The 72,089-nt window shown below is 46.8% G+C and overlaps 1 protein-coding gene and 1 long non-coding RNA gene across 3 annotated transcripts; both read left to right on the top strand.

Moving 5' to 3' along the window:
• The first annotated feature begins 28,501 nt into the window (after positions 1 to 28,501).
• LOC123095149 (uncharacterized) lies at positions 28,502 to 29,201 on the top strand. The gene is made up of 2 exons (XR_006446110.1): positions 28,502 to 28,681; positions 28,846 to 29,201. It is a non-coding gene; the product is annotated as an uncharacterized lncRNA (long non-coding RNA).
• Positions 29,202 to 36,204: 7,003 nt separating this feature from the next.
• LOC123095147 (uncharacterized) lies at positions 36,205 to 39,251 on the top strand. 2 transcript variants are annotated; one of them, XR_006446109.1, is made up of 3 exons: positions 36,205 to 36,325; positions 37,019 to 38,756; positions 38,856 to 39,251. XR_006446109.1 is itself a non-coding variant. In XM_044516962.1 (2 exons), the coding sequence occupies exons 1-2, from the start codon at positions 38,508 to 38,510 to the stop codon at positions 39,168 to 39,170; spliced, it is 564 nt and encodes a 187-aa protein (XP_044372897.1). In that variant the 5' UTR covers positions 38,320 to 38,507; the 3' UTR covers positions 39,171 to 39,251. The 2 variants fall into 2 exon arrangements, 1 of the variants encoding a protein (XP_044372897.1); XM_044516962.1 differs by lacking the exon at positions 36,205 to 36,325 and having other exon boundaries at positions 38,320 to 38,756.
• Positions 39,252 to 72,089: the final 32,838 nt, after the last annotated feature.

Raw genomic sequence — 72,089 nt, 5'->3', positions numbered from 1 at the left:
GCTGTAGCACTGGGCTAGCAGGACTCAGGTAAACCGGGCTGTAGCGGGCTAACAGGACTCCGGTATCCATCGCGTGACATTTCCCTGAAGGGACAGACACAGGAACGAAGAAGGACACATGCCGGCCAGCCTAAGTGTTCCGGAGCAGTAGCAAGCTACCAAGGCTCAGTGGAAACACTAGGAGACATTTCCCGGTAAGAGAGGCTACTAAGAATAAACAACTAGATAGTCAGATCCCACACATACCAAGCATTTCAATCATACACACAATATGCTCGATATGTGCAAATACAACAAGGCATCACAACATGACTCTACAACACAAGTACTTTATTTAAGGGCTCGGAGAGCCATACATAGCATACACACAAGTACGGGTCACACGACCCACATTCAAGTCATACAGACATACAAGCCAACAGCGGAAGTAACTTGTCTGAGTACAGACAACTAGTAAAATAAAAGAGGCTTGGGAAGCCTGGCTATACTACGTGGTCCTTCACAAGCTCAGGGTCACCACCTGGGCCTCAGTCTACTCATCGATGTCAACGTTTACGAAGAACCCATCGAGTCGGGGTCCTGACAACAACCCACCAGGGCACGCCTGGGCTCCCTGGCGCACCCAAGTGGGTTGTGCCCACCTGGTGGGCCCCCCTCAGGTAGTTATTTGCTCCAATATTACTTAAACATTCCATAAAAATTCTTCGTGAAGGCTCAGCTTGTTTGGAGTTGTGCAGAATAGGTAGCCTGACATAGCTTTTTCAGATCCAGATTTTCAGCTGCCAGAATTCTCCCTCTTGGTGTGTACCTTGCAAACTATGAGAGAAAAGGCATTAGAATTACTCCAAAAAGCATTATTATGGATAAAACATTATAAATAACAGTAAGAAAACATGATGCAAAATGGGCGTATCACGCATCAACGCAATGGCCGCGTCCTTCTCCTCCTGCAGCAGCCCCATGGCCCGATGGCACTGCATTGAAGCACCCTGTCACACAGCGATGCACCATTGAAACATCGCTGACTCGGTGATGCTTCATCATAACACCGGCGGCTCCCCTATGATGCTCCATTGAAGCATCGATGGATCTTGATGATGCTTCATCGCACACCGGTGCCCCGGTGAAGTTCCACTGAAGCACCGGCATTGTAGCACCGTCGCCAGCGAGCAACCCATCGATGTTGCATTGCAACACCGTCGCCAACGAGTAGCATGTGGATGTTGCATTGAGCACCGTCGCCAATCTTCCCCCAATCTCAGTCATGGATGTTGTATCATGAAACGGTGTCTCGGCAGCGCCGGCGAGCAGCCCATGGATGCTGTGTTGCAGCACCGTTGCTGGTGAGCAAGCATCATCACCAATACACCACCCCCCCACCCCCAATCTCAGCCATGGATGTTGTGTTGGGATGCAGCGCCGTGGTGGTCGATCAAAGAAAAAGGAAGGCCAGACTGCGAGGAGGGGAAGGAGTGACAGCGGGGTTCCGGCGGTGTGTGACAAAAGGGGGTTCTGCCCGTGCCGCATCTTGTATGGCGGAGTGTGAGAAAAGGGGGAAAGGGGATCGGCTCGATTTGAAAGAAGGACCAAGCAGCTAAGAGCATCACCAGCCGTTGGCCCCCTAGGAGGCTTGAAAATCACCGCCTAGGGGCGAGCCGTCGCTAAAATCGATGCTGGGGCGATTGGGTTCCCAGCCGCCGCCCCCGGGTTGCCCCCAAGCGCCGATATCGGCCCATTTTCACAAATGTGCCTGCTTTTCGGCCTAGTTTCGGTGAAAATTAGCCTGATATCGGTGCAAATTGGCCCATATTTGTCGTGGTTCGGCACAAATTGAACAAAAGTAATTTTTTTATCACATAGTTCATCCTAGAAAATCAATAGAAATCCAATAGTTCAACAACAAATATTTCAATGCAAATTATATAGTTCAACAAATAAAAACTCATATTTCATCACACCTCGAGCTAGGCATTGCCCTTGATCCTCCATAGGTGCTCCACCAGATCCTGCTGTAGTTGTTGATGCACCTGTGGGTCTCGGATTTTCTGAAGAAGGCATTCCAGGTTGCCGGTAGCAAGAGGACCCTGCCTGTAATATGGTTCAATGTCAAACACTGACTCTTCCTGCTCGCTCTCAATGATCATGTTGTGCAAGATGACACAACAAGTCATGATCTCCCACATTTGATCTTTCGACCATGTCTAAGCAGGGTACCGGACAACAGCAAATCAAGATTGGAGCACACCAAATACCCGCTCGACATCCTTCCTACAAGCCTCCTAAACCTTCACAAAGTGGGAGTTCTTGCCTCCTGGCACAGCGTTTGAGATAGTATTCACAAATATAGACCATCTCGGATAGATGCCATCAGCTAGGTAGTACCCCTTGTTGTAGTGCCGCCCATTGACCTGGAAGTTCACCGGAGGAGAATGACCTTCAACAAGCTTGGCAAAGACAGGGGAGCATTGCAGTACGTTGATGTCATTGTGAGTTCCTGGCATACCAAAGAAAGAGTGCCAAATCCAGAGGTCCTGTGTGGCCACTGCTTCAAGTACCACACTACAACCGCCTTTGGCGCCTTTGTACATTCCCTGCCAAGCAAATGGACAGTTCTTCCATTTCCAATGCATGCGGTCGATGCTTCCAAGCATCCCAGGAAATCCTCTTGCTGCATTATGTGCTAGGATCCGAGCAATGTCTTCAGCATTGGGTGATCGCAAGTATTGCGGTCCAAACACTGCCATCACTGCCCTGTAGAACTTGTAGAAACACTCAATGGTCGTGGACTCGGCCATGCGCCCATAGTCGTCGAGTGAATCACCGGGAGCTCCGTATGCAAGCATCCTCATAGTTGTCGTGCACTTCTGGATTGAGGTGAATGCAAGTGTGCTAGTGCAATCCTTCTTGCACTTGAAGTAGTTGTCGAACTCCCAGATGAAATTCACAATCCTGAGGAAAAGCTTTCGGCTCATCCGATAATGGTACCGAAATACTTTGTCGCTGTGCAATGGAGCGTCGGCGAAGTAGTCGGAGTAGAGCATGCAATAGCCTTCCAGGCGATGCCGGTTCTTTGCTTTCAGCCGCCCCACGCGCCGAGCCACCTTGCCGCGGCTTTCCATTGCTCGCGAGCAGGCCGATGAGGGTGGCGAGGACCATGAGATGCTCCTCGTCCTAGACGTCAACATCAGCTTCCTCCTCCAGCAACGCCGCGAGCGCCTCCTCGTTGTCCGAGTCCATCGAGACAAATCGCCGAACACCTGGCAGGCGTGGTGGGCGCACAGCCGCCGGTATACCGCCCTGCGCGGCCGGAGCACCGGAAAACTCGCCGGAAGTTGCTGGAGAGGTAGCCTCGGCGAAACCTTCTCTCTTTTCCGGCGGGGAATGGCCTATCTAGCGGTGCTGGACGATGGGCGACACCGGGATCGGCAGGGTAGTGGCCGAGCGCGCGGGGTGGGGGGAATCTGGATGATTGCCTTGACTTTTCACCTAACAGTGTGGCCCAAGCGTGTTTTTCCCTACCGCCGGAGCCCCCGAGCGCCCCCCAGGGTGCTGGGTTTGGCCTTGGATCGCCGGGCCCAAAAACAGACCGAGCCGGCGGATTTCAGCGTCTTGGGGGCATCACGGGAGGTTTTTTCGGTACCGGCGCGAAAAAGTTGCCCGGGGGGGGGGGGGGGGGCTGTTGAGGGCGTGGCTGAAGATGCTCTAAGATCAGGACAGGGGAGGCGTCGTGGGACCATAAGCCCACGTGTTGACGGCTCGATTGATTCTCCAAGAAGCCAGTCGGTTGAATAGAAAATGGTTGAAGATAAGGAGGCACGCAAGGTGTTTGACAGTTTAGTGGGGATCCAGGTGGGAGATGGTGAAAAAGTTTTGTTTTGAAGAGACAGATGAATCCATGGATTCGCCATAAGAACAATGCGCCGATGATATATGGACTTGTGGTCAAACACACGAGGAACAGAAGATCGGTCAAGCAAGCCATGCACGAGGGGAGCTGGTTACAAGATGTGGGCGGAGAGCTATCATTCACGGCACACTTGCAGCTTAACCATGCTATACATTCTGTCCATCGTGGCGAGAACCTGGCGGATGCTTTCACATGGCCGTGCGACCCCTCAGGCATATATACCACCAGATCGACCTATCGAACGCTGTGCACGGGCATGGAACGGGCGCCATACAATGCGTGTATTTGGCGGAGCTGGGCGCCCCTCAAATGCAAGCTGTTCGCTTGGCTAGCGGTACAACACAGGTTGTGGACTTCGGACCGAAGAATGAGGCACGGATTGCAAGATCATCCTTCGGTCTGCTACACTTGCAGTCATGACGAGGACAACGTCGAGCACATTCTCATTCAATGTTTGTACGCCCGCGAGGTGTGGGAGGGTTGCCTTGACCACCTCAACCTGGCTGCTACCAGACGGTTCAATGATGATACCTTCCTCGAGTGGTGGCTCCGTGAAAGAGCGAACTTTCATAGAGCGGATAAACGTGGCTTCGATACGTTCACGGTAGCGCTGACTTGGACATTGTGAAAGCAACGAAACGCAAGGGTCTTCAACAGGGCACACCAAGTCAAGACGGCGCAGGAGCTGAAGATCACTATCATCAATGAGCTAGCCGAGTGGAAACGTGCGGGAGTAGGAGTAGGAGGTTTACATCGATTTGTAAGAGAATAGGCTTGTAGTTTTTTTGGAGTAGCAGTAGTGTGGCTCTCAACGTGTGGTGATGTTGGCATCGTCCCATGTTTTCTTGTACATACTTTTTCTGCCTTCTATAAGATTGTGGTACACTTTTGGTCTACTCTCGAAAAAAAAATACAAACATTCTCCAAAGTAAAAAAAGTTGCAGACGGCCACGGACGACGCAGAGCGCAGGGCTACCATGAACGGGCCTGCATGCAGCAGGTTTGGCAAGTCCAGTCGGGTCTGAGCAGAAGACAAGTCCAATTCACGCTCGATCGGAACAGATCTGCACTCTTTGCCGATCGATCACGCCCACGAGGTCACGAGCCCAAGTTAACAAGTGCGAGTTCACGCCGTAGTCTCCAGTCCAATTCTGTGCCCACGCCCACACCACGCCGCACCGACCACCCTCCGACGTCCAGCGTCATGCATCCCTCCTCCTCGGCCCGCCCGGTCGCCACGTCGCGGGTGCCGCCGAACCACGATGGAGTCGTCCCGGGGAAAAGCTATCCTGACTGGATCCTCCTCGACATCGTGGCGCGCGACGCCGACGACGACTCGACGTCGTCCACCACCGAGGCCCTGGCTAGTTCCATGGCGACCACCGCCAGAACCTTGGTGCACGCGGCAGACGAGGTGGGCGACGTGGAGGTGGAGGTGTCCTTCCATCTCGTCGACCCGCCGGACGTCTCCTGGTTCGTGGTAGGCTGCCGCGGCCTCGGGGAGCACGGCCGCTACGGCTCCCGCGTCGTCAGCGCCGAGGGCGACACCGTGCTCCTCCGCATCAGCTTCCACACGTACAGCTCGTGGCGTTATGTCGTGTACAGGGCCGGCAAAGACCGAGGGAGTCCCACACTCGAGGCGCTCCCGTGCCCTCCCACCGAATCGTACCGCGACCACTTCGACGCAAACGCAGTCGGCGTCTTGCCCCGCTGCCACAGCGGCGGCGGTGGCGCCGAGGGCTTTGTGGTGGCCGCATTCAGCTGCATCCTCGCCTACGGCGGTGCCTGGAAGTACAAGCTCTTCCTCTACTCGTCCGAGACCAGCGCTTGGAGCTCCAAGATGGTCCCGCTGGCGTGCGACGGCGACGACGACCGCCGTGACCTGCTGAACCATCACACTGACAAGGTGATCGCGGTCGGAGGAGGCGCCCTGGGCTGGGTCGATCTCTGGCGAGGCATTCTGGTGTGCGACGTGCTCAACGAGGTGGATCCGGTGCTGCGTCTCGTCAAGCTGCCGGACCCGATGCCCCGCAACGAGCGGTGGTTTGGGGGAACGGCCGGCCGGTCGTGCCGGGACGTCATCTGCGTTGGAGATCTCATCAGGTTCGTCGAGGTAGAGTATCACCAGGAAGACAACGACGAAGACGATGGCGGCGAAGTCGATAAAGGTTGGACGGCCGCCGCGTGGAACAAACTCATTTCTTCGAACGATTGCTCCGGTTGGCAACCGGGCTTCACCATGGACACCGACGACGTCGTGGTGGCCGACGAAGCATACCATGACATCTTGCCTAAGATGTGGGATGACAAGGCCGAGAACATGTCCTTGAACAATCTCGTTTGCACCGCTCCCACCCTGAGCATGGACGATGGTGTATTTTTCATGAAGCCACCGTATAACCCTAACCCTGTGAAATGGCTCGCTGCTATCAATGCGACGGGGGATCCAGTGCGATTTGTCTTTTATATTGCTGATGGGAAACATTGTGAGCATCGTCGTCTCCAAATACCTCAAAAAGATTCTGTAGCTGTAAAGATTGGGAAGAGGTGGCGGATCGTTTTGTGAGAAGATTCAGCAGCCGGATGGCAACCATTTGCGTTATGGTGGATGGCGAATGTTAGACTGAGATTCACTAGCCAAGCTGGTCTTGCGCCAGATAAGCTGGTCATGCGCGCGTTTCATGCACCACCGCCCTTGCATGGGCCATGCACGAGGCAGCCGCTCCTATCCATCCACAGAAATAGGATCGGCTGGTAGTTTGTTAGCGTGTGCGTGCGTTGTATCGTCTCTCCCTCTCAGATATGTACTCTCTTATATATATGCGATGAATACGAGTTATGTTTTGAGCTCAATCTAATTATCCAACATGGTATCAGAGTCAGGAGGTCTTGAGTTCAAGACCCTGCCAACGCAGTATTAAAAAAAAGACTATGCAGGGGGTGTTGAAGTATATTGCCTGCCTCTCTCCATTAGTTCGGACTTTCGGATGAGTTGGCTCGAGCATGAATTCAATATGACGTGAACACCCACGTCTCGCCGGACTTCTCCAACCATCAGGGCGACCCGACGTGGAGCATCATCAACAAAGCGGTAAAAACCTGGTTCTACAACACCATGAGCACTGAACTTCTTGGCTTCGTTCAGGACCGGAAAGCCACGACCTTTGAGCTCTGGTCCAAGCTGGAAGCGCTCTTCCTCAACAACCAGCGCTCCCGGCAGTTCCATCTCAAGATGGAGCTCTACGCCGTGAAGCAGGGCGACTCCACCATTCCCGTCTTTTGTGCCCAGCTCAAGTCAGTTGTGGACGGCCTCCGCAACGTCAATAAGCCGGTCGACGACGACGAGCTAGTGATCCATCTTCTTCGTGGCATCAACCGAGATCGCCACGGGATGACGGTTGCAATCATCGAGAAGTCGACAAACCCGTGCCCTTCGAGCAGGCCGACGGCATGTTCCTCCATGACGAGATGACCACCGGCGGCGCCTTCCCGGTCGGTCATCACACCGCTCTCGCGGCCCATGGCCATCCCCCTGTTCCATCTCCGGGGGGCCCTCCGGCAGCGCCAACAAGCAGCAGGGCGGCGGCGCCAAGCCCGACACTTCCTCGCCGAACCAGGGCGCCAACAAGCGGTGCCGCTACACCAACAACGGCGGGTACCAGGGGGCGTCCAACTCCGTCAACCCCTGTACCGGGCATGTGTACGCCTACTCCATGCAGCTCCCACCGCCACCGCGTCCGCTCCCAGGCCTCCTTGGCCCGCGTCCGCAGGTGCACACGGCGCACACGACTTTTGACGCCCCGCAGCAGTACCTTCCACCCGCTTACGGGAACCCCTTCGGTGGCTCTCCTCTGCAGCTGCACCCGTCGGGGTTCTACCCGCAGCCGTCGTTTCATCCACTTCCCCAACAGCAGCAGCAGTACCTCCCGCCTCCCCAGCAGCAGCAGTACCTGCCTCCACCGCCCACGACGGACTCCGGCGTCGACCACGCCGCGTTGATGGGCGCCCTCCACAACCTCTCCTTGCAGTCCCCTAGCGGCGGCTGGGTTGCGGATTCCGGTGCCTCCACTCACCTCGCTGTTGATCCCGGTAAGCTCTCTTCCGTCGCTCTTGTATCAAGTTATTCCCCTGTTTTTGTTGGTAATGGTAGCACCATGCATTAGTCATGTCGCCTCTGCTTCCTTTCCAAACCCCAACCGACCTCTCTATCTCAATAATATACTTGTTGCTCCTAACCTCATTAAAAACTTATTATCTGTTCGTCGTCTAACTACCGATAATAATTGTTCGGTGGAATGTGATCCTTTCGGCCTCACTGTGAAGGATTATCCAACCAAGGAGGAACTTCTTTGATGCAATAGTAGCGGCGAGTTGTACGATATCTTCCCTCCGGCTGCTCCCACCGCATACGCCATCACTGTCTCACACCTCACCGACCTCTGGCACCGGCGTTTGGGGCACCCTGGTGATGCTGTTTTTCGTTCAAATAAACATTTAGATCATTGTAATAAACATGTGTCAGATGGACGTTTGTGTCCGCTGGTCCATTTGAGCTTTTGCATTGTGACCTTTGGACTGCGCCTTTATCTAGTGTCTCTGGCAACAAATATTACCTTCTCATTATTGACGATTTCTCATGCTATCGCTGGACTTTCCCACTCAAGCAAAAATCTGACGTTCATGCCATCTTTTGTCATTTTCATGCCTTCGTCCGCAAACACTTTGGTCGTACCATCCATACTCTCCAATGTGATAACCGACGTGAGTTTGACAGTGCCGAAAACCGCGACTTCCTTCTCCCCTTTGGTACGGTGATGCAATTCTCTTGCCCATACACCTCCCCTCAGAACGGTAAATCTGAGCGTGCTATTCGTTCGACTAATGACGTTGTCCGCACGCTCTTACTTCAAGCATCGATGCCTCCTCGCTACTGGGCTGATGCTCTCAACACCGCCACCTTGCTTCTTAACATGCGCCCTGCTATGTCTTGAGCTTGCATTGGTTTTCCTCGACGAGGAGAGGGTGATGCAGCAATAGTAGCGTAAGTATTTCCCTCAGTTTTTGAGAACCAAGGTATCAATCCAGTAGGAGGCTCCTCAACAAGTCCCATGAACCTACACAAACAAACAAAGAGCTCGCAACCAACGCGACAAAGGGGTTGTCAATCCCTTCACGGCCACTTGCGGAAGTGAGATCTGATAGAGATAGTATGATAAGTTAAATATATTTTTGGTATTTTATAATATAGATGCAGAAAATAAAGATGCAAATAAAAGTAGATTGAAAGAAAATATGATAAGAGATAGACCCGGGGGCCATAGGTTTCACTAGAGGCTTCTCTCGAGAGCATAAGTATTACGGTGGATGAACAAATTACTGTCGAGCAATTGATAGAAAAGCGAATAATTATGACGTTATCTAGGCATGATCATGTATATAGGCATCACGTCCATAACAAGTAGACCGACTCCTGCCTGCATCTACTACTATTACTCCACACATCGACCGCTATCCAGCATGCATCTAGAGTATTAAGTTCATAAGAATAGAGTAACGCATTAAGCAAGATGACATGATGTAGAGGGATAAACTCAAGCAATATGATATAAACCCCATCTTGTTATCCTCGATGGCAACAATACAATACGTGTCTTGCAACCCTTTCTGTCACTGGGTAAGAACACCGCAAGATTGAACCCAAAGCTAAGCACTTCTCCCATGGCAAGAAAGATCAATATAGTAGGCCAAACCAAACCGATAATTCGAAGGGACTTGCAAAGATAACTCAATCATATAAAAGAATTCAGAGAAGATTCAATTATTATCCATAGATAAATCTGATCATAAACCCACAATTCATCGGATCTCGACAAACACACCCCGAAAAAAGATTACATCGAATAGTTCTCCACAAGAGAGGGGGAGAACATTGTATTGAGATCCAAAAAGAGAGAAGAAGCCATCTAGCTAATAACTATGGACCAGTAGGTCTGTGGTAAACTACTCACAACTCATCGGAGAGACAAGGGTGTTGATGTAGAAGCCCTCCGTGATCGATACCCCCTCCGGCAGAGTGCCGGCGAAGGCTCCAAGATGGGATCTCGCGGATACAGGAGGTTACGGTGATGGAAATTGTGTTTCGTCCTGCCCCTGCATGTTTTTAGGGTACGTGGGCTTATATAGGAGGAAGAAGTATGTTGGTAGACGCCCGAGGGGCCCACGAGACAGGGGGCGCGCCCTACAGGGGGGCGCGCCCTCCTATCTCGTGGGAGCCTCGGTTGCTTCTTGACTTGCACTCCAAGTCCTCTGGATCACGTTCGTTCCAAAAATCACGCTCCCGAAGGTTTCATTCCGTTTGGACTCCATTTGATATTCCTTTTCTTCAAAATACTGAAATAGGTAAAAAAAGCAATACGGGCTGGGCCTCCGGTTAGTAGGTTAGTCCCAAAAATGATATAAATGTGTAAAATAAAGCCCATAAACATCCAAAAGGGGTAATATAATAGCATGGAACAATCAAAAATTATAGATACGTTGGAGACGTATCAAGCATCCCCAAGCTTAATTCCTACTCGTCCTCGAGTAGGTAAATGATAAAAAAGAAAGTTTTGATGTGGAATGCTACCTAGCATAATTCTCAATGTAATTTTCTTTAATATGGCATGAATGTTCAGATCCAAATGATTCAAGATAAAAGCTTATAAAACATAAAAATAATAATGCTTCAAAGCATACTAACAAATAATCATGTCCTATCAAAATAGCATAGCCAAAGAAAGCTTATCCCTACAAAATCATATAGTTAGGCCATGTTTCATTTTCATTACACAAAATACTCCCATCATGTACAACCCCGATGACGAGCCGAGCAATTGGTTCATACTTTTTAACGTGCTTCAGCTGTTTCAACTCTTACGCAATACATGAGCGCAAGCCATGGACATAGCACTATGGTGGTCTAATATGGTGGTTGTGAGGACAAAAAGTGGGAGAAGATAGTATCACATCAACTATGCGTATTAACGGGCTATGAAGATGCCCATCAATAGATATCAATGTGAGTGAGTAGGGATTGCCATTCAACAGATGCACTAGAGCTATACATATATGAAAGCTCAACAAAATAAACTAAGTGGGTGTGCATCCAACTTGCTTGCTCACGAAGACCTAGGGCACTTTGAGGAAGCCCATCATTGAAATATACAAGCCAAGTTCTATAATAAAAAATTCCCACTAGTATATGAAAGTAACAACATATGAGACTCTCTATCATGAAGATCATGGTGCTATTTTTGAAGCATAAGTGTGGAAAAGGAGATAGTAGCAATTGTCCCTTCTCTCTTTTTCTCTCTTTTTTTCTCTTTTTTTTTCTTTCTTTCTTTCTTTCTTTCTTTTCTTTCTTTTTTTTCTTTTTGGTGGGCTTCTTTGCCCCTTTTTTTTATAAAGTCCGAAGTCCCATCCCGACTTGTGGGGGATAGTCTTCATCGTGCTTTCCTCACTTGGGACAATGCTCTAATAATGAAGATCATCACACTTTTATGGATTTACAACTCAAGAATTACAACTCAAAGCTAGAACAAGATATGACTCTATGTGAATGCCTCCGGAGGTGTACCGGGATATGCAATGAGTCAAGAGCGACATGTATGAAATTATGAAGGTGGCTTTGCCACAAATACGATGTCAACTACATGATCATGCAAAGAGCAATATGACAATGATGAAACGTGTCATAATAAACGGAACGGTGGAAAGTTGCATGGCAATATATCTCGGAATGGCTATGAAAATGCCATAATAGGTAGGTATGGTGGCTGTTTTGAGGAAGGTAAATAATGGGTTCAATACCGGCGAGAGTTGCGCGGTAAAATAGAGGTTAGCTAAGTGGAAGGATGAGTGTGCGTATATCCATGGACTCACATTAGTCATAAAGAACTCATATACTTATTGCAAAAATCTACTTCGCCCTCGAAGCAAAGTACTACTACGCATGCCCCAAGAGGGATAGATTGGTAGGAAAAAAATTCCATCGCTCGTCCCCGACTGCCACTCATAAGGAAGACACTCAAAAGAGCACCTCATGCAACAAATTTGTCACACAACTTTTATCATACGTGCATGCTACGGGACTTGCCAACTTCAACAAAAGTATTTTTCAATTTCATAATTATCCACTAGCATGACCCTAACATTACTACCTTTATATCTCAAAACAATTATTAAGCAACAAGTTGATCATAGCATCCAATTCAACTTCTATGATAGTTTTTATTATACCCAACTTGGATGCTCATCATTCTAGGACCAAATTTGTAACTAAAGCAAATACCATGCTATTCTAAAATACTCTCAAAATAATATAAGTGAAGCATGAGAGACTAGCAATTTCTATAAAATCAAGCCACCACCGTGCTCTAAAAGATATAAGTGAAGCACTAGAGCAAAAACTATCAAGCTCAAAAGATATAAGTGAAGCACATAGAGTAGTCTAGGAAATTCTAATAAAATAGGCTTCTCCAGAAAGGTCTGTACAGCAAGGATTATTGTGGTAAACTAAAAATCAAATACTAATATAATACACAACGCTCCAAGCAAAACACATATCATGTGGTGAATAAAAATATAGCTCCAAGTAAAGTTACCAATGAACGAAGACGAAAGAAGGGATGCCTTCCTGGGGCATACCCAAGCTTAGGCTTTTGTCTATCCTTGAATACCTTGGGGTGCCTTGGGCATCCCCAAGCTTAGGCTCTTGCCACTCCTTATTCCATAGTCCATAAAAGCTTTATCCAAAACTTGAAAACTTCACAACACAAAACTCAACAGAAAATCTTATAAGCTCCGTTAGTGAAAGAAAACAAAACCACCACATAAGGTACTTTAATGAACTCATTCTTCATTTATTTTGGTGTTAAACCTACTGTATTCCAACTTCTCCATGGTTTATAAACTATTTTACTAGCCATAGATGCATCAAAATAAGCAAACAACACACGAAAAACAGAATCTGTCAAAAACAGAACAGTCTGTAAAAATCTGTAACTAACGCAAACTTATGGAACTCTAAAAATCCTACCAAACTAGGACGTATTTTACAATTTGTTTATTGATTAGCAGAAAAAAGAATCAATGTAAAAGCTCGTTTCTGTGATTTATTGATTTTTTTCTTGTGAGCTCAAAGTTTCTGTTTTTCAGCAGAATCAAATCAACTATCATCATAGTTTATCCTATAGGTTCTACTTGGCACAAACACTAATTAAAAGCTAAAAACACATCTAAACAGAAAGTAGAAACAAAATTTAACACTAAACACGAACAAAAGCAAAGAACACAAAGAAAATTGGGTTGCCTCCCAAAAAGCGTTGTCGTTTAACACCCCTAGCTAGGCATAAAAGCAAAGATAGATCTAAGTAGTGTCATCTTTGGCACTTGATTCATAAGTAGCCCGCATGATAGATTCATAAGGTAATTTGACTTTCTTTCTTGGAAAGTGCTCCATGCCTTTCTTTAATGGAAGTTGGAATCTAATATTCCCTTCCTTCATATCAATAATCGCGCCAATCGTTCTAAGGAAAGGTCTACCAAAAATAATAGGGCAAGAAAGATTGCAATCTATATCAAGAACGATAAAATAAACGGGCACCAAATTTCTATTTGCAACAATAAGAACATCATTGATCCTTCCCATTGGCTTTTTAATGGTGGAATCCGCAAGGTGCAAATTAACGAGCAATCATCAAGATCATGAAAACCTAGAATATCACATAAATTTTCGGAATCGTGGAAACACTAGCACCCAAATCACACAAATCAAAACACTCATAATCTTTAATTTTAATCTTTATAGTAGGTTCCCACTCATCATTAAGTTTTCTAGGTATAGAAACTTCCAAATTAAGTTTTTCATCAAAAGATTGCATCAAGGCATCAACAATATGTTTGGTAAAAGCTTTGTTTTGACTATAAGCATGTGGAGAATTAACAACGGATTGCAACAAGGAAATACAATCTTCTAAAGAACAATTACCATAATCAAATTCCTTGAAATCCGAGATAGTGGGTTCAATGTTTTTTAAAGTTGTGACTTCTCCAATCTTACTTTTACCAAAATTAGCATCAAGATCTAAAAACTCCGAATTCTTAGGACGCCTTCTAGGCAAAGTTGATTCATCATCAGTCCCATAATCATCAAAATTCATATTGCAAAACATAGATCTAATAGGAGATGCATCAATAACTTTAAGATCTTCATCATTATTTTCATGGAAACTAGAAGAACACGCTTTTATAAAGCTATCTTTCTTAGCACGCAATCTAGCGGTTCTTTCCTTGCACTCTTCAATGGAAATTCTCATTGCTTTGAGAGACTCATTGATATCATGCTTAGGAGGATAAGATCTAAGTTTAAGATAATCAACATCAAGCGAAAGTCTATCAACGTTCCTAGCCAAATCATCAACTTTGAGCAATTTTTCTTCAAGCAAAGCATTAAAATTCTTTTGAGAAATCATAAAATCTTTCACACTATTCTCAAAATTAGAGGGCATCTTATTGAAATTACCATAAGAATTATTATAGGAATTTCCATAATTATTAGAGAAATTACTAGGGAACGGTCTAGCATTAAACTTTCCTCTATAAGCATTGTTTCCAAAATTATTCCTACCAACAAAATTCACATCCATAGATTCATTATTATTCTCAATCAAGGAAGACAAAGGCATATCATTAGGATCAAAAGGAGTGTTTTTAGTAGCAAACAATTTCATAAGTTCATCCATCTTTCCACTCAAAACATTGATTTCTTCTATAGCATGCACTTTTTTACTAGAAGATCTTTCGGTATGCCATTGAGAATAATTAGCCATAATATTATCAAGAAGTTTTGTAGCATCTCCTAAAGTGATTTCCATAAACGTGCCTCCGGTGGCCGAATCTAAGAGGTTTCTAGAAGCAAAGTTCAAACCGGCATAAAATTTTTGTATGATCATCCATAAATTCAAACCATGAGTAGGGAAATTGTGAAGCATCAATTTCATTCTTTCCCAAGATTGGGCAACATGCTCATGATCAAATTGTTTAAAATTCATAGTATCGTTCCTAAGAGTGATGATCTTAGCAGGAGGAAAATACTTAGAGATAAAAGCATCTTTGCACTTGTTCCAAGAATCAATACTATTTTTTAGGCAAAGACGAAAACCAAACTTTAGCACGATCTCTAAGTGAAATCGGAAATAACTAAAATTTGAAAATTTTGTTATCCGTATGTTTCTTCTTTTGCATATCACACAAATCAACAAAGTTGTTTAGATGAGTAGCGTCATCTTCACTAGGAAGGCCGGCGAATTGATCTTTCATAACAAGATTCAGCAAAGCAGCATTGATTTCACAAGACTCAACATCATTAAGAGGAGCAATTGGAGTACTAAGGAAATCATTATTATTGGTGTCCGAGAAATCACACAATTTGGTATTATCTTGTGCCATGGCAACAACTAATCCAACACACAAGCAAACAGAAAAAGGCAAGCGGAAAAGAGAGAAGGAGATTGGGAAAGAGAGGGCGAATAAAATGGCAAGGGTGAAGTGGGGGAGAAGAAAACGAGAGGCAAATGGCAAATAATGTAAATGCGAGGGAGATGAGTTTGTGATGGGTACTTGGTATGTCTTGACTTGAGCGAAGACCTCCCTGGCAATGGCGCCAGAAATCCTTCTTGCTACGTCTTGAGCTTGCGTTGGTTTTCCTCGAAGAGGAGAGGGTGATGCAGCAATAGTAGCGTAAGTATTTCCCTTGGTTTTTGAAAACCAAGGTATCAATCTAGTAGGAGGCTCCTCAACAAGTCCCACGAACCTACACAAACAAACAAAGAACTCGCAACCAACGCGACAAAGGGGTTGTCAATCCCTTCACGGCCACTTGCGAAAGTGAGATCTGATAGAGATAGTATGATAAGATAAATATATTTTTGGTATTTTATAATATAGATGCAGAAAATAAAGATGCAAATAAAAGTAGATTGAAAGCAAATATGATAAGAGATAGACCCGGGGGCCATAGGTTTCACTAGAGGCTTCTCTCGAGAGCATAAGTATTATGGTGGGTGAACAAATTACTGTCGAGCAATTGATAGAAAAGCGAATAATTATGACGTTATCTAGGCATGATCATGTATATAGGCATCACGTCCATAACAAGTAGACCGACTCCTGCCTGCATCTACTACTATTACTCCACACATCGACTGCTATCCAGCATGCATCTAGAGTATTAAGTTCATAAGAATAGAGTAACACATTAAGCAAGATGACATGATGTAGAGGGATAAGCTCAAGCAATATGATATAAACCCCATCTTGTTATCCTCGATGGCAACAATACAATACGTGTCTTGCAACCCTTTCTGTCACTGGGTAAGAACCCGCAAGATTGAACCCAAAGCTAAGCACTTCTCCCATGGCAAGAAAGATCAATCTAGTAGGCCAAACCAAACCGATAATTTCAAGGGACTTGCAAAGATAACTCAATCATATAAAAGAATTCAGAGAAGATTCAATTATTATCCATAGATAAATCTGATCATAAACCCACAATTCATCGAATCTCGACAAACACACCGCAAAAAGAGATTACATCGAATAGTTCTCCGCAAGAGAGGGGGAGAACATTGTATTGAGATCCAAAAAGAGAGAAGAAGCCATCTAGCTAATAACTATGGACTAGTAGGTCTGTGGTAAACTACTCACAACTCATCGGAGAGGCAAGGGTGTTGATGTAGAAGCCCTCCATGGTCGATTCCCCCTCTGGCAGAGTGCCGGCGAAGGCTCCAAGATGGGATCTCGCGGATACAGAAGGTTACGATGGTGGAAATTGTGTCTCATCCTGCCCCTAGATGTTTTCGGGGTACGTAGGCTTATATAGGAGGAAGAAGTACGTCGGTGAAGGAAATATACCCTAGAGGCAATAATAAAGTTATTATTTATTTCCTCATATCATGATAAATGTTTATTATTCATGCTAGAATTGTATTAACTGGAAACATGATACATGTGTGAATACATAGACAAACTTAATGTCACTAGTATGCCTCTACTTGACTAGCTCATTATTCAAAGATGGTTATGTTTCCTAACCATAGACATGTGTTGTCATTTGATTAACGAGATCACATCATTAGGAGAATGATGTGATTGACTTAACCCATCCCGTTAGCCTAGAACTTGATCATTTAGTATGTTGCTATTGCTTTCTTCATGACTTATACAAAGTTCCTACAACTATGAGATTATGCAACTCCCGTTTACCGGAGGAACACTTTGTGTGCTACAAAAGGTCACAACGTAACTGGGTGATTATAAAGGAGCTCTACAGGTGTCTCCAAAGGTAGATGTTGAGTTGGCATATTTCGAGATTAGGTTTTTGTCACTCCGATTGTCGGAGAGGTATCTCTGGGCCCACTCGGTAATGCACATCACTATAAGCCTTGCAAGCAATGTGACCAATGAGTTGATTACGGAATGATGCATTACATAACGAGTAAAGAGACTTGCCGGTAACGAGAACTAGGTATTGGATACCGACGATCGAATCTCGGGCAAGTAACATACCGATGACAAAGGGAACAACGTATGTTGTTATGCGGTTTGACCGATAAAGATCTTCGTAGAATATGTAGGAGCCAATATGAGCATCTAGGTTCCACTATTGGTTATTGACCGGAAACAGTTCTAGGTCATGTCCACATAGTTCTCGAACCCATAGGGTCCACACGCTTAACGTTACGATGATAGTTTTATTATGAGTTTATAAGTTTTGATGTACAGAAGGTTGTTCGGAGTCCCGGATGTGATCACGGACATGATGAGGAGTCTCGAAATGGTTGAGCATATATTGGACGACTATATTCGGACACCGGAAGTGTTCCAGGTGATTTCGGAGAAAACCGGAGTGCTGGAGGGTTACCGGAACCCCCCCCCCCCCCCCCCCGGGAACTAATGGGCCTTAGTGGGCCCTAGTGGAGAAAGAGAGGGGCCGGCCAGGGCAAGAGGCGCGCCCCCTCCCCTTGAGTCTGAATAGGACAAGGAAGGGGGGCGCCCCCCTTGCCTTTCCCCTCTCCCACTCCTTCCTTCCCCCTCCTTCTTGGACTAGGAAAGGGAGGGGCAAACCTACTTGGAGTAGGTTTCCCCCTCCTAGGGCGCGCCACCCCCTTGGCCGGCCCCCTCCTCCTCCCCCCTTTATATACGGAGGAGGGGGGCACCTCTAGACACACAAGTTGATCTTCGTGATCGTTCCTTAGCCGTGTGCGGTGCCCCCCTCCACCATATTCCACCTCGGTCATATCGTTGTGGTGCTTAGGCGAAGCCCTGCGTCGGTAGAACATCATCATCATCACCACACCGTCATGCTGACGGAACTCATCCCCGACACACTGCTGGATCGGAGTCCGAGGATCTTCATTGAGCTGAACGTGTGCTGAACTCGGAGGTGTCGTACGTTCGGTGCTTGGATCGGTCAGATCATGAAGACGTACGACTACATCAACCGCGTTGTCATAACGCTTCCGCTTTCGGTCTACGAGGGTACGTGGACACACTCTCCCCTCTCGTTGCTATGCATCACCATGATCTTGCGTGTGCGTAGGAAATTTTTTGAAATTACTATGTTCCCCAACAGTGGCATTCGAGCCTAGGTTTTATGCGTTGATGTTATATGCACGAGTAGAACACAAGTGAGTTGTGGGCGATACAAGTCATACTGCTTACCAGCATGTCATACTTTGGTTCGGCAGTATTGTTGGATGAAGCGGCCCGGACCAACATTACGCGTACGCTTACACGAGACTGGTTTTACCGCCGTGCTTTGCACATAGGTGACTAGCAGGTGTCTGTTTCTCCAACTTTAGTTGAACCGAGTGTGGCTACGCCCGGTCCTTGCGAAGGTTAAAACAACACTAACTTGGCGAACTATCGTTGTGGTTTTGATGCGTAGGTAAGAACGGTTCTTGCTCAGCCCGTAGCAGCCACGTAAAACTTGCAACAACAAAGTAGAGGATGTCTAACTTGTTTTTGTAGGGCATGTTGTGATGTGATATGGTCAAGACGTGATGCTATATTTTATTGTATGAGATGATCATGTTTTGTAACCGAAGTTATCGGCAACTGGCAGGAGCCATATGGTTGTCGTTTTATTGTATAAAATGCAAATGCCCTGTAATTGCTTTACTTTATCACTAAGTGGTAGCGATAGTCGTAGAAGCAATAGATGGCGTAACGACAACGATGCTACGATGGAGATCAAGGTGTCACGCCGGTGACGATGGTGATCACGACGGTGGTTCGGAGATGGAGATCACAAGAACAAGATGATGATGGCCATATCATATCACTTATATTTATTGCATGTGATGTTTATCCTTTATGCATCTTATCTTGCTTTGATTGACGGTAGCATTTTAAGATGATCTCTCACTAATTATCAAGAAGTGTTCTCCCTGAGTATGCACTGTTGTGAAAATTCTTCGTGCTGAGACACCACGTGATGATCGAGTGTGATATATAGGCTCTACGGTCAAATACAACGGGTGCAAAATAGTTGCACACGTGGAATACTCAGGTTAAACTTGACGAGCCTAGCATATACAGATATGGCCTCGGAAACACAGAGACCGAAAGGTCGAACATGAATCATATAGTAGATATGATCAACATAGTGATGTTCACCATTGAAAACTACTCCATCTCACGTGATGATCGGACATGGTTTAGTTGATTTGGATCACGTGATCACTTAGATAACTAGAAAGATGTCTGTCTAAGTGGGCGTTCTTAAGTAATATGATTAATTGAACTTAAATTTATCATGAACTTAGTACCTGATAGTATTTTTGCTTGTCTATGTTTGTTGTAGATATATGGCTTGTGCTATTGTTCCGTTGAATTTTAATGCGTTCCTTGAGAAAGCTAAGTTGAAAGATGATGGTAGCAATTACACGGACTGGGTCCGTAACCTAAGGATTATCCTCATTGCTGCACAGAAGAATTACGTCCTGGAAGCACCTCTGGGTGCCAGGCCTGCTGCAGATGCAACTGACGACGTTAAGAACGTCTGGCAGAGAAAGCTGATGACTACTCGATAGTTCAGTGTGCCATGCTTTACGGTTTGGAACCGGGTCTTCAACGATGTTTTGGACGTCATGGAGCATATGAGATGTTCCAGGAGTTGAAGTTAATATTTCAAGAAAATGCCCGGATTGAGAGATATGAAGTCTCCAATAAGTTCTATAGCTGTAAGATGGAGGAGAATAGTTCTGTCAGTGAACACATACTCAAAATGTCTGGGTATAATAATCACTTGATTCAACTCGGAGTTAATCTTCCTGATGATAGTGTCATTGACAGAATTCTTCAATCACTGCCACCAAGCTACAAGAGCTTCATGATGAACTAAAATATGCAAGGGATGGACAAGACTATACCCGATCTCTTTGCAATGCTAAAGGTTGCGGAGGTAGAAATCAAGAAGGAGCATCAAGTGTTGATGGTCAATAAGACCACCAGTTTCAAGAAAAAGGGCAAACGGAAGAAGAAGGGGAACTTCAAGAAGAACAGCAAACAAGTTGCTGCTCCAGAGAAGAAACCCAAGTCTGGACCTAAGCCTGAGACTGAGTTCTTCTATTGCAAGCAGACTGGACACTGGAAACAGAACTGCCCCAAGTATTTGGCGGATAAGAAGGATGGCAAAGCGAACAAAGGTATATGTGATATACATGTTATTGATGTGTACCTTACTGATGCTCGCAGTAGTACCTGGGTATTTGATACTGGTTCTGTTGCTAATATTTGCAACTCGAAACAGGGACTACGGAATAGGCGAAGATTGGCTAAGGACGAGGTGACGATGCGCGTGGGAAATGGTTCCAAAGTCGATGTGATCGCGGTCGGCACGCTACCCTACATCTACCATCGGGATTAGTTTTAGACCTAAATGATTCTTATTTGGTGCCAGCGTTGAGCATGAACATTATATCTGGATCTTGTTTGATGCGAGACGGTTATTCATTTAAATCAGAGAATAATGGTTGTTCTATTTATATGAGTAATATATTTTATGGTCATGCACACTTACAGAGTGGTCTATTTTTATTAAATCTCGATAGTAGTGATACACATATTCATAACGTTGAAGCCAAAAGATGCAGAGTTAATAATGATAGTGCAACTTATTTGGGGCACTGCCGTTTAGGTCGTATCGGTGTAAAGCACATGAAGAAACTCCATACTGATGGACTTTTGGAATCACTTGATTATGAATCACTTGGTACTTGCGAACCATGCCTCATGGGCAAGATGACTAAAACGCCGTTCTCTGGAACTATGGAGCGAGCAACTGATTTTTAGAAATCATACATACTGATGTATGTGGTCCAATGAATGTCGAGGCTCACGGTGGGTATCATTATTTTCTCACCTTCACAGATGATTTGAGCAGATATGGGTATATCTACTTGATGAAACACAAGTCTAAAACATTTGAAAAGTTCAAAGAATTTCAGAGTGAAGTAGAAAATCATCGTAACAAGAAAATAAAATTTCTACGATCTGATCGTGGAGGAGAATATTTGAGTTACGAGTTTGGTTTACATTTGAAACAATGCGGAATAGTTTCACAACTCACGCCACCCGGAACACCACAACGAAATGGTGTGACCGAACGTCGTAATCGTACTCTAGTGGATATGGTACGATCTATGATGTCTCTTACTGATTTACCGCTATCGTTTTGGGGTTATACTTTAGAGACGGCCGCATTCATGTTAAATAGGGCACCATCAAAATCCGTTGAGACGACACCTTATGAACTGTGGTTTGGCAAGAAACCAAAGTTGTCGTTTCTTAAAGTTTGGGGCTGCGATGCTTATGTGAAGAAACTTCAACCAGATAAGCTCGAACCCAAATCGGAGAAATGTGTCTTCATAGGATACCCAAAAGAGACTATTGGGTACACCTTCTATCACAGATCTGAGGGCAAGATTTTCGTTGCTAAATTCGGATCCTTTCTAGAGAAGGAGTTTCTCTCGAAAGAAGTGAGTGGGAGGAAAGTAGAACTTGATGAGGTAACTGTACCTGCTCCCTTATTGGAAAGTAGTTCATCACAAGAACCGGTTCCTGTGACAACTACACCAATTAGTGACGAAGCTACTGATATTGATCATGAAACTTCAGATCAAGTTTCTACTGAACCTCGTAGGTCTACCAGAGTAAGATCCGCACCAGAGTGGTACGGTAATCCTATTCTGAAAGTCATGTTACTTGACCATGGCGAACCTATGAACTATGAGGAAGCGATGATGAGCCCAGATTCCGCAAAATGGCTTGAAGCCATGAAATCTGAGATAGGATCCATGTATGAGAACAAAGTATGGACTTTGGTTGACTTGCCCGATGATCGGCAAGCTATTGAGAATAAATGGATCTTCAAGAAGAAGACTGACGCTGATGGTAATATAACTGTCTACAAAGCTCGACTTGTTGCAAAAGGTTTTCGACAAGTTCAAAGGGTTCACTACGATGAGACTTTCTCACCCGTAGCGATGCTTAAGTCTGTCCGAATCATGTTAGCAATTGCCGAATTTTATGATTATGAAATTTGGCAAATGGATGTAAAAACTGCATTCCTGAATGGATTTCTGGAAGAAGAGTTGTATATGATGCAACCGGAAGGTTTTGTCGATCCAAAAGGTGCTAACAAAGTGTGCAAGCTCCAGCGATCCATTTATGGACTGGTGCAAGCATCTCGGAGTTGGAATAAACGCTTTGATAGTGTGATCAAAGCATATGGTTTTATACAGACTTTTGGAGAAGCTTGTATTTACAAGAAAGTGAGTGGGAGCTCTGTAGCATTTCTGATATTATATGTAGAAGACATATTATTAATTGGAAATGATATAGAATTTCTGGATATCATAAAGGGATACTTGAATAAAAGTTTTTCAATGAAAGACCTCGGCGAAGCTGCTTACATATTAGGCATCAAGATCTATAGAGATAGATCAAGACGCTTAATTGGACTTTCACAAAGCACATATCTTGATAAAATTTTGAAAAAGTTCAAAATGGATTAGGCTAAGAAAGGGTTCTTGCCTGTATTTCAAGGTGTGAAGTTGAGTCAGACTCAATGCCCGACCACAGCAGAAGATAGAGAGAAAATGAAAGATGTTCCCTATGCTTCAGCCATAGGCTCTATCATGTATGCAATGCTGTGTACCAGACCTGATGTATGCTTAGCAATAAGTTTAGCAGGGAGGTACCAAAGTAATCCAGGAATGGATCACTGGACAACGGTCAAGAACATCCTGAAATACCTGAAAAGGACTAAGGATATGTTTCTCGTTTATGGAGGTGACAAAGAGCTAGTCGTAAATGGTTACGTCGATGCAAGCTTTGACACTGATCTGGACGATTCTAAATCGCAAACCGGATACGTGTTTTTATTAAACGGTGGAGCTGTGAGTTGGTGCAGTTCTAAACAAAGCGTCGTGGCGGTATCTACATGTGAAGCGGAGTACATAGCTGCTTCGGAAGCAGCAAATGAAGGAGTCTAGATGAAGGAGTTCATTTCCGATCTAGGTGTCATACCTAGTGCATCGGGACCAATGAAGATCTTCTGTGACAATACTGGTGCAATTGCCTTCACAAAGGAACCCAGATTTCACAAGAGGACCAAGCACATCAAGAGACGCTTCAATTCCATCTGGGACCAAGTCCAGGTGGGAGACATAGAGATTTGCAAGATACATACGGATCTGAATGTTGCAGACCCATTGACTAAGCCTCTTCCACGAGCAAAACATGATCAGCACCAAGACTCCATGGGTGTTAGAATCATTACTGTGTAATCTAGATTATTAACTCTAGTACAAGTGGGAGACTGAAGGAAATATGCCCTAGAGGCAATAATAAAGTTATTATTTATTTCCTCATATCATGATAAATGTTTATTATTCATGCTAGAATTGTATTAACCGGAAACATGATACATGTGTGAATACATAGACAAACTTAATGTCACTAGTATGCCTCTACTTGACTAGCTCATTAATCAAAGATGGTTATGTTTCCTAACCATAGACATGTGTTGTCATTTGATTAACGAGATCACATCATTAGGAGAATGATGTGATTGACTTGACCCATCCCGTTAGCCTAGCACTTGATCATTTAGTATGTTGTTATTGCTTTCTTCATGACTTATACAAAGTTCCTACAACTATGAGATTATGCAACTCCCATTTACCGGAGGAACACTTTGTGTGCTACCAAACGTCACAACATAACTGGGTGATTATAAAGGAGCTCTACAGGTGTCTCCAAAGGTAGATGTTGAGTTGGCATATTTCGAGATTAGGTTTTTGTCACTTCGATTGTCGGAGAGGTATCTCTGGGCCCACTCGGTAATGCACATCACTATAAGTCTTGCAAGCAATGTGACCAATGAGTTGATTACGGAATGATGCATTACATAACGAGTAAAGAGACTTGCCGGTAACGAGATTGAACTAGGTATTGGATACCGACGATCAAATCTCGGGCAAGTAACATACCGATGACAAAGGGAACAACGTAAGTTGTTATGCGGTTTGACCGATAAAGATCTTTGTAGAATATGTAGGAGCCAATATGAGAATCCAGGTTCCGCTATTGGTTATTGACCGGAAACAGTTCTAGGTCATGTCTACATAGTTCTCGAACCCGTAGGGTCCGCACGCTTAACGTTACGATGACAGTTTTATTATGAGTTTATAAGTTTTGATGTACCGAAGGTTGTTCGGAGTCCCGGATGTGATCATGGACATGACGAGGAGTCTCGAAATGGTCGAGACATAAAGATTGATATATTGCACGACTATATTCGGACACCGAAAGAGACGGGCCGACCAGGGCAAGAGGCACGCCCCCTCCCCTTGAGTCCGAATAGGACAAGGAAGGGGGGGCGGCGCCCCCCTTGCCTTTCCCCTCTCCCACTCCTTCCTTCCCCCTCCTTCTTTGACTAGGAAAGGGAGGGGCAAACCTACTTGGAGTAGGTTTCCCCCTCCTAGGGCGCGCCACCCCCTTGGTCAGCCCCCTCCTCCTCCCCCCTTTATATACGAAGGAGGGGGCACCTCTAGACACACAAGTTGATCTTCGTGATCGTTCCTTATCCGTGTGCGGTGCCCTCCTCCACCATATTCCACCTCGGTCATATCGTTGCGGTGCTTAGGCGAAGCCCTGCATCGGTAGAACATCATCATCGTCACCACGCCATCGTGCTGACGGAACTCATCCCCGACACACTGCTAGATCGGAGTCCGGGGATCGTCATCGAGCTGAACGTGTACTGAACTCGGAGGTGACGTACGTTCGGTGCTTGGATCGGTCGGATCATGAAGACGTATGACTACATCAACCGCGTTGTCATAACGCTTCGCTTTTGGTCTACGAGGGTACGTGGACACACTCTCCCCTCTCGTTGCTATGCATCACCATGATCTTGCGTGTGCGTAGGAAATTTTTTGAAATTACTATGTTCCCCAACAGTCGGTGGACGCCCGAGGGGCCCACGAGACAGGGGGCACGCCCTATAGGGGGGCGCGCCCTCCTATCTCGTGGGAGCCTTGGCTGCTTCTTGACATGCACTCCAAGTCCTCTGGATCACGTTCGTTCCAAAAATCACACTCCCGAAGGTTTCATTCCGTTTGGACTCCCTTTGATATTCCTTTTCTTCGAAATACTAAAATAGGCAAAAAAACAACAATATGGGTTGGGCCTCCGGTTAGTAGGTTAGTCCCAAAAATGATATAAATGTGTAAAATAAAGCCCATAAACATCCAAAAGGGGTAATATAATAGCATGGAACAACCAAAAATTATAGATACGTTGGAGACGTATCACGCCCCACCAAAAAGTTATCCCTTTCCACGTCGCACGAGGTCCTCCACTGCACACCGTGTTCTTATTCTCATCTTCGTGTCTTCGGATGCTTATGATATCCCAACACGGAGGCCACTGTGCCACACAAACTTGCCGCGCGCTCTGTGTCTTCATCGGCTACCCTTCTGACCACAAAGGGTACCGCTGTCTTGACCGCTCCACCAACAAAGTCTACACATCACGGCATGTTGTGTTTGATGAGTTCGTCTTCCCATTTTCCAGCACCCCGACAGCTTCCCCGACGATGGAATTTCACCATCCATTCCATCACGATGGCCCTACCCTATCCCCGAACCCCGTGGTTCCTGCGATCACCCTGCTGGTCGCCAACACCCCAGCCCCTGCAGCCCCCTCACCTCGTCAAAATACTGCCACGACAGTCATTTTTCCCGGCGAACCCACTGTCGCGCCAGTCGTTTTGCCCGGCGACAACGCTGCCACACCAGCAATTTCGTCCGACGTCCAGGCTGCCACGACACCGGCTTCGACCGACTCTCTGACATCTTCCTCCACCAATCGTAGCCCTCCATCCACTTCCTCTAGCAGTCCTCCTACTCCTAGACCTCTTCTCCTGCATGCCATCGCCATTGCACCACCTTCTAACCCTCACGACATGCGTACTCGTGCCAAGTCTGGTTTTCACTTACCCTCCCGTCGGCTTAACTTCCTTGCTAAACTACGAGGCGCTTCTCCATTTCCCCGTACCTACCGCGCTGCCCTCGCTGATCCACACTGGGCCGGTGCCATGAGCGACGAGTACCAAGCCCTCATTCAAAACGAGACTTGGTCGCTTGTTCCTCGGCCCTCCGGTGCTCCCGTCATCAGCGGGAAATGGGTTTTTTGGCACAAATACAACTCTGATGGTACACTCTCTCGTTATAAGGCGCGTTGGGTAGTCCGTGGGTTTTCTCAGATCGAGGGGATCGATTACGACGAGACCTTTTCTCCCGTGGTCAAACCTAGCACTATTCATGTTGTTCTCTCTCTCGCTACCTCTCACTCTTGGCCCATCCACCAGTTAGATGTCAAGAACGCTTTCCACCATGGCCATCTTACTGAGACTGTCTAATGCCAGCAGACCCCGTCGCACCCTCCCACGTCTGTCTCCTTCAGAAATCTCTCTACGGCCTTAAGCAGGCTCCACGTGTGTCGTTCACTCGCTTCGCCGCGTTCGCCACGTCCATGGGATTCATCGCCTCCAAATGTGACACGTCACTTTTTATTTACAAATCCACAAACCACACGGCCTATCTTCCTCTTTACGTCGACGATATCTCACGGCATCCTCGACCACTTTTCTCGACTACATCATCTCTCTTCTCCGTGGGGAGTTCTCTGTGACTGACCTCGGTCCTCTCTCTCATTTACTTGGCATTGTCGTTGCTCACTCCTCCACCGGGCTACACCTCTCACAGCAACAGTATGCTTTAGACATCATTCAGCGTGCTGGCATGACTGAGTGTCATCCCGTTCGCACCCCCATTGACTCTGGCGCCAAACTATCCATCTCTGACGGCGATCTCCTAGAGAACCCTACCCTTTACCATAGCTTAACCGGCGCCCTCCAGTACATGACTCTCACTCGTCCTGACCTGTCCTATGCCGTTCATCAGGCCTGCCTTTTCATGCATGCCCACGCTCCTCCCATTATAACCTCGTCAAACGCATCATTCGTTATCTCAAGGGCACCCTGGACCTTGGCCTCCACATCACCCCTTCCCCACCGTCCACTCTCTTAGCATACTCCAACGCAGACTGGGCCGGCTGCCCCGACACACGGTGCTCCACCTCTGGTTTTTGTGTTTTTCTTACGGATAATTCGATATCTTGGTCGTCGAAACGACAGCTTACTGGTTCCAGGTCGAGCGCTGAGGCAGAGTACCGGGCGGTTGCACACGTCGTTGCAGAGACCGCTTGGTTACATCAGTTGTTGTAGGAGCTCCATCAGCCTATCGCCAAGTCCACGGTGGTGTATTGTGATAATGTCTCTGCTGTATACCTGTCCGCTAATCCAGTGCAGCATCGACGCACGAAACACATTGAGATCGACATTCATTTTGTGTGGGACAAGGTTTCTCTGGGGGAAGTTCGTGTACTTCACATCCCTACAACCTCTCAATACACGGACATCTTCACGAAGGGCCTACCTACTGCTACTTTCACTCAGTTCCGGTCCAGTCTCAATGTTCGGCAAGCCCACGTTGAGACTGCGGGGGGGGGGGGGGGGGGGGGGGGGGGCTGTTAGATTGAGATTCACCAGCCGAGCTGGTCTTGCGGCAGATAAGCTGCTCATGCGCGTGTTTCATGCGCCACCGCCCTTGCATGGGCCATGCACGAGTCAGCCGCTCCTATCCATCCAGTCAAATAGGATCGGCTGGTAGTTTGTTAGCGTGTGCGTGCGTTGTATCTTCTCTCCCTCTCACATATGTACTCTTATATATATATATATATATATATATATATATATATATATATATATATATATATATATATATATGGAAAATCCTTTCTACCATCGCTTGTAGTTACCATCATCCCCACTGCCATTTGATTGCATCAAGATCTGTGCCTTTCTTAACGGGTCGTGGGCACCATAAAATCTATGCCCGATCAGTTTGTTGGACCGAGCTTCCGAATTTTCTGGGACGCCCCACCTTTTCTCTTGCCATTTATATATTTCAGTCTTGTATACACGCTGACTCTGGATAAGGCAATACGGTTAGATCTCTCTCTCTCTCTAAATCCGCGTGAGAAGAATTGGATCTGCAAAAAGGAAGGTACACGGCATCACATCGGTGGTTCCATGCATGCGTGAGGCCAATTGATATTTGTTTCGTCCTTGTTTCTTTATTTTATTGCACACGCGATTGGTTTTCTTGGGCTGGGTGTATCTAAACTAATTAGAAAGTATTTATTGGAGGTAGAAGTCCCGGTTGAATGCTAATTGTTGTTACTTCGCCTGATCTTTTTATCAGGGATGGCTGAAGAAGTGAAGAGGAGTATCAGCAGGGAGGCGGCCAGAACGATGATTCCATCTGCAAAGGCTGACCCAACATGGACTTGATGCGTGACTATGGTTAGCGGCTGCGGCGAGAGTGGCAATCCGGCACCTACGCATGTGTGGTGAAGACATGCTCCGACGGCAATATCCGCCATAATTTCATGCAAATCTCGTTGGCATTGGCACATCTGTGCCATGCTCTTGAGTCCGTAAATTCATCTATGAACTGTATAATAGTACAATTTGTAACCAAATTTGTAACCATCACGTGTGACATGTATATGTACATTATTTTCCGTATGCCCTCCAAACCACATTTTGTAGATACTCCATACTGCTTCTGTATGATATATACTCCATACTGCTTTTGTATGATATATACTCCATACAACTATGCAGTACATACTCCATACTTTTTCTTGCGAATGAGATACTCCATACTACATGTTGCAGATACTCCATACAATTTTGTAAGACATACTTAAAGAAAAACAATATAGACTAGTGAGCTACAAGGGCACATTAGATGAAAGAAACTACAAGGGCACATCCCTACAGGTACATAGGTGCTTGATCGACTATGATATGCATAAATGTATAAATAGTATCATGCATGTATCATGGTTGTAAACTTAATAACGATGGAATAGATGGAGACATCCTCCATACTCCTTTCAAGGTGACGTATATATAAACTCTATACTCCGGTTAGAAAGGAATATTCTACATACTTCCGCATGCCACGTTCCATACTCCCACTTATACAACATAGATGTGGGAAACATATATGTAGACATACTATATACTCCTTTTTTTGCGGGGTATACTGCATACTCCTTTCACAATGAAGTGCATATACTCTATATTGCCGTCGATGCAAAAAAAAACTCTATAGTGCCTTGAAAAGGTATTCTGTTTCTTTATTCCGTGGCTGCACGTGTAGTACAAAGCTGAGTACGTTGGCTCTATGTGTTTAAATTTTGACGCCTGCAACAAACTAGGAGGTCGTTGAAACAAGTCACTCGTTATCTATTTGATTAAAAAAATAAATTAGTTAGTTGTAAAATAGTGGATCCTTGGCTATTCACAAACCCGTTTAGTTTAAATACAGTAGGACACGTGGAAGGCCAGCACTTAGGTGGTAACTACCACTGCTTGTAGATAAAATTTGTCATATATATATATATATATATATATATATATATATATATATATATATATATGCTATCCCTAAGAGGATGAATACGAGTTATGTTTTGAGCTCAATCTAATTATCCAACAGTGAATTGTGTACCAGCATTGTCATGTGAGAAACGTATGTTTTTGTCCCTCAAATTCCTTAAAAGGATACACTTAGTCTCTTAAGAATTTTTGGGAAACATTTGGTCTTTCAAGTCTCGAAACGGATAAGTTTTGTCACACTCCTGGTTTCTATGGAAAGCCATCCACGTGTCACCATTTTTTTTCTCTCATCGTTTTTCCAGGTCAGATGGGTCTTTCTTTTTGCCCGTTATTTCTCGCCTCCCTCCCCCACGTCGATCCACCACCACCACGTGATGGCCCGGGAAAATATATGGTGCTCCGGGAGCACCTAAGCTTAAGTGCTCCCGTGCGACCTCAGCCGTTGGATCTCCTGTGAGATGATGAACATTTATACAAAAAACCCTCCTAGAATCTGAAAAATGCGCACAAGTACAACAGCTATAGCAGCTTCTCATGCGCCATTGGATCTGAGATTCGATGGGCCCAAAAGCCCGTATCATGGGTATGCCCCCGTTAAAAAAATGCATATATTATAGAAAGGAACAAATGGAATATGAATTGTTAGCCCTGCCAGGTTGATGTGTAGTACTTGACATCGATGTGATTATTGAATGAAAGAGTGAAATTTCATTTATCGAGTCGAAAATGTAGTTATTATCGAGTCGAAAATATAGTTAACATTTTGACAACACCGAGTACTAGTGCCACTGCTAGGGTATATATGTTCGGCCAGAGGGATGAGAATCCGTGGGTAGGGGCTTGGTACAACCATATGACTGGCTATTTAAGCAATCAAAGTTGCATGTTTGGCTAGATAGGTGAGACGAGTCCATTTTTCGTGTGTTTGGTTGAAGAAACATGAATGCATATACGTTATATATAGTTTTTTTTCGGGTGATATATATAGTTAAATAACTAGAGACACGAGGATGAAAATTCTATGTCCGGTCTTCACTAGTTGGTCCTTGGCGATGTGGAGTTTACACAGCGCTTCTCTTTTCGGTGCAAACCCACGATATGATCTATATGGTTCGAGTAAATTGCACGAAAGCATCATTTTGAACGCTATGTTAGCAGACACTACACTACATTTCTTTTGCAGAAAACACCGCATCTTGTGTAATCATTTTGCAACAACCACTCCTCGGCGGATTAGAGCGCTTTAAATATGTTAATGACAGGTGGATTCAGATTTTGCCGACGTGGCGTAACGGTTCGGCCGAGACGGCGCCAGAGTGGATATGGGGCCCACCTGTAAGCTGGATTTTTTTATTCATCTTTTTTCTCTCACCGGAAATTCCTCCTGATCCCCTTTCTCATGGTGCACGCAGGCGTGCCGCCACCCACGCTAGATCCCAACTGCCACCACACGGCCGCACTGCACCGTGAACGTCGGCGTCGACGACGAGCCCATCCCTCCCTCTACTGCTCCCGGCCACCTGGATCGACCGTGTACGCCGCACCATGGATGAGCGTCGTGGCCGCCGCCGCCATGGATAACCGCCAAGGACGCCTCGCCGTTGGGGCCACGCTGCCCGCAACGACCATCCTTGCGGCCACCGATGGCCCGACATCGCGTCAATCGCTCTCCGCCGCCTCCTAGTTCCCAATGGCGCGCCCCCGCCTTGCCGGTGCGGCCACCTATATGGTCCGGTATCGCGCCACTCGCTCGCCGTCTCCTACCAGACCCCGACAACCACCACCGCCTCCTCCCAGACCCCTACGACCACCGCCCCTACCTCCTAGACCCCGACGGTGCGCCCTCTCACCATCAACGACACCCATCGCCATATTGATGTTTTGCTCGCGTGCTTGGGTAGGCTCCAGGGAGCTATTTGCTTTTCTGGTTTTCATCGAAGGGTGTTCCTTTAAAATTAGAGGGACTTGTTTTTAAATCTAGACAAATTCACCATCTAACGCCGTCTCGGCGAAGCCTTTACGCCACGTCGGCAAAAAAATATGGACCCACCTATCGTAAACATACTTAAAACGTTCTAATCGGCCAATCGGTTTTATTTGCAACAAGATTACAAAAAGGCGTGGTGCTTTCTTCCAAAAAGGAAATGTAATGTAGTGTTTTCTGCAAATCTAGCCTTCAATGTGGTGGTTTCTTGCAATTTACTCATATGGTTCGGTCCGACAACGCGGGTGTTCATGTTGATGCAATATTATGAGTCAATAAAAAGCGATCTTATCAACTAGAGACAATTTTTGTTTCTAGATGGATCACAATTTTTTTTATTTCTAGGTCCAAGGTTGCACAGATTAAAGTTGGCTTAAAAATAGATACTCCGTGAACATATTGATCATACTTTAATCAGTGTGGCAAAATTCACCACCTTGATCCATGGGTCTAACATATTGAGCTCCAATTAGTGAATTTATGCTTCCTTTTGTGATTAAATTAATCACCAATTTAAAATAAAATCTGATGTGATAAAAATCCAAGGCCACATCTATCAATTTTTTCTAGTACATGTATAAAAATGATAACTTAAACAACACGAGAGAAAAGTATGTTTTTGGGCGACATTTCGTCCTTCGTGTTTCAAAATCGGACACATTTCGTCCAAAACTAGAAACAAAGTTGTATTGGGCTCACGTGTCCAGGTTTTGAATTGAATATCCCATGTTTACTGCTACCAGCTGGGCCCGCTTAACCTCGGCTCCAATGTCGTTCTCATGCACGCCCTCATTCCCGGTGACAACAAACACCTCCCTTTCGCTGGAGAAGCTCGACACGCTCAGCAGCATCAGCGTCGTTGTCGTGATGGGACGAGGCCGTCCATAGGGTAGACGAGGCAGCGGGGTTCCTTGCTCGCGCTACCATCAAAGCCATCAACGCTAGGAGAAATTGAGCAGGGCGGCCGGAAGAGGAGCAGCAATGGCGGCATGGGGACGTGACGACGGGTGCGACAAGACGTGGATCCGTGGGCACAGCTAGCCGCGGTGAGTGCCCCGTGGCCCGTAGCCGTGGATCACAATGGATGGAGGGGGCCTCGCCATCCCCTCATCCATAAAAAATGGGTCTATCTAAATCTCAGTCGACTGAGACAGATGACGTCATATATAAACTGATCGTACGTAACTCCGTTCGCTTGCCTGGAGTTCGGTTTCCCTGTTCGTTATGTGTTGACCTGCGTCGGCCTGTGTTGGCTCAACGTGGGCTGCTGCTGGGCTGTATTGACATCGTCTATTCGTTGTGCCTATGGTTTTTTTATTTGTGCTTTTTACTGGAATTGCTATAACATTGTCCCGTTGGGTGTACTACGCAGCACAGTGTAGCTTTTATTTTTTACGCTAGCGTTGCTAATGCTCTATTTCTTCTTTTCGTGTCATCTTGCTATTTTTGTTCTTTATTTATCATTTCATTCAAAAAATATTTTGTATTTTTAAATGATAAAGAAATCTTCAATGTAACAAAGAAAAATAAAGAAATGAAAAGAAGAAGACAATTTAATTGTCTGTAACCGACGGATAAGCAACTATATGTGGCCGACTAGTGTGCAAATGAGTATAAATATTAGGCTGTATTTAGGCTGTCAAATATGTCGGTGTATGTGTCATCTCTCCCAGCCGATATGCACTGTAGTGTGCCTCAAACAAATATAATACATACAAAAAGTGTAGTTGTTCTAAAAAAAAGTGTTAAGTGTGTTTGTATTTCTTTGAGCACATATTTTTGACACAAAAAAGAAGGAAAATAAATTAAGAAACTATGTGCAGCCCACGTGTGTGCAAATCGAGTGGCATTATTTTTTAGAAAAATATCCAAACATCACTAATTTAGAAAAGAAACAATAACACAAATCCAAAACGCAAAAATAAATAGAAAGAAAAATAGAAAGTACAAAATCAAAAATGAAAAAATGAAAAATAAATTCACATACTGGGACGCCCAAGCTCCTAGGCTCCCCCCCCCCCCCCCGCCCGCACCCAAGTTAGAGAGACATACAGTTGCATGACTACAGTTGGAAATGCAGGTGCGATCAGGTGCGACGCTTGCAGTTGCGGGGATGTTCTCGGGCTTGCAGCTGGCCCGCCCATCTACCGGCGCCCCCTTCGACAGAAAAAAAAACCCAGTTGCGGTCGGGCTAGAAGACATGCAGTTGCGGTCGGGTGCCACACTTGCAGTTGCATGTCTAGTGTCGGACATGCAACTGGCCCACTTCCTCTCTCGCCGCCCCATCCTACAAAACAAAGGTCCAGTTGCAACCATGTTGGGGGACATGCAGTTGCGATTGGCTGCGGCGCTTGCAGTTGCGCGGCTGTTGTCGGGCTTGCAACTAGGTTGCCTCCTCCGACAGAACAAAAAGTCCAGTTGCGGTTGGGTTACAAGACATGCAGTTGCGGTCGGGTGCAACACTTGCAGTTGCATACATAGTGTCGGACATGCAACTGGCCCGCCCCCTCCGACAAAACAAAGGTCCAATTGAAACCATGTTGGGGGACATGCAGTTGCGGTCGGCTGCGGCGCTTGCAGTTGCAGGGATGTTGTCGGGCTTGCAACTTGCCCACCCCCTCCGATAGAACAAAAAAGTCCAGTTGCGGTCGGGTTACAAGACATGCAGTTGCGGTCGGGTGTGACACTTGCAGTTGCGGGGCTGTTGTCGGGCTTGCAACTGGCCCGCCCTCTCCGACAGAACAAAAAAGTCCAGTTGTGGTCGGGTTACAAGACATGAAGTTGTGGTCGGGTGCGACACTTGTAGTTGCATTCCTAGTGTCGAACATGCAACTGGCCGACCTCCTCTCCCGCTGCCCCCTCCGACAAAATAAAGGTCTAATTGCGACCATGATGCGGGACATGCAGTTGCGGTCAGGTGCAGCGCTTGCAGTTGCAGGGATGTTGTTGGCCTTGCAACCGGCCCGCCCCCTCTACTGGCGCCCCCTCTGGTAGAACAAAAAAGTGCAGTTACAGTCGGGCTAGAAGACATGCAGTTCAGTCGGGTGCGACACTTGAAGTTGCATTCCTAGCGTCGGACATGCAACTGGCCCACCCCCTCTCTCGCCGCCCCCTCCGACAAAACAAAGGTCCAATTGCAACCATGTTAGGGGACATGTAGTTGCGTTCGGGTGCGGCACTGCAGTTGTGGGGATGTTGTCGGGCTTGCAACTGGCCCGCCCCCTCTACTGGCGCCCCCTTTGACATAACAAGAACTTCCAGTTGCACTCGGGCTAGAAGACATGGAGTTGCGGTCGGATGTGACACTTGTAGTTGCATTCCTAGTGTCGGGCATGCAACCGGCCCTACTGATCTCTACTCGAACCACAAACAAAGTTTAAAGAAAACTCTAGCCAGAAACAAAGTCTAGTTGGCCGGTGACAAATATTTTTGAGAAGGAAAAAAGATAAGTTACACGCCAATAACATACATACAACTGTGTGTGGCCGATGTGCATGACACTGTGTGTGCTCAACGGTTGGAAAGAAAAAAAGTTGCATACGAACACAGACAAAAAACACATGTAATTATATGTGATTAAATGTACATGCAATTGTGTGTGATCGATGTATGTGTACACAAGTGACAATATTTTATTAAATAATAATAGCAATAGAAAATAGAAAATAAAGAAAAAAAATAAAAAGAAAATGGGAACAAACCAAAGCGAACAACCCTATTTCCTGTCCCCATGCAACACGACTACTAACAGAAAATTCAGCCTGGAAGAAAGCCCAAATAACAGACAAAGGAAAAGGCACACCACCCCTCACGGCCAGCCCATGTGGCATCTCTGTCAAACACAAACCATAGAAGAGAAGGCAAGAAAAGAAAAAGGAAGAAAGAAGTATACAAATCACCCTCAAATCCACTCTGTGGGATACATACCCCCCTGAACTCAAAACCTGGACAAATAACACCCTGCAATTACTCAAACCGGGTTAATAACCCCCTTGAGCGGTTTATATGTAATCTGGGGCGGTTTTTGTCCCCCCCCGTGATTCTGATTAGGCGCTGACTGGGCAAAGAACGCTGAGTAGGCCAGTGTGGGTCCCATTAGTCAGATGGTTGTCTCGTTTCTTCCTTTTTTCTATTGTCTCCTTCCTTTTTTCTTCGTCAGAGCTCCACCTCCAGAAGAATCGCCTCCCCCCTTTTGTTCGCTAGGGCTTGGCAATCGCATGCGCCGTCCGCCGTCGCCTCCCTCATCTGTCGCTCATCCGTAGCGGGCGAAACCAAGCCATGTGTCCAGGTGCGTCTCCCTCCATCTCTGTCGCTCCTCTGTTTGGGTTCAGGTGTCGTTCGCCGACGGAATCGCGAGCGCTGGCGGAATCGCGTGTGCTGTACAGGCATGGGTTCATATGATGGGAATTAAGCGCTTTAGTGCTACGATTTTAGCGGTAGATGTGGCTTTTTGGATGATGCCCTGTTTTGTCAACTGCATTTCTCCTATCTTATGCCCTGTTAGTTCAGAAAAAAGTGGCCATATCTCTTTGAACCGATGGCCATATCTCTCTCTCTCTCTCTCTCTCTCTCTCCCTCTCTATCTCTATCTCTATCTCTATCTCTATCTATCTATCTATCTATCTTATGCCCTGTTTCTCCTACAGAGTAAATGGAGAATTTGTTGTGGGTGGTAGCCCCGTTCCTATGATAGTTCAGAAAAAAGTGGGGCTGACTGAACTTTGAATGCAAGGAGAATTGGTAGGAAAAGGAGCGACCTTTTAGTGCACATATTTGTCTGAATTTATTGTAGATGATTTTCCTGTTTGGTTTAGGACAAAAGTGGGCATATTTTGCCTGAATGAACTGAAGTTGCACGGTACATACTTTCAATGCAGAGTAAATGATCTTCCATGCTTGACTGAATGTTACTTTTTCCTGTACACACTTTCCTGAATTTTGTATGGTCAAAGCTAAAGATTCAACTTTATTTGTTGTTCAGCAAAGATGAACATGACAAAGTGAGAGCATATTGTTCTTGGCCTGGAGGTAAGTGGGTCATTTATGCATCAAGGACCACTAGGCACAAATGGTTGCAAGTCTCAACATTTTTCGATGAGCATCACTGTATTCCAAGAAGAGACAACAAATTAGTGACATCTGTTGTTATTGCTAAGAAGTATGCAGCCTTGATAAAAGCAAATCCAACATGGAAATTAGAAAACTTGAAGCAAACTGTTTTAAAGGACATGTTTGCATATGTCACTATTGCACAATGCAAAAGGGCCAAGAAATTAGTGATGGAGAAATACAAAGATAGCACTAAAGAAGAATATTCCTTGGTTTTTGACTACCAATTGGAATTGCTGAGAACTAACCCAGGTAGCACTGTTGCTATCAAACTGGCAGATGATGTGAAGGATGATGAGCATGTTTTTGAGAGGTTTTACATGTGCTTTGGTGCTATTAAAAAAGGATTTCTTGCTGGCTGCAGAAAGGTTATAGGACTAGATGGTTGTTTCTTTAAAGGTGTTTGCTTTGGTCAGCTACTTGTTGCTTTGGTAAGAGATGCCAACAATCAAATGTACCCTGTAGCTTGGGCTGTAGTCAAAAAAGAAACATACGAGTCCTGGTTCTGGTTTGTTGAGAAGTTAAACAGAGACCTCAAAATCAATAATCAAGGGGATGGGTGGGTGTTCATCTCAGACCAGCAGAAAGGATTAATAGGGGCTGTAGAGGATATTCTTCCAAAAGCAGAACATAGGATGTGTGCAAGGCACATTTACTCCAACTGGAAGAAAAAACATAATGACAAAGATTTGCAAAAGAGATTCTGGAGATGTGCGAAGGCTCCTAACAGATCTCTGTTCAACTATAACAGAGCACGATTGGCTCAATTCACAGTTGAAGGAGCAAAGGACATGATGAATACAGACCCAATTCACTAGAGTAGGGCTTACATGAAGCTGGGAAGCTACTGTGATTCAGTTGACAATAATATGTGTGAGTCATTCAATAACTGGATCATGGAATCAAGATATCTACCTATTATATCTATGCTGGAGTGGATAAGATGCAAAATTATGGTGAAGATACAAGAATGCATTACCAAGTGTTTGAAATGGTCAGGAATCATATGTCCAAACATATTTAAAAAACTGAAGCAGAATATAGCAAGATCCGGAAATTGTCATGTGCTCTGGAATGGAAGAGATGGGTTTGAGGTGTTAGAGAATGATAAATACAAGTACACTATGAATTTGCAAACTAGGGTTTGTTCTTGTAGATATTGGTAGCTCTCTGGTCTACCCTGCTGCCATGCAATAAGTTGCATCTACAAGAGCTCACAACTGTTGGATGCATACATAGCTGAGTGTTATTCCATTGAGGCTTACAAGAAAATTTACTCTCATGTGTTGGAGCCATTGGAGGGTCAGTCAAATTGGGCGGTTGCTGATCATGTGAGGCCACAAGCACCTGGTTACATCAAAATGCCAGGAAGGCCAAGGAAAGAAAGGAAAAGAGAAGAAGGAGAAGCACCAAAAGGGATAAAAATGAGCAAGGTGGGTGGCCAAATCACTTGCAGTTCATGCAATAGGACAGGCCATAACATGAAAAGTTGCACAAATAATGCTGCTGCAACTAAGCATCATGGAAATGCACATATTGTCAGAGAAAGGTCTAGGAAAAGGAAACTACAGAAAGAAGTCTATGATGCAGAAACTTCAAAGAAATCAAAGGTAATGTGCTGAACATAAGTAATTTCAAATGTTTACTGCATTCCCACATGTCATATTATACCCATGTAGTCCATAAGTTTTAATGTGTACATGTAATAGGTTGAAGAAGTTGCAAGGCAGAGCAAGGGAAAGGCTGTAGCTCAAGACCTACAAGTGCATGAGTGCAGACGACCTATAGGCATTCAAATTAGGGAGACAAATTCACAACCAAGCTCATTGCCTGTATCACAACCAAGCTCGCTGAAATATGATAAGCATGCTCCAGGCAGCAAGGCTAGATCAGCAAAGGTTCAGAAAAGTGCTGCTACTCCATTTGTTCCACCTAAACAAGTTACGAATTTGCCACAACATTGTGTCTTCAATTTAGCTGCATACAAAGAAGCTAAGAAAGGCAGAGCAGGTCCTCCAGTTTGATGTCGAGGAGTCATTTTTGTGTCAAGAGTCATGTCATGTAATATATATCTATATGGAGTCGTGTATTTTCTGTACTATCAGGCTACTATGTTCTGTATTATAAATTAGGATTGGTGTTTCAGATGATCTTTTCATACTAGCATACAACATCTTTGTATTTTTTGTAATATTTGGTTCAAATGATCTTTTCATACTAGCATGCAATATCTTTGTATTTTTTGTAATATTTGGTTCAGATGATCTTTGCATACTTGCATAGAATATCTTCATATTTTTTTTGTAATATTTGGTTCATTGCAGATGATCTTTTCATAACAACATACAGTATATTTGTTTTTTTGTACTATTTGGTTCACTGCATATTTTATGCTGTTCATAACAACATACAATATATTTGTATTTTTTTTCTAATATTTGGTTCATTGTAGATGATCTTTTCATGACAGCAAACAATATATTTGTATATTTGGTTCATCGTAGATAAAACATAGTGTTGCATACATCACAACACATATAAGATCAGACATAAAACTGAGATTTTGCATTGTACCAAATTCTAGATCTTTTCATAACACTTGCGAGAGGCATTGTACCAAATTCTGAATCTTTTCACAACACTTGCAAAAGGCATTGTACCAAATTCTGAATTTTGCAAAAGAAGATACAGTACAAATTCTGAATCCTTTTAACAGCATACATTCTGAATCTTGGTTAAAAGCTCACAAAGCAAAACAACATACATAAATGACTCCTTCACAAACTAGCTTCTTCCTCTTCTTCTTCTTCTTGACTCCTTCACAAACTAGCTTCTTCTTGACTCCTTCACAAACTAGCTTCTTCTTCAGGACAATCATTTCCAAGTGTGAAATGACAAAGCAGAACAGAGCAAGCACAAAGAATAACTGCAGTTTCTGAATCTTATTCTTCAAGACATCAACTTCTCCATGATGCTTGACATCCAAATCACACACATACGCATCCAACATTTTGTTCTTCGACAAGCTGGCGTTGAGCAAATCATTTTCATTCCTCAGTCGTTCCTTCAGTCGATACACAACATCGCATAAATCACCAAGTAACAGATTCACAAATGGAGTGTGCGGATCATCATGCCAGAGGAAATATTTGCAGTCAATTCCCTACACATATAGAGCAAACAATTACCAACAAAATAAGAAGCAAACACATCAGAAGCAATAGATTAGCAGATGAAAAATTAGTAGGCAGAGAAATACCAGAGAAGTATATTATTCCGAAGGTTCAGACTTCAGACAGTGGTGTACCATGGGTGATGTGTGTGTCAGATGTTGTACTAGTTCACCAATGTGTTAGCTTCAGCTTGTGTTACCTTCAGACAGTGGTATATGCAGTCTCGGATCAGATTACCGTCAAATCGTACGCGCCCACGGTAATACGAGCTTACGCAGCTAGCTTGAACTGCTGCCCCCGGAGTGGAACGCCATGCCTACCCGCCCATACGCACTCGGTACCTGATCGGGTCCTTGCACGGCTGGCTGCTCACCGCCGATGATAGGTCCGAGAGGGTGACCAGGCTGTTGGAACCACCCAAGGCGACGCCATTGCTTCTGGAGGTCGACGGCGAGAGGAGAGCAACGAGAACAGAGGAGAAGCAAGGGTTCGTCCGTGGGCGGAGGGCCATCACGGGAGAGTATCCTTTTTTTTAAACAGAGAAAATTAAACTATTATATCTTTAACTAAGTTTATATCAATACTGAATAACAATATGAAAATGCATTTCCTGATGTATCTAATGATTGGTATTGTAAATCTTGATATTTTTTTCATAAACATAGTCGAAGGTACAAAAATTTAACTTTTGAATCAAAAAAATAGTACACCTCATAAAAGAAAGAGAGTATGTAACAAGCTGATAATCGATTGGTTGGTGTGGTTAGGAAGATGGTTGCACGTCTAGCACACCAGATATAAGAACCCATGCCTGCCTCATTGTGTGTCTCATTATGGTAGAATATTCCGGTAGAGCCCGAGTATGTGCGTATGGTAGTGTTGTGTGTGCATGGGTGCTTTTATGTTGCACTCTAAAAAGCCGTTTACTTCTCTTTTTTTCGAGAACTCAAATACAATTCACGGTTTGCACACTAAGTTTAATTACGAAAATTCTGGATTTCCTTGCTAAAATAACACTAACTATATGTGTTTTTATTTTTTGGTTGTTTGTTTATACAAATCAGGCCGGCTCCGGTGTAGGAGGGATGACAGTGGCGTGTCTTTTTTTGCGAGAAACTTTCAATCTATTCATTCGCAATTATGTCAGTACAAAAAATACCAGAGGTAACAAAAGTTACAACCTAATTTGTGGGCCACCTAGCGACGACTACAAGCACTGGAGCGAGCCAAAGGCACGCCGCCGTCATCACTCCTCCCTCGCCAAAGCCAGACAAATCTTGTTGTAGTGGACAGTCGGGAATTCGTCGTGCTAAGGCCCCATGGGATTAGGTCACGAGAGCAGCAACCATCGCTGATGAAGAAAATCCTAGACCGGAAGAATCAAACTTGTAAACACCCAAATGAAAACGAACGAAGACCGGATCCAAACAACTCCACCGAAGACCAGCACCGACGGAATCCAACGAGATTCGACGGAGACACGGCACCACACGCCCTCCAACAAAGCTAGATGCACAATCAAAATAGGGATATAACATGGGACACATTATTCCTACTAAGAGACATCACCGCGCCACACAGCCTCAACCAAGACGCTGAACCTAACAAGAACAGGAACGGAGTCCCTCCCGCCGGCATGGGGCTGAGGTCCTCTGCACCTCCATGGCCCAAAAAGGCCATCGGAGACAAGACGGACAGTCGGCGGCGCCGACGAGAGGAAGAGGAAATCCTTTTCTTGTGAGCGAGGAAAGAGATCAATTCAGCCTCTCAAATTGTCACATGATGATAACGGCGTGTTAGCGGCTCATTCTGACGACAGTAATGATCGTTTGGCCCAGAGACATTTGATGTAATTATATTATATTATAAAAAGGGTGCTTTCTACTCGTGGTGAACTTTTATAATCTTCTCGCCAAAAGAAAAGCACCAGTGCAGTTTATTCAAGCGTAATCATTTCAACTTGTGATGGGAAATAAAAAGACAATTTACAAATGGTTAGTTGTTTGTGCTGATTTTTCTATTTGGTGTTCGGAATTGGAAGTAACTAAAGGGATACAAAACTTACGGATTTGCTATTTCTCATGTGAGTGAAATTTCTTCTCGCGTCAGTCACTCTTTTCCTTCTTCCTTCTCTCTTGGTTGGATCTCGCCGGAGAAGAACTAGCCTCACCATCTATCTTAGGGTGAAGTAACAACCCCATTATGTATCTTAGGGGTGGGGCGTGCAGAGGATAACCGGAGTTCTCAATTGGTGCGGTGGGGCTTAGAGGGATGGCCGGGGCGGTGGTGGGAGGTTGAGGGGAGGGCGGGGCGGTGAGGCAGCACGGAATAGCGTCTGCCGGCCGCAGGGGGTGGAGACCGGCGGATGGGGAGGGGTAGGCTGGGGGATCGAGAGGAGGAAGAAGGCATAGAGGAAGATGATGAACAGTGTCATGATCTATTTTAGACCATTGCATCAAGATCTAACGGTTCTTTGAAAGTGACTGGTGGATGAAAAAAAATTAGGTACTTGTACAGTTCCCAAATCTTATGTTGGTCGTGGATGTGTTTTCCTGTCCGTGTACGTGCTCGATTGGGTTAGGAAAACGTTGGTGCTCGGACGACTAGCCGAACGCTTGGTCGGTTGCTTCCCATGTCACGCGCTCGCGTTTGCTCACAGAGAGCCACGTTTTCGTATGTGGGCCGAAACCTTATCCCTTCGCTTCTTCTTCTTTCCCTAATTCATATACGGACACATCACACAACCCCCTCCCAGCGGCGCCATGAATCTCTTCTCTTTTTTCTCTCCGACCATTAGCCATGGCCTCTATCCTCCTCCTCCCGGCGCCATCCTTTTCTCCCTAACCCCGTTTTCTTATTTCCCCACATATCCTGCGCGGCGACCAATTTCTACTTCCACGATCTCTCTCTTTAGAGCCGCCACGCGCCGGTTGAAGTCGTCACCAGTCACCCCGCTGTTAGCCAGCCACCGCCGACTGGTGCGTGTGTGCTGCAAACAACAGGCCACGGAGCTATACCTGGGATACCGCAATGCTTCAACCAACGAGTGCCCGTGTGGCGAAGGGGGAAGATTCGCATTCGCGGAGGAGGACAGCCAGACCGTTCCAGCTCCTTCGCCCGCCGATTGCAACTCTACTCTAGCTGGTTGCAGCTCTGCCACTAACCGGTTCCAGCTCCAGCCCAAAATGGATGCAGCTCTGGTTGCAGCTCCACCACTCGCGGGCTCCATCTTTGCCCTTACTGGATAAAGCTCTACTTCCTGTCGGTTGCAGCTCCTCCACTCGCCGGTTCCAACTCCAGCGTCGAGCGCTGCTACGTGCTAGCGAGTTGTGCTGCGACCGGCAGCGAGCGGTGCTGGAACCAGTGCACAGGAAAGCTGGAACTAGCACCCTTTTTTGCTACTACTATCTTGGTTTTGTACCCCAATTTTGCTACCACCGGCTTCAATTTTTGTTCGAACCAGCAATCCTTTTTGCTACCACTATCTATTGTTTTTACTGGGAACCGGCCCAATTTTGCTTCCACTGGCTTGGATTTTTGCTGGAACTAGCAATCTTTTTGCTACCATCGGCTTTGTCTGCGAGCTTCGCCAGCGTCACCATTGATGCTGCAACCGGTGGCGGGCAGCATCAGCGAGGAACAGTGTTGCGGTCAGCGCTGCGGAGCTACCATGGATGCAACCGGAGGCGAGAGAAAAAGGTGCTATGGTCAGCGGCAAATTTGTTGCAAGCGACGGTGGCGAGGCAAACGAGTGAGGTTCGGCGAGCGCGGGTACTGACAGTCGAGGACGAGCGGGGCGCTGGTCTCTTTCCCCTTTCTTTTCCTTCTCTGCTTTTTCGTGTTGCGAAGTGGACGAAGGAATCGCATCGTACAGTTAAGAAAAGCGTAATCGTGCGATGGCCCGGGGACCGGCCCAAATTTGGGTCGGCGCACCGACGCCTAGTACTGCCCGCATTGGGTTACGGTATATTCCGTGATACACGACTTTGCATCCGTGGAACACCACCAGACCAAGAAGGCGTCCATGGCGAGCGGGGCCGACCGCATCAGCGCCCTCTACGATGAGCTTCTCCACCACGTGCTCTCCTTCCTCCCCGCCAACGAGGTGTTGGAAATATGAGCAAATTACTATGAGATTTAATCCGAATGAACAAAAGATAAATCATGACAGCAATAGCAGAGATTAAACTAATCATGCGAACTAGCATAGTAGATGAACAGATCACATCTAGGGCACATACTAGAAACATGAATTCTACCACGATATCAAACAGGAAGGATAGAATCACATATGGTGCAGCGGGAGCAGCACTGCCGGTGTTGACGTTGTCGCCCATGTCGTCGAGGATGAGGTTGCCGAGGTCGGGGAAGAAGTCATCGTTCGTGAAGTCATCGCTGCCAGCAGTCGCGCGGCTGCGCTCCCCAAAAACCTGATCGCCCCTCTCCCATACAAGATCATGAGAGGCGGGGTTCCGGAGGCCTGCTTCCCTTCTCCCGGTGCATGCAGAAAGGAGGGATGGAGAAGACTTGCTTGGTGGCGCAATGATCTGAAACGGTGGTGAGAAACCATACGAAGCGGCGGCTAGGGTAGACGTCTACCTGACTATATAGTGCAGGCCAGGTAGGTCGTGGAAGTAAACCCCACGTCCGAGTCGTCAGGATCCAAAAGAATCGGAAATGGTTCAGTAATTAAGGTGTCTGTTAATTATTAATTAATGACTCATTAATTTTCCCCGAGCAGCAAAAATATAGACAACATGCATAGCTCTGTCCTCAGCTCGGCTCAGCTCAATCCCACAACCCGCGGCGCGATGCGTCGTGCCGAGGCGTGGCGTGGCGTGGCGAGGCGAGCGAGGAGGAGGAGCGCGCGTGTAGGTCTCCTCTTCTCATGCTCATACAAGTGGTAGAAGAGCTCACCTTATAAAGAGGTGCAACTCTCTCTCTCAACTTCCGGGGTGGGACTAAACTTTAGTCTCACTCACTCCACTCACATGTGTGCATGAATGGGCCAAGAGAATTTCAGAATTTTAGTTGGGCTTTGGGCCAAAGGCCTACTAGCAAAATTCCAACAATCCCCCACAAAGTCTCATTGGCACATCTCATCATTTAGTTTGAAAACATTGTTTATATACCGGTGCTTAGTGGAGACTGTGAAGTTGAACTTCCACTTGGAGTTTTATGCTACACTAGATCACAACTTGAATAGTGGACTATGCCTTGAACTACAAGTTTTTTGCGAGACTAGTTTCACACAAATTCTCGACTGATACTGGGCTGCCGCAAGGCTTCCCCGCGGGTGGAGCGTATACGTTATACTCCAGGACCTTTCGTGAATTTATTAGAGAACACCCAATTCTTTTAGACTGCGACGTTAACAGTCAAATTCATATAGGTGTGTTCCTCAGGAGATGCTCTGCAGGACCACATCTCTGCTTACTCAAATAAGCCACTTGGAACACATTAAGATAAATATCAGCCTGCCATGCAGATCAGGAGAGTATTGCATCTTCATGGAGTGGGATAATTAAAATAGGGATACTCTCCTCTCAGCTGACCAACAGCTTGTCTTCCGCATCTACTTCACGGGATCTTCGATCACATAGAGTGGGTTACCACTATGGACAACTCGTGCGGTGGGTCTCAAACCCATCTCCATCGATGCATTATCTATCACATTACGTGATAGACCCTTTGTGAAGGGATCTGCCAAGTTTTTCAATGTTTGGATATAATCCAACGTAATAACTTCGAAGTTTCTCAGTTTTTTGACAGATTTTAGTCTCCTCTTCACATGCCTTGAGGACTTCATATTGTCCTTAGAACTGTTTATCTTGACGATCACAGTTTGATTATCACAGTTCATCAGGATAGGGGATATTGGTTTTTCAACCATAGGTAAGTCCATCAATAGTTCATGAAGCCACTCTTCTTCAACAGTGGAAGTGTCTAATGCTGTGAGTTTTGCTTCCATAGTTGACCTCGTTAAGATGGTCTGCTTGCAAGACTTCCAGGAAACAGCGCCACCACCAAGTGTAAAAACATAACCACTTGTGGCCTTACTCTCATCAGCATAATATATCCAGTTTGAGTCACTATAACCCTCAAGTACCCTTGGATACCCAGTGTAGTGAATCCCATAGCTCGCAGTGCCTTTCAAGTAGCGCATAACTCTCTCAAGCGCACGCCAATGATCATCTCCCAGTTTTGACACAAACCGACTCATCTTGCTCACAACAAAAGAGATGTCAAGCCTCGTGGCACTCGCCAAATACATAAGCGAGCCAACAATCTAAGGATACCTCAGTTGATCTCTAGCAATTTGTCGATTCTTTCGAAGCAACACACTAGCATCATATGGAGTTGCAGAAGGTGTGCAGTCGCTTTACCCAAAGCGACTCAAGATCTTTTCCACATAATGAGACTGAAGCAGTGTGATCCCACCATTCTCATCTCTCAACAACTTGATGTTCAAGATAACATCAGCTACTCCTAGATCCTTCATCTCAAAACAGCGAGATAATAAATCTTTAACCTCCTTGATTAGATCAAGTTTGGTTCCAAAGATCAGTATGTCATCGACATACAGACAAAGAATAACTCCTTTGCCCCACCATGGTGATAGTACACACATTTGTCACCATCATTTACTACAAAGCCAGCAGCAGTTAATGTTCTTTCGAACTTCTCATGCCACTCCTTAGGAGCTTGTTTAAGGCCATATAAAGACTTTAATAACTTGCACACCTTTCCTTCCTGACCAGGTACTACAAAACCATCTGGCTGATCCATGTAAATTTCCTCCTTCAACTCTCCATTGAGGAAAGTCGTCTTAACGTCCATTTGATGAATGAGAAGACCATGTGAGGCAGCCAGTGATAGTAGCACCTGAATTGTGGTTAGTCTAGCCACGGGTGAGTAAGTATCAAAGAAGTCTTCACCTTCTTTCTGGGTATAACCCTTAGCCACAAGTTGTGCCTTGTACTTTTCAATCGTACCATCAGGTCTAAGCTTCTTCTTGAATACCCACTTACATCCTACAGATTTACACCCATAAGGATGGTCAGTGATCTCCCAGGTTCCGTTAGCTAAGATGGAATCCATCTTGCTACGAACAGTTTCCTTCCAGTAGTCAGCATCAGGAGATGCATAGGCTTCTGAAATAGTCATGGGTGTGTCATCCACAAGGTACACAATGAAATCATCACCAAAGGACTTTGCAGTCCTCTGTCTCTTACTCCTTACAGGAGTTTCATTGTCACCCTCAACAGGATTCTCAACGTGTTCCATCACAATGGTGGGTTGTCACGCCCAATATGCGACCCTATCCAAAAGGAACTCGAAGGTCCCACTAAGGATAGACCCGCATATTGAAACGCTTTTGCAAGGTGGATATCATTACATCAACATTACATAATAGATAGGGATACATACAAGAGGCATACAATGCCACACGAATACAACATCATCATACATAAGAGCATCATTCGGCTACGGATGAAACACAAACAAGAACTCAAGCGACATCCACCCTGCTAGCCCAGGCTGCCGACCTGGAACCTATCCCTGATCGAAGAAGAAGCAGAAGTAGAACTCCAAACAAGCAAATATTGCCCTCGCGTCAAGATCATCGCATAACTTGTACCTGCAACTGTTGTTGTAGTAATCTGTGAGCCACGAGGACTCAACAATCCCATTATCATGGGTATCGAGACTAGCAAAGCTTAAAGGGGAAGGAAGGGGTAAAGTGGTGAGGTTGCAGCAGTGACTAAGCAAGATATGGTGGCTAACAAACGCAAATAAGAGCGGGAAGAGAGCAAATGGAATGGTCGTCAACTAGTAATGATCAAGAAGTGATCCTGAACTCCTGCTTACGTCAAACATAACCCAAAGACCGTGATCACTTCCCGGACTCCACCGAAAAGAGACCATCACGGCTACACACACGGTTGATGCATTTTAATTCGGATCTGGTGTCAAGTTATCTACAACCGGACATTAACAAATTCCCATCTGCCTATAACCGCAGGCACGGCTTTCGAAAGATTATACCCTGCAGGGGTGTCCCAACTTAGCCCATGATAAGCTCCCGCGATCAACGAAGGATATACCTTCTCCCAGGAAGACCCGATCAGACTCGGAATCCCGGTTTACAAGACATTCCGACAATGGTAAAACAAGACCAGCAAGACCGCCCGATGCGCGGACAATCCCGATAGGAGCTGCACATATCTCGTTCTCAGGGCAACACCGGATGAACACTACGTACAACTAAAACCAGACCTCGAGTTTCCCCGAGGTGGCGCTGCAAGTGGCTCTGGTTCGGACCAATACTTAGACAAGCACTGGCCCGGGGGGCTAAAATAAAGATGACCCTCGGGTTAATTACTCCCAAGGGAAATGTAGGTGGTGGTGAGGCAAATGGTAAAACCAATGTTGGGCCTTGCTGGAGGAGTTTTATTCAAAGCGAACTGTCAAGGGGGTCCCATAAATCACCCGACCGCGTAAGGAACGCAAAATCCGGGAACATAACACTGGTATGACGGAAACTAGGGCGGCAAGAGTGGAACAAAACACCAGGCATAAGACCGAGCCTTCCACCCTTTACCAAGTATATAGATGCATTAATAATATTAGAGATATTGTGATATCCCAACATAATCCTGTCCACCATGAAGAAAACTTCAACTTCACCTGCAACTAACAACGCTATAAGAGGGGCTGAGCAAAGCGGTAACATAGCCAATCAATGGTTTGCTAGGAAGGGTGTCAAAGGTTAGAGGTTCATGGCAATTTGGAAGGCTTGAAGAGAAAAAGATAGGTAAGGCAGCATAGCGATAGAACGAAGCAACTAGCATAGCAATGATAGTAGTGAGATCCAGGCTAGCGGTCATCTTGCATGAAATCCCGCAAGGAAGAAGAACGAGTCCATGAAGAAGATGAAGCCACGAAGACGAACCAAGCATAGACGAACAAATCCTCACGATCGCAACGAAACGGGAACTATCGAGAAGAAGCACACAACATAGTAAACACACCACACATGAACATGACATGATGCACAACAAGCATGATGCATGACAAAGCTACATGAAGCTACTCATGGCAAGAGATGATGCAAACAAGAGCAACACATCAAAGCAAGTTTAAATGAGGCCGGAAACAACATATAACAATTCCGGTAAGTCCTCATATGCATATTTCGAAATTGGTCCAGATCTGAGTAAACATTATGTTCAAGTTGTTAAACAGCAAGTTAAGATGCATCAAGATGATCTACACGAAATTCTAGTCAAGTTACATATAAAGTTCATTTAGTTCGGAGCTACGACCTAGAAGATATGAGCAACACAAGTTAAACATGGCATTGATGCAAAATGCACCCAAACATCAAGCAAACACCTCAAAACATGGATTCAACATGATAATATGAAACTACATGCAATTCTAAGCAAGTTTCATATAGAGCACACTCAAAACGGAGCAACGGTTCAACACACACATGAAACAAGTTTAAAGGACAAGCTGTCCAAAACAACAACTAGGCATATTGCAAGTATCAAAACAATATACTACAGTACCCCAACATGAGAACAAAAGGCATGGATATGATGTACAGGTAAAGCATAACAAAACATGAATACTGAGCTATCTCTAGAAATCACTAGAACATGCTCAAACACACATGGCAAGATTGCAAATGATAACAATTCAGACTTTGCAGAAAATAACATCAGGTTGCAATGTTTAGAGCTATCAAACAACATGTTACAGGAACTTATCATGGCAAACAAAGGCATAGCATGATACTACTAAATGCATAGAACAAAAGTCCCTTACTGACCATGAGCCAAAAAGGATCAGAAAACATGATGGCACCCATGTAAACATAGCAAGTTATATTACAGATTCATACATGACAGAAACAGAATTATGAAGGCACGTTTGTGAGCTTGTACCACTCACCACAGAGCAATACATGGCATGGCAAGGCAACCAACAGTAATAAGACATATTTATGAAGCTAAGAATGGCAAGAGCAAGATCATAGGGTGCATGGATCACTAGCAACAATCATGGAAACAACTGAACTTAATGTTAACAGGCTGACAGCAATATTATATAGCAACTTTGGAGCAAGATTAAAACAAGCTACAGCAAGCTATAATTGCAACTAGGGGCATGGATGGATAGAGCATAACATGTAGAACAAAACACCCATAGTGAACATCTCCAGATTATGCATAGAATGACTTGTAGAAGCAGGTTTACATAGCATCACGAAATAACAGATTCAGCCTAGCAAAACAGTAACAGCGAGTACCCTACTTAACAAGCTCGATTCACTCACCACAAGTCATTGCATGACAAGATAAGCATAGCATCAGCAAGAAGACATGTTTATGGATCTAACCAAGGCAAGAACAAGTTCATAGCATGCAAGGATCAACTACAACAACCTTCGCAAAATTGAATAACATGTAAACAATCTGCCAGGAAACATTTTGTAGCAAAAGTAGAGCACGAAAATGACATGCTATACTACTCCATAATTGCAACCAGGGGAATCAATGGATAGAAAATAACCATATGTTCAAAACATCCTTACTGAAGTATCTCAAAATATGCATGGATCTCTCTGTAGCATCATGTTTACATGGCATCAAAATAATAGCAGAACAGGGACTAAAATCAGCAACATCACGAAGCCTAGTTTACATGCTTGTGCTAGTCACCACAGAGATCACAAAAATACATGGCATAAACCCCTGTAAAGATGGCATGGCATAGATCAAAAGACATGTAGTCATCAACCTCATAGGATGCACACATCAAACATGGCAAAAATGACAAATGAGCATGTTCTGTTAACAGACAGCAAACAACATCATGAAGCACTCTTGCAACGATGATTCAGGCATCAAGATGACCTCAAATGAACATGATGCAATGGAATGAAATGAAGTACTCGTTGAGACGAACAATTTGACATATTACATGCACGAAACGGAGCAGTATGCATGGAGTTATTATGCGATGAACAAGACTCTAGAATGCAAAAATATTAGGGACTTGGTGGAAATTGCACCTCGGGGAAAAATGGACGGGGTGGTACGGGATGGAGAGATCCGGGGCTCGGGGCGTGTTTGGATGGTGGGATGGGTGGATCTGATCCACCCATCGATGGATCCGGCCGGAGGAGCTCCGGCGAGCTATTCCGGTGAGGCAACGACGGCGGGGCCGGCCGGACTGGGCGGAGGAGGCCGGGGGCGGCGCAGCGCCGGCCGGCGAATGCGGCTCCGGCGATGGCGGTTGGAGGCGCGACGACCTCGGGGCAGCGGCGGCGAGGCGAAGGGCGGCGGAGGCGCGCAGGGCCGGTCGCCGGCGGAGGCGGCGGGGACGAGGCTCGGGGCGGCGCGGCCGGGCGCGGCGGCGCCGGGCGCGCGCGGCATCTCACCGGCGGGAGGCGGCGCGGCGAGGCGCTCGGGACGGCGGGCGAGGATGGGCCCGGCGGCGCGGCGGCGAGGGCGCTCGCCGGCGGCGGGCGCGGGGCGGCGCGCGGGGGTAGCGCCCGCGGGTCGCAGCGGCGGGGAGATGGGCCCGCGGGGGCCGTCTGCGGGCCGAGCGGGCCGCGGGCGGCGGGCGGCGGCGGCTGCCACGTGGTGGCGCGCCACTGGCTGCGGGCGGCGGCGCGGGGACGGGCAGACACGTCCGGTGAAGGTGGACATGTCCGGCGGCGCGAGGAAGAGGAAGGAGCTAGGGTTTGGACGAAAATTTCGGGGAGAGAGGCCTTTTCATAGGTAGAGGGACCTAGGAGAGTCCAAATGGGGCACGGTTTTTGGCCACGCGATCGTGATCGAACGACCGAGAGCATGGAGGGGAGTTTGCTGGGTTTTGGGCCAGTTTGGAAGGGGTGTTGGGCTGCAAAGAGAAGGAGGGTTTCGGGCTACGCGGTTAACCGTTGGAGTATCAAACGAACTCCAAATGGCACGAAACTTGACAGGTGGTCTACCGGTGCTATACCAAGGCCGCTTGGCAAACCTCGGGCCATTCCGAGAAAGTTTAACACCCGCTCACAACAGGAGTCAAAAGGGGAACGCTGGAGGGCATAGGAGCGCCGGATTGCAAAACAGACAACGGGGAAAAGGCTCGGATGCATGAGACGAACACGTATGTGATGCAATGCAATGCACATGATGACACAATGCGAATGATGACATGGCAAAATACAACACGTAAGCAAATGACATGGCAACAAAGGTGAATAACTGGCAGACACCTGGCGCATCGAATCTGGGGCGTTACATGGGTTCAGGAATTACAGCGAATTCCTCACTAGATGGAGTAGGTATCTCCTGATTTGATGAACTCGACATATCCTTCATAGGAAATATGTCCTCAAAGAAAGTTGCATCATTAGACTCCATAATCGTACCAAAATGCATGTCAGATACCTCAGATTTTATTATCAAAAACCTATAGCCAATGCTATGAAAAGCATAGCCCGGAAGAACACAATCCACGGTTTTTGGTCCAAGCTTGCGCTTCTTGGGAATTGGTATATTGACTTTCGCCTTTTCCTTTCCCATTCCTCAAATGGAGTCATGGTCTTATGCTTTGTGGGAACTCAGTTTAGGACATGACATGCAATCATCAGCGCCTCCCCCCACCATTCCTTGGAAAGACCCAATGTGTCTAACATGGCGTTAACCAGATCAGTTAGAGTTTGGTTCTTTCTTCGGCCACCCCATTAGACCGAGTTGAGTAGGGAGGCGTCCTCTAATAACCCACAAGTGTAGGGGATCGCAACAGCTTTCGAGGGTGAAGTACAACCCAAATTTATTGATTCGACACAAGGCGAGCCAAAGAATATTCTTGAGTATTAGCAGTTGAGTTGTCAATTCAACCACACCTGGATAACTTAGTATCTGCAGCAAAGTGTTTAGTAGCAAAAGTGGTATGATAATAAAGGTAATAGTAGCAACAGTAAAGATAAATGTTTTTGGGTTTTTGTAGTAGTTGTAACAGTAGCAACGGAAAAGTAAATAGGCGAAGAACAATATATGAAAAGCTCGTAGGTAATGGATCAGTGATGGATAATTATACCAGATGCGATTCCTCGTGCAATAGTTATATCATAGGGTGATATAGAACTAGCTCCAATTCATCAATGTAATGTAGGCATGTATTCCGTAAATAGTCATATGTGCTTATGGAAAAGAACTTGTATGACGTATTTTGTCCTACCCTCCCATGGCAGCGGGGTCCTAGCGGAAACTAAGGGATATTAAGGCCTCCTTTTAATAGAGAACCGGATCAAAGCATTAACACATAGTGAATACATGAACTCCTCAAACTACGGTCATCACCGAGAAATATCCCGATTATTGTCACTTCGGGGTTGTCGGATCATAACACATAATAGGTGACTATAGACTTGCAAGATAGGATCAAGAACACACATATATTTGTGAAAACATAATAGGTTCAGATCTGAAATCATGGCACTCGGGCCCTAGTAACAAGCATTAAGCATAGCAAAGTCATAGCAACATCAATCTCAAAACATAGTGGATACTAGGGATCAAACCCTAACAAAACTAACTTGATTACATGGTAAATCTCATCCAACCCATCACCGTCCAGCAAGCCTACGATGGAATTACTCACGCACGGCGGTGAGCATCATGAAATTGGTGATGGAGGATGGTTGACAACGACGGCAATGAATCCCCCTCTCTGGAGCCTCGAACGGACTCAGATCAGCCCTCCCGAGAGAGATTAGGGCTTGGTGGCGGCTCCGTGTCGTAAAATGCGATGAAACTTTCTCTCTGATTTTTTTCTCCGCGAGACGGAAGAGATAGAGTTGGAGTTGAGGTCGGTGGAGGTCCAGGGGGCCCACGAGATAGGAGGCCGCGCCCTAGGGGGCGCCCCCTTGTCTCGTGGACAGGCTGTGGGCCCCCTGGCATTAATTTTTTCGCCAAAAATTCTTATTAATTCCAAAAAGTGCCTCCATGGATTTCCAGGACATTCCGAGAACTTTTCTTTTCTACACATAAAACAACATCATGGCAGTTCTGCTGAAAACAGCGTTAGTCCGGGTTAGTTTCATTCAAATCATGCAAGTTAGAGTCCAAAACAAGGGCAAAAGTGTTTGGAAAAGTAGATACGTTGGAGACGTATCAACTCCCCCAAACTTAAATCTTTTCTTGTCCTCAAGCAATTCAGTTGATAAACTGAAAGTGATAAAGAAAAACTTTTACAAACTATGTTTGCTCTTGTTGTTGTAAACATGAAAAGCCAGCATTCAAGTTTCAGCAAATATTATGAACTAACCATACTCACAATAATACTTAGCTCTCACAATCACTCATATCAATAGCATAATCAGCTAGCGAGCCATAATAATAAAACTCGGATGACAACACTTTCTCAAAATAATTATAACATGATATAACAAAATGGTATCTCGCTAGCCCTTTCTGAGACCGCAAAACATAAAGGGACAATTCCATTTCTCCCCCTAACTTGAGCCCACACCTGGCATTTGCCCCTAAATTTCGAGTATGCTCAAAAATACCCCTCTTCCATTAAGTGTCCTTATAGAAATGCCCCTCCGTACAACTTCCGTCTGGTCAAAGGCATTTGACCGTCTCTGAGACATTTTTCAGACATTTTTGCCCCTTCTGACAGATGGGACCACATGTTGTTGTTTCTTTATTATGTAAAACGTTAATTACGAGATTATTTGAAGGGGGGCCCACTGGTTAGCATCTAAAATACTAACTACTCTATATTGGTTAAGAACTAGTAATTGTGTTTAGCCCTAATTTAACCTCACATGGGCACATCCGGCGAGTGTGCAGCATGCCGACGACGCACCAGATGGCACGGGATCACGCAAGGAGTGGGGGGGGGTTCAAGAGCGCTTGAGCTCAATGGGGCTGCGGCGGACTAGTCAAGCACGATAGTAGGATGCGGGACCTTCACAGACCACCACAACTGCAATCTCCGGCGGCGGCGAGCAGCGGCGCTAGGTGGGGTGGCACTATGTTGCTCGAGCAGGCTCTAGAAAGAGGGCAAAATGGCCAAGGGATCACCAAGAACTCGAGGACATGCGCAGACGGGGAAGGGGGAGCATAGCCGAGGAGATCAGGGCGCGGCGGAGCACCACCGGTGGCGGTGAAGATGAACACCATGGTGTTGATTTGTGGCACCTCCATTCAATTCATTCAGAGGTAACACTCTATAGGTAGAGGCGAACTTAACAGGTGTGTTCTATGAGCTTCGAGTTGACTCTGGCCGTGAACTACGCCGGCGACGCACGTATGGACGGACAAGGGAGGACTGAGCCTAGGTGGTTGCGTGGACTTACGGCACAGAACAAGCGCGCACGAGCAGGAGACAATGTGGTGAAGGTTGCTGCAGCGCCCTTCTGCTGCCCGCTGCTACTGCTTGCTGGCGGTGAGCTACTGCGGTTGTGTCCAGAGAAAGAGAGAGGGGAGGAGGGAGATAGGGAGAGTTTTTTTCTCATTTTGGGTCCCACATGTAAGTTGCAGAGAGAGTTTTTATTTTTATTTTTTTGGGTTGGGCACAATATGTAAATGACAAATGGAGGTAGGGGCAAGAACTTCCAAGAATTTTTTCAAAGACGGTCAAAGGCCCTTGACCAGACGGAAACGGCTTGGAGGGGCATTTTTATAAGAACACTTGACGGAAGAGGGGTATTTTTTAGCATACTTGAAATTTAGGGGCAAATGCCAGGTGTGGGCTCAAGTTAGGGGGAGAAATGGAATTGTCCCAAACATAAATGCAGAGCACCTTTAAAGATCAAGGACTGACTAAACATTGTAATTCATGGTAAAAGAGATCCAGTCAAGTCATACCCAATGTAAACCAATAATAATGAATGCAAATGATAGTGTGCTCTCAAGCGGGTGCTTTTAATCAGAAGGGTGATGACTCAACATAAAAGTAAATAGATAGGCCCTTCACAGAGGGAAGCAGGGATATGCAGAGGTGCCAGAGCTCGATTTTAAAATAGAGATTGAATAACATTTTGAGCGGCATACTTTTGCTGTCAACGCAACACCTATGAGATGGCTGTATCTTTCATACTACATGCATTATAGGCAGTTCCCAAACAGAATGGTAAAGGTTTATACTCCCCCAACCACCAACAAGCATCAATCCATGGCTTGCTCGAAACAACGAGTGCCTCCAACATACAACATGTTGGAAATATGCCCTTGAGGCAATAATAAAATGGTTATTATTATATTTCTTTGTTCATGGTAATAGTCTATTATTCATGCTACAATTGTGTTATCTGGAAATCGTAATACATGTGTGAATACATAGACCACAACGTGTCCCTAGTGAGCCTCTAGTTGACTAGCTCGATGATAAACAGATAGTCATGGTTTCCTGACTATGGGCATTGGATGTCATTGATAACGGGATCACATCATTAGGAGAATGATGTGATGGACAAGACCCAATCCTAAGCATAGCTCAAAGATCGTGTAGTTCATTTAGCTAGAGCTTTTCCAAATGTCAAGTATCATTTCCTTAGACCATGAGATTGTGCAACTCCCGGATACCGTAGAGTGCTTTGGGTGTGCCAAACGTCACAACGTAACTGGGTGACTATAAAGGTGCACTACGGGTATCTCCGAAAGTGTCTGTTGGGTTGGCACAAATCGAGACTGGGATTTGTCACTCCATATGACGGAGCGGTATCTCTGGGCCCACTCGGTAATGCATCATCATAATGAGCTCAATGTGACCAAGTGTCTGGTCACGGGATCATGCATTGTTGTACGAGTAAAGTGACTTGCCGGTAACGAGATTAAACGAGGTATTGGGATACCAACGATCGAGTCTCGGGCAAGTAATGTACCGACTGACAAAGGAATTGTATACGGGGTTGCTTAAATCCTCGACATCGTGGTTCATCCGATGAGATCATCGAGGAGCATGTGGGATCCAACATGGGTATCCAGATCCCGCTGTTGGTTATTGACCGGAGAGGCGTCTCGGTCATGTCTGCATGTCTCCCGAACCTGTAGGGTCTACACACTTAAGGTTCGGTGATGCTAGGGTTGTAGAGATATGAGTATGCAGTAAATTGAAAGTTGTTCGGAGTCCCGGATGAGATCCCGGAAGTCATGAGGAGTTCCGGAATGGTCCGAAGGTAAAGAATTATATATAGGAAGTCAGGTTTCGGCCATCGGGAAAGTTTCGGGGGTCACCGGTATTGTACCGGGACCACCGGAAGGGTCCCGGGTGTCCACCGGGTGGGGCCACCTATCCTGGAGGGCCCCATGGGCTGAAGTGGGAGGGGAACCAGCCCCTGGTGGGCTGGTGCGCGCCCCCTTGCCCCCCCCTACGCCTAGGGTTGGGGAACCCTAGGGGTGGGGGCACCTCCACCTGGCTTGGGAGGCAAGCCACCCCCCTGGACGCCCCCCCCTAGGAGATCCCATCTCCTAGGGCCGGCGCCACCTCCTAGGGGGCCTATATAAAGAGGGGGGAGGGAGGGCAGCCGCACCCTTGCACTTGGCGCCTCCCTTCCCCCTTGCTACACCTCTCCCTCCCGCAGACGCTTGGCAAAGCCTTGCCGGCATCCCTGCTGCATCCACCACCACGCCGTCGTGCTGCTGGACCTTCATCAACCTCTCCTTCCCCCTTGCTGGATCAAGAAGGAGGAGATATCACGCTGACCGTACGTGTGTTGAACGCGGAGGTGCCGTCCGTTCGGCGCTAGGATCTCCGGTGATTTGGATCACGACGAGTACGACTCCCTCAACCCCGTTCTCTTGAACGCTTCCGCTCGATCTACAAGGGTATGTAGATGCACTCCTCTCTCTCATTGCTAGATGAACTCATAGATTGATCTTGGTGAAACCGTAGGAAATTTTTTGTTTTCTGCAACGTTTCCCAACAGTGGCATCATGAGCTAGGTCTATGTGTAGTTCTCTTTGCGCGAGTAGAACACAAATTTGTTGTGGGCGTAGATGTTGTCAACTTTCTTGCCACTACTAGTCTTATTTTGCTTCAGCGGTATTGTGGGATGAAGCGGCCCGAACCGACCTTACACGTACGCTTACGTGAGACAGGTTCCACCGACTGACATGCACTAGTTGCATAAGGTGGCTAGCGGGTGTCTGTCTCTCCCACTTTAGTTGGAGCGGATTCGATGAAAAGGGTCCTTATGAAGGGTAAATAGAAGTTGACAAATCACGTTGTGGCTTTTACGTAGGTAAGAAAACGTTCTTGCTAGAACCCTATTGCAGCCACGTAAAACATGCAACAACAATTAGAGGACGTCTAACTTGTTTTTGCAGCATATGATTTGTGATATGATATGGCCAAAAGTTGTGATGAATGATGAATGATATATTGTGATGTATGAGATCATGTTCTTGTAATAGGAATCACGACTTGCATGTCGATGAGTATGACAACCGGCAGGAGCCATAGGAGTTGTCTTAATTATTGTATGACCTGCGTGTCAATGATTTAACGCCATGTAATTACTTTACTTTATTGCTAAACCGTTAGCCATAGTAGTAGAAGTAATAGTTGGCGAGCAACTTCATGGAGACACGATGATGGAGATCATGATGATGGAGATCATGGTGTCATGCCGGTGATGAAGATGATCATGGAGCCCCGAAGATGGAGATCAAAGGAGCTATATGATATTGGCCATATCATGTCACTGTTTAATTGCATGTGATGTTTATTATGTTTATGCATCTTGTTTACTTAGAACGACGGTAGTAAATAAGATGATCCCTCATAATAATTTCAAGAAAGTGTTCACCCTAACTGTGCATCGTTGCGAAAGTTCGTCATTTCGAAGCACCACATGATGATCGGGTGTGATAGATTCTAGTGTTCACATACAATGGGTGTAAGACAGATTTACACATGCAAAATCACTTAGGTTAACTTGACGAGCCTAGCATGTACAGACATGGCCTCAGAACACAAGAGAACGAAAGGTTGAACATGAGTCGTATGGAAGATACGATCAACATGGATATGTTCACCGATGATGACTAGTCCGTCTCACGTGATGATCGGGCACGGCCTAGTCGACTCGGATCATGTATCACTTAGATGACTAGAGGGATGTCTAATCTGAGTGGGAGTTCATTAAATAATTTGATTAGATGAACTTAATTATCATGAGCTTAGTCTAAAATCTTTACAATATGTCCTGTAGATCAAATGGCCCATGTTACCCTCAACTTCAACGCGTTCCTAGAGAAAACCAAGCTGAAAGATGATGGCAGCAACTATATGGACTGGGTCCGGAACATGAGGATCATCGTCATAGCTGCCAAGAAAGATTATGTCCTAGAAGCACCGCTAGGTGAAGCACCCATCCCAGAGAACCAAGACGTTATGAACGCTTGGCAGTCTCATGCTGCTGATTACTCCCTCGTTCAGTGCGGCATGCTTTACAGCTTAGAACAGGGGCTCCAAAAACATTTTGAGCAACACAGAGCATATGAGATGTTCAAAGAGCTGAAAATGGTTTTCCAAGCTCATGCCCGGGTCGAGAGATATGATGTCTCTGACAAGTTCTTCAGCTGTAAGATGGAGGAAAATGGTTCTGTCAGTGGGCACATACTCAAGATGTCTGGGTTGCACAACCGCCTGACTCAGCTGGGAGTTAATCTCCCGGATGATGCGGTTATTGACAGAATCTTCCAGGCGCTTCCACCGAGCTACAAGAGCTTTGTGATGAACTTCAATATGCAGGGGATGGAAAAGACCATTCCTGAGGTATATTCAATGCTGAAATCAGCGGAGGTAGAGATCAAGAAAGAACATCAAGTGTTGATGGTGAATAAAACCACTAAGTTCAAGAAAGGCAAGGGTAAGAAGAACTTCAATAAGGACGGCAAGGGAGTTGCCGCGCCCGGTAAGCCAGTTGCCGGGAAGAAGTCAAAGAATGGACCCAAGCCTGAAATAGAGTGCTTTTATTGCAAGGGAAGTGGTCACTGGAAGCGGAACTGGCCCAAGTACTTAGTGGACAAGAAGGCCGGCAACACTAAAGGTATATGTGATATACATGTAATTGATGTGTACCTTACCAGTGCTCGTAGTAGCTCCTGGGTATTTGATACCGGTGCCGTTGCTCATATTTGTAACTCAAAGCAGGAGCTGCGGAATAAACGGAGACTGGCGAAGGACGAGGTGACGATGCGCGTCGGGAATGGTTCCAAGGTCGATGTGATCGTCGTCGGCACGCTACCTCTACATTTACCTACGAGATTAGTTTTAAACCTCAATAATTGTTATTTAGTGCCAAGTTTGAGCATGAACATTGTATCTGGATCTCGTTTAATACGAGATGGCTACTCATTTAAATCCAAGAATAGTGGTTGTTCTATTTATATGAGAGATATGTTTTATGGTCATGCCCCGATGGTCAATGGTTTATTCTTAATGAATCTCGAACGTGATGTTACACATATTCATAGTGTGAATACCAAAAAATGTAAAGTTGATAACGATAGTCCCACATACTTGTGGCACTGCCGCCTTGGTCACATTGGTGTCAAGCGCATGAGAAAGCTCCATGTTGATGGACTTTTAGAGTCTCTCGATTATGAATCATTTGACACATGCGAACCATGCCTCATGGGCAAAATGACCAAGACTCCGTTCTCCGGAACAATGGAGCGAGCAACCAACTTATTGGAAATCATACATACTGATGTGTGCGGTCCAATGAGCGTTGAGGCTCGCGGAGGATATCGTTATGTTCTCACTCTCACTGACGACTTGAGTAGATATGGGTATGTCTACTTGATGAAACACAAGTCTAAGACCTTTGAAAAGTTCAAGGAATTTCAGAATGACGTAGAGGATCACCGTGAGAGAAAGATAAAGTTCCTACGATCAGATCATGGAGGAGAATATTTAAGTCACGAATTTGGTACGCACTTAAGGAAATGCGGAATCGTTTCACAACTCACGCTCCCTAGAACACCTCAGCGTAACGGTGTGTCCGAACGTCGTAATCACACTCTATTGGATATGGTGTGGTCTATGATGTCTCTTACCGACTTACCGCTATCATTTTGGGGATACGCTCTAGAGACAGCTACATTCACTTTAAATAGGGCACCGTCTAAATCCGTTGAGACGACACCGTATGAATTATGGTTTGGGAAGAAACCTAAGCTGTCGTTTCTAAAAGTTTGGGGATGCGATGCTTATGTCAAGAAACTTCAACCTGAAAAGCTCGAACCCAAGTCGGAAAAATGCGTCTTCATAGGATACCCCAAGGAAACCATTGGGTATACCTTCTACCTCAGATCCGAAGGCAAGATCTTTGTTGCCAAGAACGGCTCCTTTCTGGAGAAAGAGTTTCTCTCGAGAGAAGTAAGTGGGAGGTGTCGGTGTCAAAACCGGCAGATCTCGGGTAGGGGGTCCCGAACTGTGCGTCTAGGCGGATGGTAACAGGAGACAAGGGACACGATGTTTTACCCACGTTCAGGCCGTCTTGATGGAGGTAAAACCCTACGTCCTGCTTGATTAATATTGATGATGTGTGTTACAAGAGTAGATCTACCACGAGATCAAGGAGGCTATACCCTAGAAGCTAGCCTATGGTATGATTGTTGTTCGTCCTATGGACTAAAGCCATCCGGTTTATATAGACACCAGAGAGGCCTAGGGTTACATAGAGTCGGTTACAATGGTAGGAGATCTACATATCCGTATCGCCAAGCTTGCCTTCCACGCCAAGGAAAGTCCCATCCGGACACGGGACGAAGTCTTCAATCTTGTATCTTCATAGTCTTGGAGTCCGGCCGATGATGATAGTTCGGCTATCCGGACACCCCCTAATCCAGGACTCCCTCAGTAGCCCCTGAACCAGGCTTCAATGACGACGAGTCCGGCGCGCATATTGTCTTCGGCATTGCAAGGCGGGTTCCTCCTCCGAATAATTTATGGAAGATTGTGAACACCAGGATAGTGTCCGGCTCTGCAAAATAAATTCCACGCACCACCGTAGAGAGAATAATATTTACACAAGTTCAATCTGCTGACGTATTTGGTGGTGTGACGTCACACCACTACCAAGCCTTTACTTGAATCGTTTTTATCATACCACCTCAGCGTGTTTAGCGAAGCGGTTTCCTTGGCACGTCTTGTCGAAGCAGAGATCGTGTTCCCCTTATTCCGGGATTCCCATCAATATGGTCATGGGTAACCCAACTGCGCCATTGATTGTGGCGCTTGGGAGATAAGCGAGTTTTATCAGGCCGGTGGGGACACATGCTTTTGTCCGTCCATATAAGGGGATAAAGATCCAACCCTTTTACCTGCACCTTCTTCCTCCTTGGATTATCCATCTCTGCGAACTCGAGCTCCAGCGCCCAAGTCCGCACATCTCACCTCAACTTCCTCCAACTATGTCCAGAGCGGGAGGCAAGTGGATGGCCTCCTCCGTCACGGAGGGGCACATCCAGAAGCTGCGCAGCGCCGGATATTTGTCCAGCAACATCGCGCATCGGCTCCCCGACGAGGGAGAGCTCATCCCCACCCCCAGGCCCCATGAGAGGGTAGTATTTCTTCCCCATTTCCTCCATGGACTGGGCTTCCCGCTTCATCCCTTTGTCCGGGGGCTCATGTTCTACTACGGCCTGGATTTCCATGATCTGGCCCCGAATTTCATCCTCAACATCTCGGCGTTTATCGTCGTGTGTGAGGCCTTCCTCTGCATCCAGCCCCACTTCGGCTTGTGGCTCAAGACCTTCAGTGTCAAGCCGAAGGTTGTGAAGGGAAGCCAAGCGGAGTGCGGAGGCACCATGGTGGGCAGGATGTCCAACGTTACTTGGCTTGAGGGCACTTTCATGGAAACCATTAAGGGGTGGCAATCGGGGTGGTTCTACATCACCGAGCCGCGTGACCCTGAATGGGCAGCGGCCCCCGAATTCAGATCTAGCATCCCCACACGGCTCACCTCCTGGAAAGAGAGAGGCCGGACATGGGGTGATTCGGAGGAGCTGACCGGACTCCAAGCCTGCATCCAAAAGCTAGTGGACAAGAAGCTCAAGCTTGTCAACGTAGTCCAGGTCATGCTCATCCGCCGGATTCTCCCGTGCCAACGACGGGCCTTCAACATGTGGGAGTTCGATCCGGCGCAGCACCAGACTTTGAGCGGGCTCTTCGACACTATGTACGAAGATGTCTGGAAGGTGCTGTTCAAGGGCGCCGAGGCTCCCGCATCCGCTACCGAAGATCGCGGATTCAGCTTGCAGCGTCCGACTGACGAGGTAAGTGATTTTGTCCTTTAAGGGACGCTTGTTTTCCATAGTTTGACTCTATGCGGGATCTAAACTCCCTCTCTTTTGACAGGACTGGTTGGCGAAGGCCGAGCAGACTATCTGTCCGGCCCCATTGCCAGAGGACCCAGCGGACGCCCGCTTAACGGGGTTGTTGGCTCCGGCACCCCACGTGGTGCCAGAGAAGAAGGCCAAGAAGAAGGCCACGGGGACTCGGAAGAGTTCCCATTTTCAAGTGTTATCGGATGATGACTCCGAGGCCGACTCCTCTCACAAAGGCGAGGAGGAGAAGAAGAAAGCCTCTCCCCCAGTGGGGGGAGGGAAGAAAAGGAAGGCCTCCCCAACGAGAGAGGCCGAAGGGTCCAAGAAGGGAAAAACTCTTTCCCCGGACTGCTCCGCCAACGCCAGTGACGACGATGAGGACTGGCCCCCAAGGGCCAAGCCCCTGGCGAGATCGTAAGTATCCGGACTCCCAAATAACTTAAATGGTTTTTCTTTTCGCCGCATAATGTCTTTCTAATGCCGCATACAACCCTGCAGTCCGCCCAAGGATGATCTTCCCACTTCGTCGAGCGGGTCCTTAGGTGCGTCGGATATGGATTCTCTTCCGACCGCCTCCACCCCCCGTGATGCGGACGATGCCGAGGTGGGATCCCGGGAAGGGACCCACCAGGAGGAGGAGGCCCCGGTGGTGTCGCAGGACGACCTCCCGGACTTTGCACCGGACTCGGCCCCGGAACCCATAGTGGCTCCGGAGTCCGGCGGGCGGCCCCTTCGTAAGAAGGGCAAGACCGTGACGCCGGCAGCCTCCGTCCAACCGGAGGCGCCGGATAGCTTGCTGTAGGCGCTCAATGGCGCCTCCATCAAAGAGGAACACCACACTGTTATGAGTGCGGTGATTCAGAAGGTTCAGCTCGCCAAGAGCGGGCTGACCGAAGCCTGCAGCAGCCTTCTGACAGGCTTTGAGGTAAGAATTTTGATATACGTAAAATAGTACCGCATAGACAGTAGCCCCTGATGCTCGGTTCGGTGTTCGGAAAGAAAAGTCGAACTGAGGATCTAAAAAGATATACGCAGGAGTCATAAAAAATATGTCAATATGGGATTGCAGGCTGCGCTGCTGACCTCTGCCACATTGACTGCGGAGGTCAATGCTTTGAAGCAAAGCCTCGAGCGGTCCGAGAACGAGCTCGGCCGTGCCAAGAAGCAGCTCGAGGACAAGGAAGGTGAGTAACACCTTATTAAAATTGTACCTTACAGAAAAGGGTTTTGGTTGCAAGAAGAATGACAAGGATAACGTGGGTATTGCAGGGGCCACTAACGAGGTGGCGACCCTGAAGGAGGCGGTGGCCGCGGCCGAACGTAATGCGGCCGCGGAGCGCACCGAGCGAGAGAAGCAGGAGGCGCGGGTGGCGGAGGTACAGCAAGAGCTCCAGGATCTCGTGGAAAAACATGAGAGCCTGGAGCGTGACTCGAAGACTCGAGAGTCTGAGCTTGCATCGGCTCTTGAGAGTGCCAAAGCCGCTAAGGCCGAAGCCTACAAGGCCCTCCAAGAAATCGAGGCGTTGAAGAAAATAGCGGCGGGTAAGGCATTTTTCATGCAAAGTAAGCATGTGAGTGTTAATTACCTGTTACTTACCCGAATTCGGAGCTCTCCAGGAGCGTTCGCAGATCTTCCTCGCAGCGTGTCCGATGCTGCCGCGTTCTACCGGGCCGAGGAGGGGAGCTCGACGGAGAAGGTCTTCTGGTCTCAGTATGCTGAGGCCGGACATCCGGTGCCCCTTAGCGACCAGCTGAAGCAGCTGGTCGAGCTCCACAAGGTGGCCGAACAGGCCATGAAGGGCCTCATAGTTCGGCTGTGGCCTAAGGAGGCCATGCCTGGGAGCTACTTCGGCCTGGTGCGGCGGCTGGTGGATGCGTGCCCGTGGGTTGAAGTCATCAAGCACTCCGCCTGTATTGAAGGTGCCCGTCGGGCCCTTGCCCGCGCAAAGGTGCACTGGGGCAAGATGGATGCCCAGAAGCTTGTGACGGACCCGCCACCGCAGGGCAAGGAGCATCGCACGCCCGAGATGTATTATAAGAGTGTCCTGAAGGGTGCCCGCATTATTGCGGGTGAGTGCTCCAAAGATGTAATATTTGAGTAGACTCGCATTTTGTTATCCTGTGCGCTGAAAACTTAGTTCATATGCGCTAAGCAACGCTTGTTAATTTAAAATATTACCTTCTGTGCGGCTGTTTATCAAATCTGAGAGATGGCAAGTCGTCGGCTTCAGCCCCCATGCCACGAGTGCTGGGGTGTTCGGGATAAACTTGAGCACTCTTGTTCCCATTTTTGGGTCCATCTAGGGAGGCGCTCAACACAACGAACAAGGCAACCGGACTTATAATGCTTGAACACTCTCACTTAGCCATAGAATTCTATAATTTTAAATTTCGGCGAAGCCCCTAGTCTTCGGAAGGCCGAATTTGGGGCGCTATCCACGCCTGGGCCGGACAAAGCTGGCTCCTCGCTCTAAGCGGCATAAGTCTTTAGGGACTCGCAAAAAACCTCTCGAACAGCGACCGGCTCTCGCCTCATCATGACGGTCAGTTTTAGCTTTCTCCACTGAGGCGCTCGCCCAGCTCAACTGGGGCGCAATCGCAGTGGTTCTCCCAGTGCTACCTTAGCCGATACAACGGAACGTAAGGTACCAAAACATGGGAGCCGGGCAAACCCAACTATTGACCCAAGACATGATTCGGAGCCGATGCATATAATGCTATAAGTTCGAGGTGTCGCACTTGTGAAAGTGTTCGGACTTATCACACCATGATGCGGGAAACATAAGCCCCTGGTGTATTTAGCCGTACCAAAATGTACGGATGCAACATGTCATAAATGAACATATGTATAAGAAAGAAATGCAATTGGAAGCAAAAAGGTGCTGCATTACTTATTCAAGAAAAGACTGCTGTGAATGCAGAACGATACAAATGGTGCGATAAGCAAGGGATGGGACTATTAAACATGTCCCCCTCCAGGGGGTAGGCTGCGGAATGGTGTATAAAACAGATTTAATGCTCGTAATGGAGACCACCTGGATATTCGTTGTAGCCTTTCTCCTTCCCTGGCTGTTGCATCGTGAGTTCGGCAGGTCTGCTGCCGGACAGGGCCTCTGACGAACGGAGTCCTGTGGGTAAAAATAAAAAGAAAAAAAAGAAAAAAAGAACGACACACTTGAGAGCCCCTGGTGTGGTTGAGCCGCATTCTGGGCCTATCGTGGTCGTGCCCCTCTCCCCATGCCCATGGTATCTCCAAAGCGTAATGGTGTACGCGAAGGACCTGTCTTGACGTTTTGCAGGGGCTGGGGTTGGGGCCGCACTGCTACGCGTGCTCGGAACGTGCCAGGTGGTCTTGTTGTAGGTTACTCCGGGCGCGTTTAGCCGTGTCCGGTCGCTTAACGGCCGGACTCGAGAATTGCCTTAAGAGGCTGCACTGTACTTCTGCCGCGAGAGCCGCTGTATGTTCCTCCGTTCGGAGAGAGCGTTCAGTATTTCCGTTGACCGTGATGACTCCTCGAGGGCCTGGCATCTTGAGCTTGAGGTATGCGTAGTGCGGCACCGCGTTGAACTTTGCAAACGCGGTACGTCCGAGCAGAGCATGATAGCCGCTGCGGAACGGAACTATGTCGAAGATTAACTCCTCGCTTCGGAAGTTATCCGGGGATCCGAAGACCACTTCCAGTGTAACTGAGCCTGTACAATTGGCTTCTACACCTGGTATGACGCCTTTAAAGGTTGTCTTGGTTGGTTTAATCCTTGAGGGGTCTATGCCCATTTTGCGCACTGTATCCTGATAAAGCAGGTTCAGGCTGCTGCCGCCGTCCATCAGGACTCTGGTGAGGTGAAATCCATCGACGATTGGGTCTAAAACCAATGCGGCGAATCCGCCGTGGCGGATGCTGGTGGGGTGGTCCCTTCGGTCAAAAGTGATCGGGCAGGAGGACCATGGATTGAACTTCGGGGCAACTGGCTCCATCGCGTATACATCCCTGAGTGCACGCTTCCGCTCCCTTTTGGGTATGTGTGTTGCGTATATCATGTTCACCGTCCGCACTTGTGGGGGGAAACCCTTCTGTCCTCTATTGTTCGGCGGTCGGGTCTCTTCCTCGTCATCGCTATGCAGCCCCTTGTCATTGTTTTCGGCAATTAACTTGCCTGCCTGCTTGAATACCCAACAGTCCCTGTTGGTGTGGTTGGCTGGCTTTTCGGGGGTGCCGTGTATCTGGCACGAGCGGTCGAGTATTCGGTCCAAATTGGACGGACCCGGAGTAGTTCTTTTGAATGGCTTTTTCCGCTGACCGGGTTTAGAGCCTCTGAATCCGGCATTGACTGTCGTATCTTCACTATTATCGCCGTTAATGCGGCGTTTGTTTTTGTTGCGACGCGACCTGCCATTACGGTCCTTGATATCCGGACTGCCAGAATTTTTGCTGAGGTTGTTGCTGCGTGCTAGCCAGCTGTCCTCACCCGCGCAGAAGCGGGTCATGAGTGATGTGAGGGCTGCCATGGATTTCGGCTTTTCCTGTCCCAGGTGCCGGGCAAGCCACTCGTCGCGGATGTTATGCTTGAAGGCCGCGAGGGCCTCCGCATCCGGACAGTCGACGATTTGGTTTTTCTTGGTTAAGAACCGTGTCCAGAATTGTCTGGCCGATTCGTCTGGCTGCTGAATTATGTGGCTTAGGTCATCAGCGTCTGGTGGTCGCACATACGTGCCTTGGAAGTTATCGAGGAATGCGGCTTCCAGGTCTTCCCAACTCCCGATTGACTCTGCTGGCAAGCTGTTAAGCCAATGCCGGGCTGGTCCTTTAAGTTTGAGTGGGAGATATTTGATGGCGTGAAGATCGTCACCGCGGGCCATGTGGATGTGGAGGAGATAGTCTTCGATCCAAACCGCGGGGTCTGTTGTGCCATCGTAAGATTCAATATTCACGGGTTTAAACCCTTCGGGGATTTGATGATCCATTACTTCATCTGTGAAGCATAGTGGGTGTGCGGCGCCTCTGTACTGGGCGATATCACGACGCAGCTCAAAAGAGCTTTGTCTATTTTGTTCGGCCCGGCCGGACTTACTGTGTCCGGCGCGATGGTTGTCGTCGCGTATCATGGGGCGCCCACGCGATCCATAGATCGATCTTGATTGTCTTGCCTTATCCTCCAATATATCTCGCAAGTCCGGAGCGTTCCCCTGTGGCCTTGTGCTTTTCGAGCGATGCCGGGGTACGGTTCTAGTGAAGGGCCTAGAGGCCTCTCTGTTGTGACCACGTGGTGGTCGGTCAGCCGTATTGTCTGCTGGTGATGCAGGTTCATACGCCTCCTCCTCTAATCGGGGGAGCAGCTTGCGTTTAGGGTAGCTTTTGGAGGGGCGTTCGAGCTCATGCTCTTCGGCCGCGAGGACTTCAGTCCATCTGTCGGCTAGCAGATCTTGATCAGCTCTAAGCTGTTGCTGCTTTTTCTTGAGGCTGTTCGCCGTGGCCATAAGCCTGCGTTTAAAATGCTCTTGTTCGACGGGATCCTCAGGCACGACGAATTCGTCGTCGTCGAGGCTTGCCTCGTCTCCGGAGGGAGGCATATAATCCTCTACCTCTTCTTCTGCCGCTCTCTCATGAGGGCTGACGTCTCCGTCCTCCTGTGCTGAGTCTTGCTGGAGTGGGTTGTCTTCGGCACTGTCTGGGGTGTTATTATCTCCGGTGCCGGAATCTTCATTCTTGCTGTGGCGGGATTTAGAGCGGCGCCGCTGACGCCGGCGCTTGGGCTGTTTCTTGGAGGGGTCATCCTCCGCTGTTCCTTCGCCATTCCCATCCTTTGGGATATCCACCATGTATATGTCATATGATGAGGTGGCTTTCCAGTGCCCGGTAGGCGCTGGTTCTTGGTCGTCTCTGGCATCGTCGTCCATACCGTCGATGTCTTCGGAGTCATAGTCTAGCATGTCGGTTAGATCGTCGACAGTGGCTACTAAGTGGGTGGTGGGTGGGTTTTGAATTTCTTCGTCGTCCGCATCCCAACCGTCCTGACCGCAGTCCGGCCAGGGCTCTCCTGATAACGAGAGATACTTTAGCGAACTCAAGATGTCGCCGAAAGGTGAGTGTTGAAAGATGTCCGCAGCGGTGAACTCCATGACCGGCGCCCAATCGGATTCGATTGGAGGGGGCGCGGGAGGTTCGGAGTCCGGCAAGGAGTCCGGCACCTCGGAGTCACGAGCTTCATGAGGGACAAGGTCAGTGTTCGGCTCTATCGCCGTAGAGGTTGCAGCCCCCGAGGCGGTGTCTAGCCATCCGTCCTCGATCTGCGCAGCCGGCTCCGAATTGAAGATCGGAGCGGACTCGAGTGCGGCCTCCAGGGTACTGTCCGGCTGCAGAGCTAAATCATGCTCGTCGTGACAGTGCGGCGCGCTTGGCTGTGGCTCGAATCCATCGAGGATCAAGTCCCCGCGGATGTCAGCCGTGAAGTTCAAACTTCCAAATCTGACCTGACGGCCAGGGGCGTAGCTTTCGATCTGCTCCAGATGGCCAAGCGAATTGGCCCGCAGTGCAAAGCCGCCGAATACGAAGATCTGTCCGGGGAGGAAGGTCTCACCCTGGACTGCGTCGTTGATGATGATCGAAGAAGCCATCGAGCCTATCGGTGATGACACAGAGGAACTCTCAATGAAAGCACCAATGTCGGTGTCAAAACCGGCGGATCTCGGGTAGGGGGTCCCGAACTGTGTGTCTAGGCGGATGGTAACAGGAGACAAGGGACACGATGTTTTACCCAGGTTCGGGCCCTCTTGATGGAGGTAAAACCCTATGTCCTGCTTGATTAATATTGATGATGTGTGTTACAAGAGTAGATCTACCACGAGATCAAGGAGGCTAAACCCTAGAAGCTAGCCTATGGTATGATTGTTGTTCGTCCTACGGACTAAAGCCATCCGGTTTATATAGACACCGGAGAGGGCTAGGGTTACACAGAGTCGGTTACAATGGTAGGAGATCTACATATCCGTATCGCCAAGCTTGCCTTCCATGCCAAGGAAAGTCCCATCCGGACACGGGACGAAGTCTTCAATCTTGTATCTTCATAGTCTTGGAGTCCGGCCGATGATGATAGTTCGGCTATCCGGACACCCCCTAATCCAGGACTCCCTCAGGAGGAAAGTAGAACTTGATGAAGTACTACCTCTTGAAACGATGAGTAGCACAGCTCAGGAAGATGTTCCTGTGGTGCCAGCACCAACTGAAGAGGAAGTTAATGATGATGATCAAGGTACTTCGGATCAAGTTACTACTGAACTTCGTAGGTCCACGAGGACACGTTCCACACCAGAGTGGTATGGCAACCCGGTCCTGGAAATCATGTTGTTAGACAACAGTGAACCTTCGAACTATGAAGAAGCGATGGCGGACCCAGATTCCAAAAAATGGCTTGAAGCCATGCAATCTAAGATAGGATCCATGTATGAAAACGAAGTTTGGACTTTGACAGACTTGCCCGATGATCGGCGAGCGACAGAAAACAAATGGATCTTTAAGAAGAAGACGGACGCAGATGGTAATGTTACCATTTATAAAGCTCGACTTGTCACTAAGGGTTATCGGAAAGTTCAAGGGGTTGACTACAATAGACATTCTCTCCCGTAGCGAAGCTAAAGTCCGTCCGAATCATGTTAGCAAATGCCGCATACTATGATTATGAGATATGGCAGATGGACGTCAAAACGGCATTCCTTAATGGTCATCTTAAGGAAGAACTGTATATGATGCAGCCGGAAGGTTTTGTCGACCCTCAGAATGCTAACAAGGCATGCAAGCTCCAGCGATCCATTTATGGGCTGGTGCAAGCATCTCGGAGTTGGAACATTCGCTTTGATGAGATGATCAAAGCGTTTGGGTTTATGCAGACTTATGGAGAAGCCTGTGTTTACAAGAAAGTGAGTGGGAGCGCTGTAGCATTTCTCATATTATATGTAGATGACATACTTTTGATGGGAAATGATATAGAACTCTTGGACAGCATTAAGGCCTACTTGAATAAGTGTTTTTCAATGAAGGACCTTGGAGAAGCTGCTTACATATTAGGCATCAAGATCTATAGGGATAGATCGAGACGCCTCATAGGACTTTCACAAAGCACATACCTTGATAAGATATTGAAGAAGTTCAATATGGATCAGTCCAAGAAAGGGTTCTTGCCTGTATTGCAAGGTGTGAGATTGAGCTCGGCTCAATGCCCGACCACGGCAGAAGATAAAGAAGAGATGAGTGTCATCCCCTATGCCTCAGCCATAGGGTCTATTATGTATGCCATGTTGTGTACCAGACCTGATGTAAACCTTGCCGTAAGTTTGGTAGGAAGGTACCAACGTAATCCCGGCAAGGAACACTGGACTGCGGTCAAGAACATCCTAAAGTACCTGAAAAGGACTAAGGAT

Source organism: Triticum aestivum, chromosome 4B, assembly GCF_018294505.1.
Source record: "Triticum aestivum cultivar Chinese Spring chromosome 4B, IWGSC CS RefSeq v2.1, whole genome shotgun sequence".
Lineage (NCBI taxonomy): Eukaryota > Viridiplantae > Streptophyta > Magnoliopsida > Poales > Poaceae > Triticum > Triticum aestivum.
The sequence above is the reverse complement of the archived record's forward strand: the minus strand, read 5'-3'. Positions and strand labels throughout refer to the sequence as shown.

Excerpts from the sequence above, each read along its gene's own strand:
- LOC123095147 (XM_044516962.1), top strand. The coding sequence starts at position 38,508 with ATGCCAGGAAGGCCAAGGAAAGAAAGGAAAAGAGAAGAAGGAGAAGCA. Across the intron at positions 38,757-38,855 it reads AAACTTCAAAGAAATCAAAG|GTTGAAGAAGTTGCAAGGCA; the intron begins GTAATGTGCTGA and ends TACATGTAATAG.